The sequence below is a fragment of the Telopea speciosissima genome, chromosome 5, assembly GCF_018873765.1.
Source record: "Telopea speciosissima isolate NSW1024214 ecotype Mountain lineage chromosome 5, Tspe_v1, whole genome shotgun sequence".
NCBI classification, from domain to species: Eukaryota; Viridiplantae; Streptophyta; class Magnoliopsida; order Proteales; family Proteaceae; genus Telopea; species Telopea speciosissima.
Window position 1 is genome coordinate 51,378,625 of NC_057920.1, and position 72,089 is coordinate 51,450,713.

The 72,089-nt window shown below is 39.8% G+C and overlaps 3 protein-coding genes and 1 long non-coding RNA gene across 4 annotated transcripts; 1 reads left to right on the top strand and 3 right to left on the bottom strand.

Annotated features, from left to right (window-relative positions):
* Positions 1-12,242: 12,242 nt before the first annotated feature.
* On the bottom strand, positions 12,243-24,707 carry LOC122660763. The gene is made up of 3 exons (XR_006332782.1): positions 24,602-24,707; positions 22,212-22,217; positions 12,243-12,254 (listed from the first exon to the last, which is right to left on the bottom strand). It is a non-coding gene; the product is annotated as an uncharacterized LOC122660763 (long non-coding RNA).
* Positions 24,708-26,537: 1,830 nt separating this feature from the next.
* On the bottom strand, positions 26,538-27,113 carry LOC122663053 (pectinesterase inhibitor 10-like). Its single transcript, XM_043858760.1, has one exon. The coding sequence runs from the start codon at positions 27,111-27,113 to the stop codon at positions 26,538-26,540; it is 576 nt and encodes a 191-aa protein (XP_043714695.1).
* Positions 27,114-33,481: 6,368 nt separating this feature from the next.
* Positions 33,482-36,498, bottom strand: LOC122662178 (trafficking protein particle complex subunit 4-like). The gene is made up of 3 exons (XM_043857747.1): positions 36,437-36,498; positions 36,150-36,318; positions 33,482-33,707 (listed from the first exon to the last, which is right to left on the bottom strand). Exons 1-3 carry the CDS (start codon positions 36,494-36,496, stop codon positions 33,511-33,513), a joined length of 426 nt encoding a protein of 141 aa, XP_043713682.1. The 5' UTR covers positions 36,497-36,498; the 3' UTR covers positions 33,482-33,510.
* A 9,026-nt stretch (positions 36,499-45,524) lies between these two features.
* On the top strand, positions 45,525-49,116 carry LOC122662729 (pentatricopeptide repeat-containing protein At5g57250, mitochondrial). Its single transcript, XM_043858450.1, has 2 exons — positions 45,525-48,958; positions 49,044-49,116. Exon 1 carries the CDS (start codon positions 45,549-45,551, stop codon positions 48,879-48,881), a length of 3,333 nt encoding a protein of 1,110 aa, XP_043714385.1. The 5' UTR covers positions 45,525-45,548; the 3' UTR covers positions 48,882-48,958; positions 49,044-49,116.
* The last annotated feature ends 22,973 nt before the right edge of the window (positions 49,117-72,089 follow it).

Sequence of the window (72,089 nt, forward strand, 5' to 3'; positions counted from 1 at the left end):
GAACTGTTAATTAGTGATGTTAATTAGTGATGTGAGCAGGTTAGATTTTTTGAAAAGACTATTTTGCCCTTCTCCTTAAAACAAGTGAACCAAGTCATCTGACCAAAATGCCCTCTATCTTCCTCAAATCGTTTCCCCCAAACCTGCGACTCATCTTTCCAAACCTGCAAATGGATTCAGATTTAGGTAAAAAAAATTCAAATGGATCTTCCCAAGGACTCATGCTCGCCTTTGATCGAAAGGAAGAAGAAATTGAATCGAACCAAGAAGAAGGGTTTCCCTCTGCTCTCTTCTGATTTCTCTAATTTTTTTTTTCAACATTCATCTTAAAATCGTTTAGGGTTTGATTCAACATGGAAGAAATGGAAAGATGGGAATCAACACTTGTGCCTGGATACTTTGGAGTTAAATCGCCGCCAATAGCGGCTTCACCCGACGGTGCTCCGATTTTCAAAAACCACGGCAAACAACAATGAAACTTCGGTCAGTGTCCATTTGCCAGAAAAACAACCCAAAAAAATACCCATTCTTCCAAATTCGGTTACCTAACCCACCCTGTGACTTGCAGAATTTTTTTTTTTTTTTTAAATCTGCAGGTTACCGGAGAGGCCGGCGACCGCAACAAAACTGGTAAAGGGGAAGTCCGGCTGGGGCTGGCCCATGAGAGCATCACGGTTATGGCAGCCTAGCTGCCCAGTTTTTTTTTTTTTTTTTTTTTTTTTTTTTAAATCTAAACAGTTATAGGTTACCGGAGAGAGATATTCACTCCGGCGACCATCTCTGTCGCTGCCCTTTAACCAATCACCCTGCTGTCCGTTTCTGCAGGTTTTTTTTATTAAAGCGATCACAGGTCACAGGAGGCAGGACGACCTCACCCCGGCAGCCACCATTGCCAGTCTCCCTGTCCCTTAATGGCAGCCATTACTGCCTTCGTAGATTTTTTTTTTAATTTATACCCAGACAAACAAATGGCTACTGATTTATTGGAGGATAAATACGACAGAGGCATGGAGTCGGGGACGAAAGCTGCCCGAGCGAAATGCAAGCCAGGGAGGGAATGGGGTTTCGAGAGGAAGAGTGGATTCCCAAATTTATGTTTTATTCCAAATGAACACTTAAGATTTATTTGTTCAGATCCAATGGTCCAAAAGACACCCTTGAAAACCCCAACCCTTTTTTCTATTTTATCATTTGTTTTTTAATATTTTAGTGTAAAAGGTAGTTTAATCATTTCTATTACACACAGGTAACCCCGTTTGTTTTTAGGCCCAAATTGATATATAAGGGGGTGGCATTAATTCCATGGTCCAACTGAAGTGGGGTCTTTGAAAATTTCCCTTAAAATATTTAGTTTATCAAAAATAAAATATTTGAAAAAATTTTTTCAAATATATTTTTCCTACATTCTTATTTATAGACATTTTTACATTTTCTTTTTCTATCAAAAAAATAAAAAAAAGACTTTTAAGTTTTTTTTTATTTACCATAGAAGACAATTATTCTAATTTTTTTCTTTTCATATTCAAATTATTTCAAACATATTTTATTTTGGGTTTTAAATTTGTTCATTTTTTATTTTTAATAATTTTTGAGTAATCGAAAAAAGAGTAGATTGGCCAAGATCAGACTCGGCTGGTGTGAGAACATCAAATTTTATCTCATCCTCTGAAAGAATGGGGGAATATAGATCTTATCCTTGGGAGAGAAGGAATAAGAGTCGTCACCTCCTAGATTACAGTCTATATCCTATGAATATGACTCTAAATATGATTCCAACTGGGCATAGGTCAATCAATGCATGAGAACTTGTCAGGTTGAAGACCAAGGAAGGTCTGAGGCACCTTGGTCCACCCGTTCAAACCGATCATCCAAGTTATTTAATATTTTTATAAAACGGTAAACATAATATCCTTAAAATTTACATAACACCATGATATGCGAAGAATAACAAGACTAAAACATAAAGAATAGACGATTAAGGAATTTTAAAATTAGTAAAAAAAAAGAAAGAAAAAACTTAACTCTATCTATGCGCTACAAAAAATCAAATTAGACATAATAGGTTATTTTCTAAATAAAAATGTGTTAGCATGCACAAATTAGTAATGCTTAAATTGAAGCATCATATATACTAGGGCTACAACAGAGTCGGGCTGGGCTGAGGTTTATAAAACCCTAGCCCAACCCTGAGTCCCCTTAGCTGGGCTCAGGCCCGACCCGGCCTTGACTTAGAGCCTAAAAAGTCCAACCCTGACCTGCCCTTAGGGTTGAGCCGGCCTAACCCTGTTTGGCCCTGGTCATTGGGAGGGGTAAGGGAGATGCATGGGTTTGACTGGGTCGAAGAGAAAATAATCAATTTTAAGTAAAATAACCTTATAAGAAAATGTTTATATTATTTATTATCTTTATATATAATGGTGATTGGACCGGGCTAGGCTCAATCCGAAGCCGCAACCCTAACCTGATTCAACCCTGACTCAGAGTTAGAAATTTCCAGCCTTGACCCCCGCCCATAGGGTCAAGATATCTCAACCTATGCCCTGTTTGGGCTCAGGGTGGGCCAAAGGGAGGTTCGACCGACGAGGCCAAACTTGCACCCCTAATATGTATTATTCCCAACTTGTGTCAATCATTTCAATTTAAAACATAATATTTTTTTGTCAGAAAAAGTATCAGTCTTCAATCAACCGGAGTCATCATATTTTCTTCAGTAGATGCTGCAACATCCTTCTTCCAGCAAGAACAACTAATGGCTATCTTTGATCCTATTTAATTACATACTATATTTTACAATCCATTTTATTTCTTAATTTTATATATATAATTTTTTTGCAATAATATTTATTGTGTATCCATATGTAGACATATTGTATCACATAGAAGCACATGTTCTTAATTCAATGGCCAGATATAATGATTCGAATCTAATGGTGACTAAAAATAGCTGAATGAATCCTCCATTGACCATGAGTGGAGGAAAAGAAAAGACCAAACTGCCCTCATCTTCCCCAAATCATCATCTTTTTTTACAATGTAAAGATATCCAATACTACCATCACCACCATCACCCACCATTAATACCATCACCACCGTGAAGCCCCACTTCCAGCACCACCTCCAACTCCTCCACCTTCACCAGTTCCACCAACTCCTCCGTGTATTTAACCCTTTTTTAAAAGAAACTTCATATTTCTTGTGGTTCAGGGTCCTCTCAGGGTTATTTTATGAATGATATATAAATGGACATTGTTGCTCATTTAAATTGTCATTTAATTTATTTTTGGGGCTCCAACATTTTGTATAACTATTAATGGTTTTGCAAAAAGCCTAGATAGGTCAAAGGAGTGTATCTAATACATTATTCAATGCCATGGAGACACCATATCATATGGTGGGTCTTGAAGCAATGGTTGTTCATAATCATTATTCTATTAGTTGCCGACAATATAATTCCTCTCAATTTTTGGCTCTTCTTTTTCCCACAACAGTAACAAATTTTATTATTATGAGTATAGTAGTGGGAACATAGTTATTGTTATTATTGATGATAATCATAATAGATTGATAGATAGGGAAGTAGATTGTATAAATTAAGACGAGAATGAATGCTTGGGAGAATTAGAAAATTAATAATGCCTTTCTTCTATAAGAACAAGAGCCAAACATGCTTTTGAAAAAATATTTGTAGTACAATCCCAAAATTTCAAATATGTATTGCATCAAAAAAAAAAAAAATTCAAATATGTAATTGTTATCCCATTTAATGACTTCTATGGCATAACTGCCTTGCATAATAGTTTCAACAATGGCACCAAACCTTCGGTACGATACAATTTATCTTTCTTTTCCTCGAGTCAAGATCAGGTGCTCCCTAAAATAAAAGAGAGAGAGCTAATTTATGATTGGGGGAGCATTCTCTGTTGGAGAGTGCAGGGGCGATGCGTGCGCAGTAGCCAATGAGAACACGCATTGTGGCATCTGTGGAGGCGGGATTTCTGCCTTTCATGGGGGCAAGGTGGTCATTTCATCCCCCATTGTGTCTGGGTGTGGCCTGCCCCCCTCCCCCCGCCCCATAGAGAACATTTTCCCTTTATGATTTTCTTCGAAGATTTTTGGTTAGGGCACATCATGGGTAAGTGACTAATTAAGAACAGGGAGAAAGAATGCTGTCAGGTTGTGTAGCATTGTATACTAGTGTCTCATTATGTCTATTTTTGTCACACCCCACTTCCTACAACCAGGGTAGTGCAACTAGGATGCACTCACCTACACCCTATCATCCCCAGGATCTCCGAAGTAGTAGTTAGCCCTCACAGTCCCTACCCAACATAAATACAATCGAAGCAACGGAAGATAGAATATAACGAAATAAATCAGAATGCAGAAGCTAATTTGTGAAAATATATACAATAACCATGTGTAGATTATCCATAAAACATTCAAAGCTCCCAGCCAGACGTAAGTAGTAAGTAAACTCAAGTTATTACATCACAAGGTGAAACTAAAGTAACGTTGGGGCCAAGCCCTACAAATACAACCCAAGAATGAAAGTAAAATAAAGAGTTCTTGAGGATCTCATCCTCGATCACAGTGCCCGATAGGTACACTCGTCATATCCACAATCGGCTCCGTGTCCATTGGAGTCCAGAACCCACCAATCATCAGCATGATTGACCACATCCATAGCATCATCAAGGCCCACCGGCATAACATAACCTGCATCGTAATCTATAAAAAAAAAGGTGTACACGTGGTATGAGCTTCACTAAGCCCAGTAAGTGAATAAAAACACACAGGCTACACAAATAGTCCATAAATATAAATCACAGGGATGCATGAGTTCATTTTAGTTATTATCCTCCTTCCAGCAGATACTAAGTCTTGTATAGTGCCACTGCAACACCCTAGGCAACATCTTTGGTCTGAAGACAATAAAACCTAACAGTGTCAAACCCAAGTTGTGGGTGAGAGCCTGTAGTACTGGACTCCTCAAGAGATTGTCCGCAAACCCCCTAGCCAAACCCCATCCTGCCGTTCAATTTCGAAGAAACGGTCGGAGTCCGAACTCGGTTCGCTTCTGGAAGAAATCATCATCGTACAATGGATATGGTATCTCAGCAAATCTCATCAAGTCTACCACGTGGGTTGTCCATCACATCACCCCCTATTGGATAGGGTTGTAGCACAGGGTTATTCCAACCTAACCACCATGCATCTAACATATCTTGAGTCGCATGCATAAATATATGTATAGGGGTCGAGATCATGGTAGCAGTATTCCCGTCGGCCACACCATCCTCCCATCTCCCCTAGACATATACATACTAAGAGCACGGTGTCTATAGTACCGGCATTACCCTCAGCCACACTGTAACCCGTTCCCAATATAATATAAAATGCAACATCTTTCAAACTCATGGAAATCATGGGCCCGACATTACCCTCGGCTCCCGGATTCCATTCCAACAAACATAACACATTTCCCTTAATAATATAACGAATTAAACATGCAAATAACTAAATAAATCCTTTCATAAGCATTGAATTAAGGGAAATTATCAACGCCACCCCCTGACGTTTGCCTATATTTTAAAGCACACCCACTAACTACCATAATATCAACCATTACCCATTTTTTAACAGTGTTAACCTCTGAATTTCATTTGAACAAAATACCCTTTACACTAAAACATAAAAGGGCAACACAGTCACTAAATTAATCCATTTTCGGTTAGAATCTTCATTGTCACTCCTTCAACGAGCCTAAGTTGTCTTCGTCCACTCCGACTTCAGACTTCAGTTGTTGTTGTAAGGTCGCACCACCACCGCTGGCACCCTCCCTCACCACCTGTTCTCCTTGATGACTACCACAGCGACTGTGACTCGTCTTCATTAGTTATTGACGACGATGATATTGCCTCTTCCTCCTTCCACAGACCCTTGCCTTTTGATCTCAATCTCCCGCCTTGGATGATGTTGACGTCGACGTCGCCAGTGATGTCTTTGCTAGTTTTTTATGTGAATTAGAATCACCACAAGATCAGTCAATTGGAAGAACTATCAAAACTGTGAAGTTCCCATCTATCAGCTTGTCGTACCATACATCTGCAAACTAAAAAACTGCTCTGTGTGATTCCAGAATTTGACAGGTTTAAATAGAATAAAATTAATGTTTTAATCATCTATGATGCAACAAACTAAAACCAAAATCAATAAAAGAAATCAAATTCAGAAGATCAAACAGAAAAATGAGATTTCAAGAGTTGTACTTGAAATCGAATTAGTAACAGAACTTTAAAACAAAAACTGATCTCAGATTCAAGGGGGAATCCAACAGAGATGTTAGCACAATTTTATCAAAGATCTATGTTGTAATTGAAGTTGAAATAAAGCAAAAACTAGAAGTTAAAATTTTTCCAGCAAACTAGATATCCTAGGGATGAGAATTGAAAGTTGTTACCTGGAAAGCAGAAAAGATATGAGAAGTGATAGAAGATCCAGTTCAGGAATCCACCCAAACGAAGATCTGGAATCCACCGAAAACTTTTTCTGGAATCTAACAAATTAAGCTGCAAAATCCACAATAATTCACTGAGTAAAACCTCTTTAATTCAAAAGAGACGGCTGAAATCCATGGACCAAGTAGCAGCAAAGCTTCTTCTTCTTCATTCATTAAATCGTGGGGTAGGGCTTTGCCGTTCGTTATTTAAGAGAATCAATAACTTACTCCATTAAAATGGAGTAGGACCATCATAAATGTAGACTAATGCAAACAATTATAACTGAAGAAACCTAGGATATATTGCTCTCAAACAATGTGAAGCCGGCACAAAACTGAAAACCCTAACTATAAAACAACATCATCAACGAAAATATAACACAGTAAACAGAATATTGTTTATGCCGGGCTTCGTCGATTGACGCTTGGTCATCGGAGTAGGTCTTTTCTTCAGAAGATGGTAGGTTACAGTGGATATTCTCCAAGGTCGTCCCCTGAGTGTGAGGAAGAAGAAGGGTTTGTGGGTGTTTTAATTGAAAGGGTAGATTAGGTACTTTGCCCTTTAAGAAGGGCAAAATTGTCTTTTAAAAAATATTAAATAGCTGCATCACCACTTAGCAGCTCTTAACTAACGGTAGGGGGTTTGTGTGGAATTAGTTTCGTAAAGCAAGGGGTGGTGCTGATATTATGGTAGTTGGTGGGTGTGCCTTAAAATATAGGCAAACGTCAGGGGATGGCGCTGATAATTTCCCTTGAATTAATAGGACAGCAATATAATGCAAGCATGTATGATAGCTATCTAATCAAACTACCTAAGCATGCATGTTGAAATATTTAATCAAACACCATGCATGCATGCCACATTCAAAACTAATGTGTCCCAAAATTAACCCTTGGTTTGATCCATAAGGGTTGGATAGGACCGGGGCATAAAGGGTATGAAGTAGGGGCAGCAGTGCCTAAAATAGGATGGGGCGGCTAATGGTGATCTGCCGCCTAGATCAGCCACCCCAAGCCAATCTTATTGTATTTTCGATTTGGCTTGGTTGCAGGCCATCCCAGGCTTCATGGTAGCTCTAAAAATGATCCTCACACCTTCTATTAGGTCTAATAACCTCAGAGAACGAAACCAATTGATGGGGGGAGGGTTTTGGTAATGGTTCCAATGCTTGGAAACCCAAATTGGATTAAGAATCATATGGTTTATAGATTAGGCATACCTAGAGATGGAGAAGGTAGAATAGAGTCTACAACTTCAAATGGATCACTAATTAGATCAACTACTGAAGTAATCTAGGTTTTCCCCAATCCAAACCCCAAATAAAATTACCAAATCAATAGCTAACAATGGAAGAATTGAATGGAATAGGAAGAATTAAACAAACCTAGTAGATTTAGGGCAAGAGGGGATGAACCAGTTGTGCTCCCCTGCTTCTCCTCCCTTGTTCTCCTCCTCCTTCTTCAACTCCCTCCCACGAATTTGGCAAAGAGGCTAAGAGAAATGAGGTTTTAGAAGCTCATTTCCTTAAATAGACAAGTTTTACTAAGGCCTGTTTGGATGGTCTATGGAAAACCCAATTTAAAAGTACATTTTTCCTTCATTTTGACCATATATACCCCTCACCATGACCCCACAAGGTAAGAGAGGGCTTGGGGCTGTCCCACAACACTTAGGGTAGCCATAGGTTAGGAATCCATCAAGGCCAAGTGGACCCCCCAACATAAAGATGTTTTAAGCCATTTAAAGGCTAGGAGGCAGATAGGGGCGACTGATGGGGATTTGCCATCCCCTAGGTGGCTGATACAGCTGCAATGGCAGTATGATGGTTCCCTGGTCAGCTAGTGGGTCCAATTCAGGCCCTGTAAGGTCTTGGACCTCAACCTAGGTTATGTTCTCATCCCAATACATGTAGGGACTATCAAGGTAGGTCTAGGGCTTCCCTCAAATGGTTGGACTACAGGGTTTAAGTCACTCACCAATGGCCAAGGGTAGGTCTAGGTAGGGTGTGGGTGTTACGTTCCCCCTCCTTACAAGAAATTCATCATCAAAATTGACGTACCTGATGCCTCAAATAGATGGGGATACTTTGCTCGCATCTCATCCTCACATTCCCAAGATGCTTCTTGATCGGACTAGTTACCCCATCGCACCTTAACGTACCGAGATGATACGGCTTCGAAGGTTATGCTCCTTAAGATCCAAGATTTTCATTGGTAACTCCTCATAAGTCATATTTTCAGCAAGCTCGGGTAGTTTATGAGACAACACATGCGCCGAATCAGGTATGTATTTTCTTAGCATCGACACATGGAATACATTATGTACACGAGCCAAGGATGGGGGTAGTGCCAATTGGTAAGCTACCGGTCCAATCCTAGCCAGGATTTAATATGGTCCAATGTATCGGGGACTCATCTTACCTTTCTTGTTGAAATGCATTACACCCTTTGTCCTTACGCCTTTTGTTGGCATAACTCTTTTGTTTGGACTAGGCTACCTTTATCCGGTCTTTGATCAAATCCACTTTCTCACAAGTAGCTTGTTGTAGACACCTCATTTTGTCTTTCCCCAGTGGTTTCCCGTGACGATGATGAGCACCTTCCAAGGCGTAGAGCCATCGTATTTGTGGATGTAGCGTCAATGTGCATTACCCGAATCCATTTATCAATAGTCGATACCTCTTTCAGGAGCCCAAATCAGAGCCTGCAAGCCCTCCAAGAACCCCTGGAAAGGATATCCTTGACCCAGACCCCTTGGAACAAGCCTGGCCTAGCACAGAACATGGCCCAAACAGCCCAATTCCTTCCCTGTCGACACCAAAGTCCAGATTCTCAAAGACCATGAGTCGACATCGATCCAACTTTCCATCAACATCGACATATTCTTGTTGGCTGTCGAGCAGAGTATTCCTATTATCTAACTTATCTCAACATTCAGAATTTTTACACCAACAATCGAACCATTTCCCTCGGTGTCAAGTGTTGTTCATCGACAGCCACTCGATGTCGACCTTACCCCTTCTCGATGTGGACTCGACTCCATTTCACTATCGAACCTGTGCAAATTTGAGAAGCCCAAACTTACCATGTTTAGCTCCGATTTCGATTCTTTTCGCCACCAAACCTAATTTTGGCAACTTGAATGCGTATTTGGCTTCCTTAAGCCCCAAGAAATACTTCCTAAGGCAACTAAACACTTGCTCTTACCCCATTGGCCATTACCATGACTGAACACCCACCGTCGATGCAAAGACCCCTTTCAACGAACCAGATCGAACCCAGCATCCTTACACGAATTGGGGAGTGCACACACCCCTCTATATCTATAAATATAACCTCTCTCATGTTGAGAAGGGTGCCTAGTCAGTTAGTCTTTAGAATCCTTGGTCCTCGGCTCTCTCCCTCAATAGCCTTTGATCTTTCACTTGGTCTGTTGCCCATAGCCTCTTGAGTAACCATTATTTGAAGCTTCAAAGATCATAGTTTAGAGTCACTTACTCGGTGATTTTGGCTTGACAACAAAGTGTCGCTTACAAAGATACTGGAGAAGCCACCATTAGTGGCGAAACATGCTCCACGTACAAATCTCCTGAGTCACGCGTTTGGTCATCCTCTAACTAGGAAGGTGACACTTTATTCTCTAGTTATTGTTTATTTTACATTGTTTTATCATTTAACTCATTTTGCATCTACGAAGGAATGTGATCCTATCTCCCTAGATGGTGGTCACACCCCCCTTCTTTTCTCCTTTTCTTTCTTCTTATGTTGTGAACCTTTTGCATGCATGCATAGAAATATGACCCCCATCCCCTATAGTCTAAGACTCCCTATGCTCACGTCCATGTCATGTTTTTCTCTTCATGTGTATTCATATGCCATTACATGCCTTTCATATATTCTCCACTCCAATCTTCATATTCATCCTTATGCCCTCCACTTATGCATGTAATTTGAGTTGCTAACCTTTTGTTTTTGTATATCTATCACTTTAACATGCTTAGTTTAGTGTTGATCATGCATAGGTCACTTACGTTTTGAGTCCTTTTTTACTTCTCTATATACTAACCTCTGTTTTGTAGCCGAACCTCCGGGTATATGTTCCTTTGCTATGTCTTGTACTTTACTCATCATTTTGATTACTTTTGCACTTTACATTTTCTCCCCAAAAGCATGTTATAACCCTACCCTGCCTAGCAATAGAAAGACCAACAAGTTCAAGAGGACTAGGGTGTCTAATACCTTCCTCAGACCGTAACATGACTCATACCCAGACCAATGGACCATTTGTGCCCAAAAGGGTGCATTGCATGAGAGTCATACATTTACAATTCCGGGTCCTAGACCCTCCTCTAGTGGCGACTCCTACATACATTTTTCACATCTCTCCCTTTCACCCCAAAAAGAGAGATGAGGTGGAGGATATGTGGCGATCCCCTTGCCATAGCTATTTTTCCTCAAAGTGGCTACTCTACCGGGGACCACTTTTACTTGTGTAAATTAGGTTAGACTTTTGATGTGCTTGGCATATATATTGTATTGTTATAACATGTTTTTTTCTTTGCTTTTGGATGCTAACTTCTATGCACTAACTTGCATATGATTTGCATATACTATTACACACTGTTGATCATCCAACAACGCATGGTTTAACCCCATTTCTTACACCTCATGGCTTAACCCTATACCCAGTAGAAAACAAGTGATACTGTTAACAGATTCAGAATTAAAGTAAGGCTTGGATGATTAACGATCACCCCAAGCTCTTTTATTTATATCATTGAAAATAGAGGACAAAATTACAAACAAACAATGTGGGACTAAAACCTGCATAATAGAAACAAGAAAGTGTCCAAAATACCCCTACGATTCTAACACTCCCCCTTAAGTTGGACCAAATATGTCAATCATGCCCAACTTGACTAGATTAGGATGGAACAACTTCCCAAACAATCCCTTGGTGAAAATATCAGCAACCTGATCAGTAGACTTCACAAAGGAAATACAAATCAACCCTTCTTTCAACTTCTCCTTAATGAAATGTCTGTCCACTTCAACATGCTTGGTACGATCATGCTGTACCGGGTTGTGTGTAATGCTGATTGCAGCTTTGTTGTCACAGTACAACATCATAGGAAGATGAGCATGAACAGCAAGGTCTTGTAGCAAGCCTTTCAGCTAAAGTAACTCACAAATGCCCTATGCCATAGCACGAAACTCTACTTCAGCACAAGAATGAGACACCACATTTTGCTTCTTGCTACGCTAGGTTACAAGATTGCCTCCTACAAAAGGACAATACTCGAGATAGACTTTCGATTTGCAGAACTAGCCCAGTCAGCATCAGTATATGCCTCTATCCGTAGGTGACCATGAGGAGATAAAAAAATGCCTTTTTTAGGAGCTAACTTCAAGTAGTGAAGAATCCGAAGAACAACCCCATATGAGAAGAATAAGGGTTATGCATGAACTGACTCACAGTACTCACAGCAACAGCAATATCTGGATGTATGTGAGAGAGATAAATCAACTTCCCCAGTAGTCTTTGGTACCAGCCTTTATCAATAGGTTCACCCTCCTTTTCTTTGAGACAAACAGTAGCCTCCATAGGAGTATCTGAAGGGTGACACCCTAACAAACCAGTTTCAGCCAACAAGTCTAAGGCATACTTCCTATGGGAGAGAAAGATGCCTTTGGAAGATCTAGCAACCTCAATCCCAAGAAAGTACCGTAACTTCCTTAGATCTTTAATCTTAAACTCCTACCCAAGAAACTTCTTCAACCGGATGATCTCATCACCATTGTTGCTAGTAACCACAATGCCATCCACATAGACTATAAGAATAGTGAGTTTTTCACCAGCCCTCTTTATAAAGAGAGTGTGATCAGCATTACTCTATTTATAACCCACAGGAATTATGGCCTTGTGAAACCGACCAAACCATGCTCGAGGTGACTGCTTCAGCCCATAAAGTGCTCGCTTCAACTTGCACACTTTACCTTGATTACTGTCAGAAGAAAAACCCGGTGGAATATCCATGTACACCTCCTCACCAAGCTCTCCATTTAAGAAGGCATTTTTCACATCTAGCTGTTGTAGATCCCATCCAAGATTGACTGCACAAGATAGCAAAACTCGAACTATATTCAACTTTGCAATAGGGCAAAGGTCTACTAGTAGTCAATCTCATATGTCTGAGTGAAGCCCTTTACAACTAAACGTGCCTTATATCAATCCACAGTCCCATCAACCTTCTGTTTAACCACAAACACCCATTTACATCCCACTGAGTTTTTCCCTGGAGGAAGGACTGCAAGATCCCAAGTATTATTCCTTTTTAAAGCACTTATTTCTTCCAACATAGTTGCCCTCCACTTTCCATCTGTATAAGCTTCCTGCTAATTTTTAGGAATAGAAACAGAAGAAAGAGAGGACACAAACGCATGAAAAGACAGAAAAAGAGAACTATAAGAAATAAAATGAGAATGGTATGCAGGGTGCAAGTCCTAGTACCTTTGCGATGAGCAATAGGTAGGTCAGAAGGAGAGGTCTCACCAGGAGGAGAAGGAGTTGGATCCTAAGGTAGTAATTGGATAGGGATTGGTGCCACAGTGGATTGTTGTTGCCCTTTTTTGGAACATCTCTTTGTGTAGGTGATAGTATTAGAGTTGTCAATCCTCTTCTGAAAGTCACTGATGGTTCTCCGGATCGGAGTCAACTCCCCCTGACTAGGAATATCATCACCATTATTTCCTATAAGCTCCTCCTATAAAGGAACCCCTTCAGATGAGGGGGCAGCAGCCAAAGGAGATGGAGCAACAGCCATAGGAGATGGATTAGCAGTTATAGGAGAAACTTCAAGGGGAGGAAACACAGACACATCTTCACTAGAACTAGAACTCTCCCCCTAAAGATGTGGGGATTGATAATAGGGAAGACTCTCATGAAAAACAACATTCATACTGACCAGAGTACAATGGGAAGGGGGGTGGTAACACTTATAACCCTTCTGGGTGGGAGAGTAACCTAAAAAGATACACTATAACCCGTGAGGGTCAAGTTTGCTAGGAGATTTCGTGTCCCTGGCATAGCACACACAACCAAACACCTTGGGAGGAACCACAAAGGTGGAACTCCCATGTAAAATGTCAACCGGACTGTGAGAGTCAAGAACACGGGAAGGCAACCGAGTAATGAGATAGGTTGTAGTGAGAACAGCATCCCCCTAATATTGGAGGGAACATGGTGTGAAAGCATCAACGCCCTGGCCATTTCCAACAAGTATCGGTTCTTCCTTTCAGCCACCCCATTTTGGGTTGGGGTATCAACACAACTAGTTCAGTGAATAATTCCATGATCAGCAAAATACTTTTGAAATTGAGTTTCCTGATACTCAATGTCATTATCACTTCTCAAAACCTTGAGAGTAGCCTGGAACTGAGTTTGAACCATTTTATGAAAATACTGAAAACAGGAAAAAACTTGACTTTTGATGTGCATAAGATAAACCCATGTGTGTCTAGAATGACAATCGATAACAGAAAAACAAACCAAAAATGATCGAAAAGGGAAGCTTTACGACTAGGACCCCAAACATCAGAATGTACCAATTGAAAAAGTGAAGAACTCCTTTTATTTGAAATGGAATAAGTTGAACGTGTCTGTTTGGCCAGAACACAAGCCTCACAAAAAAAAATCAGTCTTATCACATTTTGTGACCAAAGTAGGAAATGAAGATGCTAAAATCCCTAATAGAGGATGACCTAATCTAGAGTGCCACTGGTAAATTTCAGAAGAGACTAAGGAGTTCTGATGTGGAGATGATAATGGAGGTGGAGTGAGACGACCATCATCAAGTAGATACAAGCCACCATGCACTTTACCCAATCCAATCATCTTCCCAAAGGCCAGATCCTGAAAAACATAATGTGAAAGAAAAAAGGTTACTTTGCAGTTAAGGTCACGAGTAATACTATTAATAGAAAGAAGGTTAGTAGTAAAATTAGGAATATGTAAAACAAAAGATAAAGAAAGAGAGGAAGTGCAGTTGATGATTCCTTTTCCAGAGATGAAAGAAAGGGAACCATCAACTACTTTGAATTTGTCTTTCCCAGAAGTGGGAGAATAACAATGGAAGAAACTAGAGGACTCAATCATGTGATCTGTAGCTCCAGAATCGATAATTCAATGAGGGAAAGCTACAGAAGCACAGTGACCACCAAATGAAATACCTGACCAGGAAAAGTTTGAACCTAAAGGAGAAGGTGAATTGGCAGTAGCTGATGTAGTAGAGGTAGCAGTAGCGGAAGACTTGAGCACACGTAGGAATGCATGTAGATCCTCCTGAGATAGGCCAGTTTCAGTAGTAGGGGTTGTAGCAACAAGCTCAGAGTGATTGGCCTTCTTGTTTGGTTTTTTCTTGACAGCCCATTTGGCTTCAAAGTCAGCTAGTTTCCCATGAAGTTTCTAACATTTGCCCTTGGTGTGGTAGGGCTTATTACAATGCTCACAAGTGACAATGCCCTTGGTAGAACCATCACCAGAAGGGGAGGAACCAGTAGTCAGAGGAATAGCCGTGGAAGCAGTCTGGAGAGCAGATCTCTCAGTAGGTGGAGGATGGAGCATGGCAGCCCTATAATTCTCTTCAGAGGAGACCAAAGCATAGGATTGTTCAAGTGTGGGAAAAGGAGAGTGGCCCAACACTTGAACTCTCTTCTGATCATAATCCACATTTAATCTAGCCAAGAAGTCATAGACCCGTATCTTATCAACATGCTTCTTATAAGAGGCAATATCACCAGGAGTAGAAGGATGACAATCAGAAAAATGATCCAACTTTTGCCAAAGGTTGCAAAGAGTAGCATAGTACTTGAAGATAGTCAATTTTCCCTAAGTGGTATGAAGGACCTTCTTTCGGAGTTCATATACCTGAGCATCATTGCTAAGTTGTCCATATGTTTCCTTGTAGGCAGACCATATCAGAGCAGCATTATTAAGAAGAAGAAATCCACCCATAAGGTCTGATTGCATGGAGCCAATCAAATAAGACATGAGACTACCATTATTGGAGGTCCACCTGGTCAGAGAAGCGCCAGCTTCAGTTGGCATGATAGTAGTACCATCAAGAAATCCTTTTATGTCTAATTATTCTCAAACCAACATGCATCATGTAGGGATTTAGAACCTAACACCTAGGTCATGACACACTAACTATAATATTATTTGAGAACCGAACCGGCAGTTTGTTGACCTTGTTAATCGGCTTGGTTATTTATGATCTTATCTTGGGCCTACTATGCGATTGACATGCTTGTTGTGAAATTATTTATGCATCATGTTGCATATCATATTTCCCTTAGGACGATGTATAGGGGTACGAAATGCATCATAGGCCTAGGTTTTTGCCATTTTCCTTTTTGGTCTAATCGTGACCCTATTCTAACCCTAGGAACCATTACTTCTGGGCGACAGGATACCGGTTCTACAACTAGTTGGACTAGGATTGGGAGGAGATTAGTTCATGTTTCAAATCCCTGAATTGAAAATGGGCGATATTGAAAACAATCGTATGGATATAGAGGAACTGAAGCCTTAAATGCAGCTCCTAGTAAGCCTAGTGACCAAGATAGTGCCAAGGCACCACAAGCTAGTTTGGACCAGAGTCACACATGACTTTATGGAGGTTCTTCATTTAACCCCAATCTAGCCCTAGAAGATGAGGTCATTACATCTGGACTACAACCGTTTGAGACAATTGAGACCCAACTCCTAAGACGAAAGGCTATGAAGAATGTCAAAGGGGTAGAGGACCAGATGATAACTCTGAGGTACTTTGATTCTTCCCTTAAGCTTGTTTACCCGAGGGTTTCAAGTGAAAATCCGAGAAGTTTGATGGAACCCATGACCCATGAACCCACCTTAGGGTATATATAGGCCAGATGAGGATCAGAAATTTTTCCGAATTGTAAATGAGCTAAGCTTTTCAGATGTCTCTGACTGGTCCCACCTTGTGATGGCTCATGTCTTTGGATTCCTTCCAAACCCATACTCGGGATGACATAGTAAAGGCCTTCAAGAACTAATATTCATACAACACCGAGATGGAGTTAACCCACCAAGATTTGGAAACCACTGAGCAAGAAGCAACTGAAGGGTTCACCCAATATTTGATGAGGTTCAGGTCAAAGACTGTACTGATGAGGGACCTACCCACAGAGAAATAACAAGTTAAGCTGATCATAAAGTACTTACAAATGGCTTACAAAACTCATTTGTTTGCCCAATCCCTGACCACTTTTGAGGCTCTATTTGAAGTAGGCCAGCAAGTTGAAGATGCCTTGAACCCTCCTGATTTAATTCAAGGAAATCCTAAGCAAAGTGTGACATGGAACAACAAGTGAACTGAGGCAAGGAAAAATACCTTTCCAAGCAAGAATACTGAGATAAACATAGTGGCACCCACCAAAGAGGCCCCACTTTTGATTGAGAACAATGCCCCAAAGGCAGGGGCGAACCGATAGAAAAAATAGTTTACAAATGTAGGCATGCCATTGAGCTTAGTCCTTAAAAAGTTGATCCAAAAGGGACTTTTGAGCAAGATTCAGCTGGCAAACTTGCCAAGCCCATTACCAAAATGGTACAAGCCCAATCTTTACTGCGATTACCATAAGAAATTGGGCAAGATTTACTTACAGTCCAATCAAACCAACCAAATGTGCCGACCAGTCCCCTTCCACCACACGATTAAAGCTTTAAGTCCATTAACAACCTTAAAGAGGAGGATCGACTCATTAATCTACAAGCCTTGATCACACTGGTCGAAGAACAACAAGATTCCCCTGTCACAGAATGGACTGAAGAGTTGGTCCAAGCCTTAATTGTCATTGCCCCAGCAGAGGCACTCTTTGATGATGTCATCATGATAAACATAGGGGTTTATGAGGATGAAGACTCTCATGATTCAAGCAGTGATCACTCCAATTAGGAGAATGAAATCCCATTTGAACCCATGCTTGGAGAGTTGCAAGAGGAAGAGAACCATGATAATGACTTTGTTGTCGTCGATGTTGATGAATACCACAGTGATCGGCCTGATAGCCTAACTAGCAGCCTATTTGGGAGAGATCCACCGCTAGATCCGGCCCAAGAAAGGGAGGAACTTGCTTCAATTGTCCAAAAATTAAGGAATATCATCACAACACTTAGGGCACGATCATCAAGACCAAGATGAAAGGCTTACACCACCCTAGAGGAAACTTACCAAGTTATAAAAGAAGTAGATGCCTCCATTCGGACTTATGTTACTAGGAATCCCAAACTGTTTGGACCCCACAGCTGAGGTGCAACAGATAATATGAGCGGGTGGAAGATATAAGATCCTTTCTGGGGATGGCACAAGAACTCAAAACCTTGGCCCAGTTCATCAGGGGACATGCCAGAGACATGCTCAACGTACAACAACATGTGCAAGTACTTCATAGAGAGCGTTAGGATAGAGAAAGGAACATAAGTCCATTAGGTCAAAACATAATAGCAGCCTAAAGGAGCAAATCTAGACTCTGTGAAACAAGAACTAGAGAATGGACGAGTGATATTGGCGGCTATGGGACCAACACACAGACCTTTGGAACAATGTCCGAGATCAAGTCAATGCCATTAATGAACTGATCCTAGGAACCAATGCCTATATTCGTAGAAATGTGCCTTGAAGATTGAGCTTGAACATGAGGCGAGAAACCAGTCTACCTTTCCCTAGTCAAGAAAATGACATCTTTGACCATCTCCGCGAGCTGGATGAAGAGACTTGCACAACTGAAGCCCTAGTATAGAAACTTTGGGACAAGCTGCAAGAACTAGGGGTGACAACCAATAAACCCGAGATCAACATGATCATCATAAGTCATGAGAAATTAGACGAGTTAGATCAAGACGTTGATCACCTTCTAGCCTAGTTCGACTCAAAGCTTTGCTTTCCGTCTGATGAGGAGTGTAACAAAGCAAATACCAGAAGTGGAAAGAATTTCAAGCCAGCTCTACTCAATATCGACTACCTAGTGGAGTTGGCAAGGAACCAGAACCAGAACCATACTACTGTTGAACTAGAAAATGAGGTCCTGAAGCAACTCAAGAAGAATCAAGTCAATAATTCAATTTGGGGCCAGTTAACCAGTTCTCGAACCCATAGAGAAGCGGTCCTAAAAGTATTGGCTAGCATACAAGCCCCAATTGAAACTAAGCCAGCTCAACTAGCCAATATAGTAGGGGCCCTTAATACGGTCAAGGTTGTCATGTTCTCAAACAAGGATCTCCCACCTAAAGGACCCAACCATCCAAAGGCACTTTATGTCATTGTTGATTGCAATGGAAGTCGAATCCCTCAAGTCTTAGTGGACAATGGCACAGCCCTAAATGTCTGCCCACTATGTACAATCTAGCATATAGGGATCGACCCTGCAAAGTTACAACCCTCCACGTAAGGAGTGAGAGCCTACGATAACACTTGAAGGAATGTGATCGGGATTCTAAGCATTGAAATCCCCATGGGCCCGACCAAGTTCAAGTTTGAGTTCAAAGTCATCGACATCCCTTCATCTTTCAATATGCTTCTTGGAAGGCCATGGCTTCATGCTGCAGGGGCAGTACCATGTTCTCTCCATCAAAAGCTTATATTCATAGTTAACGATAAGGTCAACACCATCTTGGCCGACCCTGAGGTGATAAGCATGCTAACCAATGTAGAGGCCAATAAAGAAGCGGATTCTCAGATAGCCAATTTTCAGTTTGACACAGTGTGTACCACATATCCGGCACAACCCCTAAGAGAAAAGCTTCCTATCACGCATCAAAATAGTCACAATGTAGCAGTCCCAAACATGCTCAAGAAAATAGGGTATTTTCTGGGTATGGGCCTTGGAAAATCTCACCAAGGAACATTAAAACTCTTACTACCCTCTGATAACAAAAAATACTATGGTCTAGGCTACACTCCTACCAAAGAGGATCTCTTCAAACGGGTCTAAAAAGAAAAATAAAAGAAATATGAAGCTTATTTGAAAAGGTTATAAAAGGAGGAGCCAAAGAAATAAAAGAGGGTGAAGAAGTCAAAGAACACAAAAGCTGAGGTAAGTATCATCACACCTTATCTCGAAACCCTCAATGGGTATTTCATCAAAGAAGGGAATACTCTCCCTTATTGTGGATTTAACGAACCATGGTACGATGAAATCTCTCAAAAACTAATGCCAGGTCTTGAAATCTTCTTTACAGATCAAATGGACTAGCTAGAGATCCTTTAAGAAGATCGTGTAGACTCCAATGAAAACTGGCAAGACGAAGCGGTTTCTTTCCACGTTGAAGACCTATTCGAAGGAGTAATCGCTGCATTAGATGGTACTAAAGATTGGAATCCAAACCCGCAAGCATTGATCTACCCAGCTAAAGGAGCTATACCCAACTAGACCCAATTCTCAAGGTACCGTTTCTACGAAGGTGTTGACAATTCTAGTCATAGTCCTAGTTTTCTTTTTAGTTCTTCTAGTTCCAATTTTGAGTCCAAGTTAGAGTCCAGTTCTTCTAGTTCTTTTGAGTCCATGTCTGAGTCTAATGTAGACAATGAGTTTGATTTCAATGAATTACTTTCTTCCAGTTATATTGTACCTCTTCATGCCTACATCAATGAGGATGAAATGTGTAATGAACCTTCACCTGATCTCCTAAAAATGATACAACAAAATGAGGAAAAAGAGCTCAACTAATCCCTGAGAGCATTAAAACCATTAACTTAGGATCATCCGAATTTCCAAGAGAAATAAAATTAGGCTCTTCATTGAATGAACAAGAGGCCCAACCTCTGATTGAACTTTTGAAAGAATTCATAGAAGTTTTTGCATGGTCATACGATGACACATTGTCACACACCGTCTACCTTTATACCTTGGGATGAAACTAGTAAAGCAAAAACTAAGACGGATGAGACCAGAATGGATCTTGAAGATCAAAGAAGAAGTCACTAAGCAACTCGAAGCAAGATTTTTGGAAGTAACAAAATACACTAAATGGTTGGCCAACATTATACCAGTACCTAAGAAAGACAGACGAGTATGGATGTATGTAGACTTTAGGGACCTGAACAAAAGCAAGTCCAAAAGATAATTTTTCCCTACCTCACATCGATGTACTCGTAGACACTACGGCCAAACACACCCTTCTATCTTTCATGGATGGATTCTTAGGGTACAACCAAATTAAAATGGCACCAAAAGACATGCCAAAAACATCCTTTATAACTCAATGGGGAACATATTGTTACAAAGTAATGTCGTTTGGACTCAAGAATGGGCAACCTATCAGAGAGTGGCAACCATTATTTTACAAGATCTAATGCACAAGGAGGTCGAGGTCTATGTTGACAATATGGTCATCAAGTCAAAATAAAGTGAGGGACATGTTGAAGCCTTACGAAAATTCTTTGAAAAAATTAAGACATACAAATTAAGGCTAAACCCCTAGAAGTGTGTATTTGGAACCATAGCTGAAAAACTCTTAGGATTCATGGTCAATCATAGGGGTATTGAAGTAGACCCCACCAAGATCAAGGCAATCATGGCTATGCCACCACCAAAAACTAAAAAACAAATCAGGGGTTTCCTAGGGAGAATCCAATACATCAGTCGGTTTATTGCTCGATTAACCGTGGTGTGCAAACCGATCTTCAAGTCTCAAGAAAAATAAACCAAAAGAGTGGAATGAACAATGTCAGGTTGCATTCGATAAAATCAAACAATATTTGGCAAACCCACCGGTATTGGCACCCCCGATACTTGGCAAACCCTTGCTTTTATATCTATCTATAATAGACACTGTCATGGGAGCGATGGTAGCACAACATCAGGAAGATGGGAAAACAAAACAAGCCATATACTACCTAAGTAAGAAGTTCGTAGACTACGAAACTAGATATACAATTCTGGAGAAAGTCTGTATGGGTTTGGTCTAGGCGACGAGGCAGTTAAGGCATTACATGGTATCCCACCTGATGCTTTTGATCTCGAGGATGGATCCAATTAAATACCTATTCAAGAAACTTGCCTTGACTGGGAGATTAGTGCAATGGTTGCTTTTGCAATCAGAATTTGATGTCAAACATGTGACACAAAAATCAATCAAAGAACAAGCAATCGCTGATCATTTATCAGCACATTCAACTCTTGAAACTAGACTATTGGAAGACGTATTTTCATATGAAGACATTACACAATTAGAACCAGAAGATACCGACACAGTCTGGTAATTACTATTTGATGGGGATGCCAATCACAAAGGTTGTGGAGTCGGCAAACTATTAATTACTCCTTATGGGACCCATATGCCCAGGGAATTTAAGCTAAACTTTGAATGCAGTAACAACATGGCCAAATACGAAGCTTGCGCCATAGGACTTGACGCCGCCTTATCAATAGTACTTAAGAGACTAGAAGTCTATGGAGAATCTTTTGGAATGTCAGGGGTCTTAATTCCCTGGCCAAACATCATGAAATTAAAGCCCTTATCAAGTCTTCTTATTCATCTTTTTGCGCCCTACTTGAAACTTGTGTCCTCCAAGCCAATGCCCCTCGCATTGCCGCTTCCATAGCCCCCTATTGGTCCTTCATCTCCAACTATAACCATTCTCTTAATGGGTGTATTTGGATCCTTTGGGACCCCTCCAAGATCCACATCTCCCTTTCCCACTCCTTCCCTCAATTTATTTACCTCTTCTGCTCCATCCCTAACTCCTCCCTCTCCTTCTTCCTCACGGTGGTTTATGCCTTCAACCGGGCTGCCGACCGTTCTTCCCTTTGGGATGACTTGATTCCCTTAAAGCCAGGTCTGAATCCCTTCCCTGGGGGATTGGGGGTGACTTCAATGTCGTCAGATATCAATCCAAGAAAATTGGAAGTCGCGCTCTTGATTCCCTTTCTGTCAATACTTTCAATGACTGCCTTGAGGAAGCTGGTATTGATGATCTTAGATGGTCTGGGCCCCCCTAACTTGGTACAATCGCAGAGGGGGGCCAGACAAAATTGCTTGCAAGCTGGATTGCTTCCTTATCAATGAAGCTTGGCTCCCCACCTTCCCCCATTCCCATGCCAATTTTCTTCTTCAAGGTCTGTCTGACCACAACCCTTGTCACCTCCTTATTCAACAGTACTCCTCCTTTGGCCCCAAGCCTTTTAAATTTTTCGACATGTGGACATCTCATCCCTCTACCTCCCAACCATCCTCAAAGCCTGGACCCCCCTGATTCCAGTCCCTCCCTCCCTCTCATTACTTTCTCCAAAAAGCTTCGTCTTACCAATTCTGCCCTCAAATCTTAGAACACTTCCACCTTTGGCAATATCCATTCCCAGATCTCCTCTTGCCGATCCGACCTGGCCAGTGTTCAATCTCGCCTTTAATCGGATCCGCTCAATCCCCCGCTTGCTGCTGAGGAAAAGAAGCTTTCTGAATAACTCTCTTCTCTTGCCTCTAATGAAGAAAGTTTTCTCCGCCAAAAATCCCGTATTAAGTGGCTGGAGCTTGGAGATTCAAACACGGCTTTCTTCCACCGTTCTTTAAAAGCCAGATTGAGCTCCAATTCCATCACTTTACTCATTGCTTGTGATGGATCCCAACTCTCCTCTGTCCTTGACATCAAGTCCGAGGCTGTCTCCTTTTTCACCTCCCTCTTTAATCCCCCCTCCCTCTCCCCTCTCCTCTGGTTTAATCAACAAATTTGTTCCCTCCTCCTTGGCTAGCTCCCTCCTTGCCCTCCCTTTGGACAATGAGATCTCCAAGGCCATCCTTTCCCATAAATCCAACAAGGCCCCGGGCCCTGATGGGTTCAGCATGGGGTTCTTCCTCAGTTATTGGGATATTATCAAAGAGGACCTCTTCAAAACCGTCCGCAACTTCTTCTTTAATCCTTTTTTTGGGTAGGGAAGGTTAACATTTCTGTGTCTATCTCTCCTTACATGAATGCTTCGCTACCCTTCCATGGTTGATACCATTTTGTGGCAATACATTTGTACATTTCACTATATCGTTTGCTCAGAGAAACACCCTCCCCAAATAAATTTTTTTTTTTTGTAAGACTCCCAAAATAATATTTACATCTTGAAAGATGTCAATATAGGACTGCTCCTTACCCGCATATTCCTCTAAAGCTTAAAGGTAAGTTCTATAGGACTGTCGTAAGACCGGCCATGATGTATGGGGTAGAATGTTGAGCAGTTAAGAAGTGTCATATTGATAAGCATTGTGTAGCAGAGATGATGATGTTACGATGGATGTGTGGAAAAACAAGGAAGGATAAAAGTTCGGAATGAACGTATAAGAGCGGATTTGGGGGTTGCTCCAATCCATGACAAGCTTTGCGAAAGTCAATTTGGTAAGTGGGTCCCATAAATAGTGTTATAAGTGAGAGATTTTAAAAAATAAATAAATAAATAAAAATAAGTGAGAGATGTGATTTGTAATTTTCCCTGAAATAGTAAAGTGAATTATGTGTGATTGCCTTGTGAACATATGTCAACATGCCAAACCATATAAATCGCGTGTCTTTGCATCTTACTCTTTTTTGTGCTTGTTTTGATTTCAAATTTTGGATTCGTACCTGCTGATTTATGCGGGGGCATTTTTCCGTCGTATTGAACTTAAGGAAAATGGGGAAAAATAAGAAGAAACAGGGGGAGGGGGGGAACCAAGTTCTCTCCAATCAAGCACACGCCAGATAGATCCTTCCAACTTACAGGCCTAAACATGAAACTTGGGTAGTTGCAAACTTGGAATTACCCCTTCAAACCCAAACAACTCTACATACCTCCTACTATATACATTCACATATTCCCCTTCCACAGTGAAATGTTACATATTTATAACTAAATGGCACTTCCAGCTGTCCATCTTAAAAAGTCACTAGCTAATGCTAAACTCTCACTCAGCTCATTCATGCATGTTATTCATCCAGGAAATTAAAAAAAGTTCCTCTCAAATCATAGTTAGCTCCAAAGCCCTCCTCCCATCAGATTTCTGTTCTTCAATAAGCTTCGATGAGAATTTCACATGAAATATTATTTTCAAATTACTTTTCTTCCCAGGTTCTTTTGAGATGGGCATTCCCTCATTTTTTTATCACAATCTCATCACTTGGTTTGATGATATTTGTTGTGAGTGGGATTGAAAGGTTCCTCCCATCCAAAGTAGTCTGATTGACTGTTTTCCCTCCTGTGAGTGCATCCAAGAGTGATATCTTCTGGTTCACCAATAGATCATTCCCATCCCTTATGTAAACTGCATGGATTTCTCATCAACCACGAAGATGAGATCTCTTACAACGGTTCCTGGATCGAATCATTATCCTCTGCTGTCCGCTGCCCGTACAGCAGAGTGTTGTCCCCTCACATGGGTGCGAAATGATGATTTAACCACCCTGTCCGAACACACTGGCCCGAGGGATGGTTAAATCGTCATTTTGCGCCAATGTGAGGGGACAGCAGACAGCAGAGGATAAAAATTCGCCTGGATCTTGGTTTCCTTTCTCAGGGAAAGTTATCTTTGTTCCCTTCTTCCACCCAGCTTTGGTATCTACCGTCACAATCTCCTCCACAGTTATTAGCTTACTGTAACAAGGACAAATCATGGTTAATTAAGTTGGTTGAGTTTAGTGTCGTGTTTAAATAAAATACCCATAGCGTTGCTACAAGTCACTCAAATCAAAAACCCATTCTTGTAGGTACCCATACGTGCTGTGTCATTGGCTCCTACATTGATGCAAGTACTGCACGACCAAGCAATGATCTTTTATCCTAAAAATAAACAACTTGATCATCAATTAGTTGCACATAGGTTCGATTGATCGGTTGCAAAGGAAATAAAGAGAATTGAAATCAAATCAAATCATAATTAAAATGTAAATTTTATAATTATTACTTCATAAGTTTGCAATTTGGAAATCATGTGCTCTACACGTTCTTATTAATAAAGCTTTGTTTACCAAAAAATAAAAAAACTTCAAAACGTTCCAAATTCAATTATTAAAATTTAAATTACCTTTCACTCATGTATTTTTAATTTGAAAAGTTTAATAAATATCACATTTGGAAAGTGTAATTATTAAATGGGAGAAGTTCTCTGAGCAAGTTTGGAATGCACCAATGAAGAGCGGTAAAGGTAAAATGGTTTCGTACAACCAACAACTGCCTAGTGCACTTGGTGAGCTGTGGTGCGCTTCATGTCCATGCTCACCCTGGAGCTCCTACCTTCCCTTCTCCCTATTCCCCCCCCCCCCTCCTTACAAAAGTAAAATATATATAAAAGCTCCCAATTCCCAAAAAAAAAATGGTTACGTACATAAGGGTCGATAGCCCATTTCATTTTGAGCACCTTTTTCCTTATCAAATACAGTAAGAGTAGATATATTATACAATTATAAAATCATTTCCCTTCCCTTCCCTTTTGCAATATAGTGATTGCACTGCACCCCTATGGTTAAAACTATGTTTAAAATAAAACTTATTGATGTTTAATATAAAAAATTTAAAAAAAAAAGATTCCAAAAGGAAGGTTTACTGACTGGGGTCTATGGCCTTGTCTCTCTGGACCCTCGGTCTATCCTATTTGGATCCACATTATGTAAGGACGTAGATGGATCAAATTCGAATCGAATATAACACTATCTATATTCTCATCTACATCTCATCTACATTGGATTAGCTTTTGAATATTTCTGATAGTTTTAAGAACCCCTTTTTTTTTTTTAATAAGGATTCCCTTAAACAAATATGATTAAGGATTTTCGACTGTCCATTTACACTTGTTTATTCACTTAAAGGGATACAATTAAGAATTTTCGACTTTATATGATCAATGATCTTAAAATTCTTTTCTCTTCATCAAGTGAGGATTCAAGAAAGAAGAATGCAAAAAACAATTTACATCCAGAGATTCTCTCTCTACGAAACTAAAAACAAATCTTGTATGACACGAATATTAAAATAGAATCAACCGGGCCGCCCCATCCAATCAAGGCTTAGCATTGGTCGCTTGAGCAAACTTATTGATGAAGGCGAGGGCAATGCTCGTCAACTTCTTGCCGTTCAACACGCGATCCTGTACATCCGATTTCACAGACTCAATAAGCTCATCACCACACGTGTCCTGATTGGTAAGTGCGGCGCTCATCCATGTCTGTACATTGCTTATCTGGAATGCCGTGCTCGCGCGTTGCAATTCTGTGCTCGAGCGTTGCATCTGATCAATGGCGTCACCGAAGGTGCTCACGCAGTCCTTTAGAACCTTATCGGAATTGGGATTGCGTGCGAGGTTCAAAATGTACGCACTAATGTTACGAGCACTAGAGAGGCTGACATCGACGGCAACACTAGCGAGCTTGGCTGGGCTTCCTTGAACCTCATTGGTGCGGGCGATGAGGCTGGCGTAGCAGACGTCAGAGTACAATGTTGCATCGCAGTTGGTACGAATGAAATCGTTACCATTGTTGTTTGGGTTTGGGTTTGGGTTTAAACGGGCAGCAGAGATCGCCGGTAGAAGAAGAACAAGGAGTAAGGCGGTGGAGATTGTCATTGATGGGGCGGCCATTTTCTGAGACTCTTGAGGTTTGGGGAGCTTTGGAGATTAAAGAGAGGTCCTAAGCTCCCTAAACCTGAAGCTGATGAGATGGGTTTGAACTTAAGAGAGAAGGATTTATATAGACTCATCTCTTGATTTGCCTGTCAGATAGGAATGGAATGAACGATATCAGATTGACTAAAATGAATGGTCTTCCTTTTTTCTTTCTTAGGAATTCTATAGGCGGAGTGGCTAAAAAGCTATTTCAGCCTATGAATTCGGTTTGCGGGTTTAGTACCGTGAGCGGTTGAAGCGGAAGTGAATCATTAATTATTGGGAAAATTAGATACCCCTCCTTGCACTATGGCTTAATTATAGATTCCTCCTCTGGATTTTCTTTAATTACACTTAAACTCCCTTTGGTTGAAGGAGTTAGCATGCTGTTAGTTTTGGTTTGGAAACGCTATTTTTATCCTTGTGTTAAAACATTAGAAATAAAATTACAATGCTACCCTTTCTTCATATTCAACCTAAAACACCCATAACTATCTTTCAAAGATCAGTTTACACAACATTGAAATAAATGCATACCTCTTGCAGCAGTTGGGACAATTATAGAACCTCCATATCTAGAAATCTTATGTGGGATACACAATGTGCTTGAATAACCCAAGAGAAGGGTAATAAAATAGTGAATTTATCCATGATGGGGCGGGATTGTAGAGGGATGGAGACGGGTGGGGTTGGAGTAAGAAGCAGAAGAAGAAGGGTATTGTTGGGTTCAAAAAAGCTTGATTCAATGTCAAAATGGAAAACTAAGGGTGAGAAGTTGATACTATATTAAGAATATGTTGAGATATTTTCTAGGGAGTTCGAAGAAATCTCCTTCTCTTATTTGTCAAGAGATAGCAATTAGTTCGCAGATGCATTAGCAATCCTAGCATCCATGGTCGAGATGGAATTTGGAACAAAAGTACATCCATTCTCGATTGAACTAAGACATCAACCGGCATATGTTAATCACATCCATACTCTTAACGGTTGATGGAAGCCCATGGTATGCAGATGTTACTGACTTCATCAAGGAAGGACGATACCCTAAAGATGCCACAACCATGGAAAAGTGTTTATTGGGGAAATACACTAACAATTCATTCTACTAGAGGACATTCTCTACAAAAGGTTGTATGATGGAGTACAACTATTGTGCGTTGATGAAGAACAAGCAAAACTAGTCATAGATCAAATCCACCAAGATATATGTGGTATTCACATGAATGCAAGGATGATGGCCAAGATGATCCTTAGACTAGGGTATTATTGGAACACCATGGAGGTCAACTATGCGCAATACATGAAAAAGTGTCACAAGTGTCACATATTTGGCAATATCATATATACATCATCTTCAGAGTTACGCACTTTAAGTTCACCCCAGCTATTTGGCACTTGGGGCATTGATGTCATAAGCCAAGTGGTCCCTAAGTCCTCTAATGGTCACGAATACATTCTAGTAGCCATCGACTACTTTATCAAGTGGGTGGAAGCAAAGTCTTATGCAAAGTTAACAGTAGATAAGGTGGCTAAGTTCATAAGCAATAACATTATGTGTTGATATGGAGTCCCCCATGAACTCATATCAGATCAAAGATCCCACTTCAGGGGAGAAGTGAAGAAATTATGCGACAAGATGAACATTCAAAGACACGCATTTTTGTCATAGCCATACTGAGCTCAAACTAATGGTGCAATGGAAGCCGCTTATAAGAACATCAAGAGAATAATACAAAAAATGACTGACAAACACAATGATTGGGCTGTCAAGCTGCCCTATGCCCTTTGGGTAGACAGAACATCCATCCGTACTTCGACTGGGACAACACCCTACTCATTGGTCTATGGAATGAAGCTGTCACACCCCAGAACCACCCCCTGGGAGGATCCAATGGTTGACCCGAATACCCGAAGTATTCAAACACCTCCAGGATCCAGATGCAGTAAATACACTTCACAAGCATAAAAGTTTATAATATAACTAAAGTTTCATTGACAAAGTGCACTCTAAGTTAATATTTACATACAGTTCCAGTCGTAATATTTTCTTCCCATTCCCTACATTCAGTTACATCATATAAACAATTTCCCAAAAAGAAAAAATGTAATCTAACTAGTATTTACAATGGATTCCCATCAATCAAAAGAATATAAGGAATTAACAAAAGAAACAGAAAGGTTGGTCTACATCATTAGTCCCTATTCTCCAGGGACACCCTGATTGTCCGCATGATAGATGTAACACCCATCTGGGTCCAAATTAGCATACTCACAATTATCATAATCCTTCAAAATTATCCTCCTCGCCACCATAACATCCACCTGCAAGATCATCTAAAGAAAAGAATTCCACAGGGGTGAGCTCCACTAAGCCCAATAAGAGAAAGATAAACCACACACAAATATATGCACCTAAATGCATGAATTCAATTTTATTCTTAATTCCACCTATCAAAAATCTAAATCTCTAAGTCTGTGCTACGCCAACAACTGAAAAAATGTTCTCGGTTCCTTCCCTCTTCCCTGAGTAGTAACCTCAATTGTTGTATGGAACCCACACCGATCGTAATCCCCCAGATCTCCCTATGGGTAGACTTCGATAATCATAGCCTGAATCCCATCCCAGCGTACCACCTCACTCCTCAGTGATAGGGAGCTATGATCACCCAACACCTGGACCCCTGCTGGTAAGGGTTGTAGCACCAAGGAATGACATTCCTAACCATATGCAATCTAAATGACGTAGTACAAGGTGTACAGTGCTCCCGCATCCCATACTACGACACACCATACCTCTCGTTTCCAAACCGGCTACGGCATCTATTCTATCACAAATATTCACATTTCAAGCCATTCAACATCGCATCAACGTAAACCACAGTTTCATATCTATAATCCATAAGCCATCACCCAATAGATCATTTTCAAATAAAGATAGCATTCACACATATGCATGTTTTCGAACAAACAATCTAAATGAAATAAACACTCCCAAAATTAATTTAAGTCTATCCCCACTTACTTTGTATACTCGCGTTTGCATAGCTAAGTTGACTCCTGAGTTGGTTGCCAATAGGTTCGACGGCTAAAGTGCTTTGTCCTATGATTAATATGTCATACACACACGTTAGAAGGTGTCTAAGTATAGATGGAATCCTGAGTTTGCCTTAGGGTTAGGTTGGATTAAGTCCAAGACTCAAACATGAGTTTGACAGCAACTCAGGTCACTGAAGTAGTCGATCAGAGCATCAGCCAGACTGGTGCAGTAAGTATTTTAATTGAAACCGCCATCACTGGTCGATGAAGTAGTCGACCAGGACACTGACTTGAGATTTTACAGCAACAAAACCCAGGTCGAAACAGAGGTTTTGGAAGGGGTTTTTGGTTGGATTTCTTCAATTTGATCATGGGATGATGTTTACTTGACCCAAACCTTGAATTGGACCCATGAATTGGTTAAAAGACATAAAGAATTGGGGATTTGAAGATGGGAACAGCCATGTATACATAGAAATCATTTTTTATCAAATCAATCAAACATGCACAGGTTTGGATGATCAAATCCCAAATTAGGGTAGAATCTGTGCATAATTCAAAACTTAATAGAGATTTTAATGAAGTAATAACATGGGGTTAAACATGCATGTAAGGATTTTGGGATTTATGAGTCAATCTCAAGTATGGAAGAAAAGAAGTTAATTAATTACTCAACTTGAAACAGAATCTGTGTTAAGTAATAGTTTTGATTGCAATTTGGTTTCAATTGCATCAATTAGAAACATGTAGAAGATTTAGATGATCAATTCATCACCCAAAACAAAATCTTGGCTGGATTTCAAGACAGGAGAATAGGTTAGAGAGGTAGAGTTAGTGTTAGTTTACGGATAACCTTCAAGAGATAAGGTTAGATGGAGATTGAGGTAGGTAACCAAGGTTTCCCCTTCTTCTTCTTCCTTTCTCTCCATCTTCTTCTTCTCTCTTTTTTCTTCTTCTTTTCTCTCCTTCCTCAAACGATTTCAACAGTGATGGCCTTAGCTTTAGGTTTTGTTTATATAGAAATAGCTTTAGGGTCTGTTTGGTAAGAGGTTTAAGTTGTCTAAACTGAATTTTAAGCCAAATTTCATATACATGGGCGGATACGTGGGCCCCGCATACCCACATTGTTAGAGAATCATTATAACTAGATAATTGGGACGCGGTGGCGAGATCCCCGACTCAAGACACCGGGCCCCGCATACCAGAAGTAGAGATTTGTCATGACAGCAGCACTGATTGATGAAGTGGTCGACCAGTGCCATCGGCCAGTGTGTGTTGTCCTTGTTGTCTTTATTTCGAGACACCTCGGGTATTGGTGTCGCCATGTATTAACACATTCTTGACAACATTTACGTGCCCAAAATACCCAAAACATGGTTAGGATTACATACCAAGAGTTATACATTTGTTTGTGGACCTTGTAATTACATGGGGGAGGTATCCGTCGTTTTGCTGGCATGTGACGCGTTGCCGTATGGATTCTTTCTTCATCCTTAACCCGTTCGAATACCCAACCAACATTCCATAACATACTCGATGCTACGACTTCGGGTTCCGAATCTACATTTGGATTCGGGTTAGGGTTCAATTTGAAAATAAGCCAAACTGTAACATTCTCCCCCTTATCGAAATTTTATCCTTGAAATTTGTGTACCTGATAAGCCGAAAAGGTAAGGATATCTCTCCCGCAGCTCTTCCTCGCGTTCCCAAGGTGCTTCCTCAAGCGTGTGGTTTCTCCACCGCACCTTAACGTAAGCAATAGTACGGCTGCGGAGCTTGTGTTCCTTACGCCACAATATTTCTTCAGGCTATTCCTCGTAATTATGGAAGGGAGTGTGTCGGTATAAATGACTAAATGACACATAACCGCCATGATTCACATTTATGAGACTGTTCATTCAAAGTATTTCTGTTGTGTAACCTACAAATGGGACATTATATTAAAATCCAAGTGTTATTGTTTGAGAATTTACAGTTTCGTCAAATGGTCCAAGTGGAAGATTGTAAGATATTTTATCTATTTTCTTATTGGTTGGCTCAATTGACCAAATCTCTCTCAACGTTCATGTTAGTTATACTTTGGATACTTAGTTTTCTATTTGTTAGAGAATTCCTATTTGTTAGGGATTAATTAGCACATTATGGGATAAGCCAATCTCCTACTATCCATTAATACCTAGTCATTATGGGAGGCTAGATATTAACTATTTAATAGAGAGACTTAGGTACCTCTCTACCTCAATACGCACACTCATTCTCATTGACGAATAAACATACGATTAAGGCAAGGAAGAGAAAACCAACTCCATTAAAGGCTTAAGAAAAGGAACGTCAAGCAATGGCATCAATAGCTTCAGGCAGCTCCGCTAAAATTTATGAATCGTTTGGTGAACAATACGTAGTCTCTTACCCGTTTATGTTTATGATTCATCACTGTATATGGCAAGATCCTGTTTGTGTGAGTACAGAAAATTCTACTGTACCTTCACTTCCAAAATTTTGTTTGCAGGACTATGTTGTTATTCATTCTCCCTCCTGGCATTAGAGAAGGTATGTTTCAAAGGGGGAACAGGTTTTCCTTTAGAAGAATAATTGATTAGTCATTTCTGCCCTCACTATACGAATGGTTTGTAGTTTTGTTTATTTAACCCAAATTTTTATGCTTCAAACTTCCAAAGCTTTTCTGTAGAGATCTTCCCTTTTGAAAGGGTTGAGATATGTGTTTTACTATTTTTTTGGGGGGGTCATGTTCTCTGTGCCGCAATGCAAGCTGCGCCCAAACACATGGGCCTGCCACTCAGGGGGGCAGGGTGGTCATTGCGCCCACCCCCATGTGTCTGAGCGCAGCCTACGCCCCCAGCACAAAGAACATTCTCCCTTCTTTTTTTTTTCAGACCCAAATTAGTTAGTGATTATCATATTCAGACTCTCAACCCAACCCTTAGAAAGCAATATTTTACTGATTGATTATCCATGAGATCATTTCTCCATTCTAAATTCTACTGTCCGTGTTTAGGTTGCCATGTCTGAGATTTGCTCGGTGATGCTATCATATATATATATGTGCATGATCTAATTGAATTTTTGTAGGCCATTAATTGTGGATATAAATGAAATAAAATGAACCCAACACCACCACAGTTCATGACTGTTGGTTACAATATTGTTTTCCATTAGTCATAACCATAGAAGAAAGAAATGGATCTGCACTAACCAATACACGTGAATGGCTGGAATACAGCATCATAGACTGAAAAATAAAGAGCAGAACATCTACTAATAGTCAGTATGGACTTCATGACAACCTAAAAAATAATAATAATGAAATTCATGAGGTTCATCGTCCCAGCAATGCAACACGATCCTTTTGGATTGCCTGAGAAAGGTTGATGTCAAAGAGTTCACACCGTATTGGCATCTCCATCTCATAGAAGGGATTTTTCAAAACATAATCTGTGTAGAGTTCATATATCAATTTCAAGAGGCCATCCATGTGCTGTGTTCCAGGTTCACAAACTACAAAAAATTTTGTTCCTGCAACATTTACACAGCAGGAGATTCCCATTAGTTGCCCTCAAGATTTAAACTTTGAATTGGGTACAAGATCAGTATCCATTGATTCCAATTTGAATCATTCCAGATTCAGTCAGAATCACCTGGATTCAACTGATGAGAGGGAGGTGAGAAAATAAGGGAGGAGAAAATAGAGGTTTTTGGCTTTACAGACGAAGCCTAGCGTAATTGGCGTAATTGGGAGGTCGTCGATCCTCTTTCTCACAGAGAAGTTTTATATGGGATTCAAATATTCATCACTCTATCTTCTATTCCATGTATTGCCCCTATTAAATAAGCTAACAAGTCCCAACCGAATACAACACTCACATAGTAATAACTCCTACAACTACTACCCACGTTCCAGGATAAATTACATAACCACCACCATGACTCCTAAGACTCCATCATAATTAAATAACTACTACATACCCTATACTTACTTAACAATAATAAGAGCATAGTTACACAAGTAACATCAACATAACTCTGTAAGATTTAATACATTCAGAATCAGGATCCATTAGAATCGGCCTCTGTCAATTCTGAGTCAAACTGGTAGAGTTTGCTGATTCCGATCCAAGTTGTAAAACCAATTTATTGCTATTTCCCGTCTTCCGTAATATTATATAAATATTTGCCGCACCTACCAAAACCCAGGGGGGAAAAAGAGAGAACAAAAACCATGTTTTTTGACCTACTTAAGGAGGGAAGATACAAACGTCGGAATTAATCACAAATACGAGGTGCTTGACATAGCAAACATAAAAACTACAGAATGATATGAAATTATGTCTTTTCTGTAGGAAATCACCCAGGTGCAACTAAAGAAGGATTTTAACATAGAAGAACCAAAATCTCAACAATGTCGATCAAGTAAATGTGTAGGATGCATGTGCAACCAGGAAAGTAACATATTTCTCTCAGATATCTAGCATTATTTTATGCACAATACATTCTCGAGAGATGGATTCATCATGGTAAAAGTGTTCAAGGCTATGGATTGGGAAGATTAGAGATAAGGTTTGAAGTTTTAGGTAGATAAAGCACAAATATGGCAGATAAATTGTTGTGATGAGGTCTTAGGGTAGTTGATGCAAAAGGTCCAAGTGACACTGTTGGTTTATAGGACCTGCTAAGGTAGTTAATAGGTATAAAATGATGGCCCATTGACAGGAAATATGGTAATCTTAATATGTTCAGAGAAACTCATCAAAATAAATACATTGCATAAAAAGTTAGGAGCAGAAGAATAAGCTAACTTCACTGAAATTAGAATCTAGAGGTCTTCAAAGAATCAGCACCTTCATTAGAAAGGGGAATTTGACACCAACACCAAAAACCAGAGCCCAAAGCAGCTTAATTCAACCATCTAAAGAGCAAAACCAATTGCAACAGGATTCCAATATATCCATATGACTATACAGTATCCATACTAGTGCAACTCAAATTAGTTGAATCAATTACAAAAATTAGACCCCCGCATGGGGTACTCCTTTAAAGCCCTGCTTTGGCAAAGTGAACCCACTAGACCTGCAGTGAGTATGACCTAAAAATCAACCCTTTAGTCCAAGGTTCTAACTATTTCCTTCTTACTCACAACATTATGAGTATCATACTCAACCTGAAGACATCAAATTATTTGAGAGTAGAACTAGCATGCTGTTCTCATTGTGAAGAAGATAAATGAATTAAGAATTCAGAGAAAAAGGCGGTTCTCACTGCGAAGAAGATAAATGAAGTAAGAATTCAGAGAAAAAGGGGGTTCTCACTGTGAAGAAGATAAATGAAGTAAGAATTCAGAGAAAAGGGGGGAGGGGGGGGAGCGAGACTCTGTTACTGTTTCCCATTTAGATTTCTCATCTATAAATCTCCATTTCTGATCACCACTTCCATCATAGCGAAGTTACAAAACACTGGTTCACAAATAGAACTGTGGAGATTGTTAAAGTTTTAATGCGATTGAGAGCACTCCATCAAGGATAGCTCAGTATTTTTTGTCTAATTTTCTAGAGTTACTTCAGTGTCTCTTTGAATTAAGCAATGGAATTTGCTGAAAAGAGTTGTGCCATTTCAAATTAAAAGGACCAGCACCAGCAAGGAGACTGGTAGGGGCAGATCTGTGGTTGCTACCGAGTACCAATTCAGTAATAAGCAGAGCAACTAACCACATAATACCCATAAAAATCACATACTAAGCTATGACAAGGCACTCCCTTCAACTGGTTTTAAAAGGACATCTGAAACTCTTGAGGTGATGCATCAATTATTGAGAATAAGATGCTTTATTTAATTTTATTGTATAGTTTCGGAGTACAAGAGGCTGAAAAACACTACTAAGAAACTCCAGAGGGCAGACTATATTCAAGGAGCTATCGTCCAAGAACTTCTGTATGATCCAATGCAAAGGCATGGAGGATGTACCTGTGAGCGACTGGAAGCAATGAAGGTCAAAAGTGTCGGCTTCTAGGAGTTCAATTCCTAAGCAACCCGCAGTAGGAGATAATTGTTGAGAGATTGCATGCATCGAATGCCATAAACTCGCCAACCGCAAGCTGTCATTTGTATCCATCCGCCCTGTGGATCCATAATCCTAAAATGAAGAAAGAAATTTTACTCAAGATATCTATAACAGAACTATTATCCAAAAGGGGTATGTTTCAGGAATTCTGCAGAAGAGGAGGGAGCGATACAAGAGAACAAGGAATTACCTTGTAAAATATCAGACCCCCAGATTTGTTAATAATGAAAAGGCTGTAGATCGCAGCCATTGTGAGACTTTGATGAACCTAGGCACAGAAAGTAAAGGTATAATGGATGTAGAACATCATGAAACAGGAACATCTAAACCCTAAATTAGTGGGCATTGAAAATTACTCCAAGGTTGTTGCCTGTGGAGAAACAATGGAAAATCAAGGTTTCGAGACCTTTTCAGGTTTTATTCAGTTTCAAATAACCAATTTCCATTTGTTTGGTTATTCTATTATCCGTCCAGCCTCTGCAACAGTGCCCCCTCTGCTTGCTGCAAGGACTGCTTAGAATCAAAAGATCAGTCAGCAGTCCGAAACCACTAAACAAAACATTCAATCATCAATAAGAAAGGAACATCCAACTAATTTATCTGGAATGTTATCAGAGAGTTCCAACTTAATCAACATTCCTTGAATGGACAATAAGAACTCAAACCACTATTTACACTACTAATCTGGCATTCTTAGCAAAAGCAAATTTCCATGAGATGCAATTGAAGAATCAAAATTTCAATTTTCTTCCAGTTTCTAGAAACAGAAATATCAAAGCCAAGTGTGGTAATTTCCAAACACCAAGTTATGACATACATTCTTCTACTGTCAACCAATTACTCTGCTTCCCCTGCAATCTATACATCCATACATCCAAATATTCACAGTAAAATTCCCCTACAGATTTGTTACCTTTGAAGTTTGATCATACAAAACCCAGTCAATAAAGGCAGAGCAACAGAGGGAAAAAGGTCTCCGATAAAAACAGAAATGTAACCAAAAACAGTCAGATCGATGTGTGCGTGTGCGTGAGAGAGAGAGAGAGCCCAAAAACTTATGAAAAAGTTTAACAAAGCAGAGGAAACAATCCCCACTTAGTAATCCAAAAAAAAATCATTTAAGAAAAGATAGAATTTCGATGTCAGATAACTCAGATCCTCTTAGATCAGATACAGATCTCTCGATCAGTCAACCTTCTTCTGCAAAGGTTGCTTAGAAGAATACTCTGTTTTCACCTTTTCGAATGAGAAAGAGGGTTTTAAATAGCAGAGAAACACGTTGAAGGGAGAGAGATCTATACCCAACAAGATATAACCGAAAACCCTAGGCAAAGAAAGGAGAGATGTACCTGCAACTACAAGCAACTCTTAATTGCAGATAGTAGACTGTAACGGCGAGCCGGCGACGGTATCTTTTAATTTTAACTTTTAATGTCCCTTCTGGTAACGCTCAGAACGTTTCAGTTACGAGAGAATGTTTTTTCACAGAAGTGCTTGTTTTTTTATTCCACGATGTGAGAATAGTCCCGAAAAGAGAAATAATATTTCATAAAACTGAATTTCCAAATATATATATAGAGCCCGTTACCATTCTAACCGGATTTTAGGGAAAAATATCTCTGCATACTCTGACGTGAATTTTGTTCCTGTCCGGGCCTTGCAAGGTACAGTTGTTCATTTTCTCTCGTTGTTCACGTTCTCTTGTAGGAAGGCTAAAATGATGACGTAACCTCATTCGAGCAATGTATTCGTGCAGGGGTTAGGTCGTCATTTCTGACCTCCCATGAGAGGAACTGAACAACTGTATCGGGCAGGGAACCGGAGACGATAATGATCCACCCTGACGCAATTCCATATGGCAACACTTGTTTTATAATGTGGATAAGTGATGTGACAATTCTGACCATCATGTGATCATGTCTAAGGAATGGTATGAATTATCGATGCATCAAATTTACAAACATACCCTCCTATGTATGTCCAAAAATGCTCTAGTAGTCCCAGATTTATCAATGCCTCTTTTGCCACTTTTCCCCCCTAAATATCATAAAGAATATATTAAGAATAAAAATGGAAAGAGTCAAAATTAATGTTCTGACATTCCAATAAGAATACAATAGAAAACCATTGAGAGAAGAGGCTCCGACCTTTGGCATTGCCATCAACAGGAAGCCATCAATCCCTACCAGAAATTAATAGAAACGAATCCTAGATTTACCATACAAATCCCTTTGAATTTCCTCCTTAACAAAGGGAGGAAAATCAATCAAAAAAGAAGATACACCTTCTTTAGCTGCATTTTTTGGCCAAGAAATCTACAATAGAGTGACTTCCCTAAAGCAATGCGAGATTTTCCAATCCATAGTAGTCAAGTAAGAAAACAGAAACCACCAATCCTGAAGAACAAACCAAGGAAGTGTCTGAGCTTGAGTCGACATAACCACAGGCACTGAATCAAATTCAATCCACAGGTTACGAAACCCCAACTCCTTAGATAAGTATAATTCACGGACAAGAGTTGAAAACTTTGCCTCGTAGTTTGCCTTATGTCAAAAAAAAAACTTTAAATGATGAGATAAAGAGCCCAACTGATCTCTGAAAACACCACCCGTGCCTGCTCTGCCAAGATTCCCAAGGGCAAAACCATCTATGTTCAGTTTTATCCAATTAATAGAAGATTAGCACCAAAACACCTCCACAATTCTAGGGGATGAGCCATGGCCAACCGAAATACCTAGCCTTCTAGAACAAAGGAGGTCCTCCACAGATTTGACAGAGCCTTTCATCCATGGACTGATATCCTTCACATCTGACAAAACTCTTCTAAAAACAATAGAAGGGGATCTAGAAGAGCCTTCAAATTGGCACAAATTTCATTCTAAACATACATTATAGGGAATTAAGACAACCCCTACAAGCCGCACAAGGCCGAACCTTGCGCCTCTATCAAAGAGCCAAATCAGCATAGGAACATGGGCACTACCATCTCACACCAAAAACTTCAGCAAATCTAGACCATAGATAAGCTGCAAAGTTACACTCCACAAGAGAATTATAAACTGATTCAGAGTGGTCATGGCATAGTTCGCACCTAGATCCATCTAAATTCCCCTAACAAAAATGTTCTCATCGAAAGGAAGCCTACCGTGGAGCATCCTCCAACTGGAAATTGAGAATCTAGGAAGAAGGTTATTGTTCCAAATTACCGAGTGCCAAAGTACGGTAGTGTTTTTAGCCTTATATCCTCCCAAGCGGTCTTGATAGAAAAGATCCATGAAGGGGATAAGCTTCAGGAATATCTGTCCACCAAGACATCACATGGAATATGAATCTCCCTAGCTTTATTGAAAAGAAAGTTCAAGAAATAGGATGAAACAACTGGAAAACTCTATTTGTCCTCATTAATAAAAATCCACAACCTGATCTTCCATATTGTGAAAGATATTCTGATCCAGCTCCGAGAGTTCATCAATAGAGAAGTCACCCATCCACCTATCTTTCCATAAATTAATAAATTTCCCATTACCGATAGTCCATCTCTCCTTCTGTGAAATAAAATCCCACATTCTCTTTATCCCTGGCCAAACTAAGAAAGCTTTATAACATTGAGAAACCCGTCCATTTTTAAACATATGTATCACTTTGAAAAACTTACTTAAGGAGGAGTCTCTGTTCTTGACATTCCAAGCCAACTTACACAACAAAGCTCTGTTTACAACCCGAAGTAGATGAATACCAAGGCTCCCTTCCTCTTTAGGCTTACACACATCCTCCCATTTGACAACCACCATTTTTGTCAAGTTCACACCCCCAAACCAAATAAAGTTTTCATCTACCTACCCCTCCATTAATTTATTTGAGCGACAATGAACAACAATATACTGAGAAATTGTGTAAACGAATACCAGAGATATCTAATTTCACTAGCTCCATCATCCTGCCATGGATAACAGCTTGCCTTTCTAACCCATCAATTTGATTTTAATATTATCCACCATGGGAAGAAGAGGCTCCTTCTTCACATGACCTTTGAAAATCTGTACCACCTAAATATCTAGTAAGAAAATGGCAATATGGTATTCCCAACACCTCTGAAATCCATTGTTTCCTTGACAGAGGAATATTTCCCATTAAAAGCTTACCTTTGTCAAGATTTATTCATTGGCCAGAATAATCTTCATAATTGAAAAGTAAAGCCTTCAGATTTCTCACATACTTGGTTTAGCCATTCATGAAAATAAGCTGTCATCAACATAGGTGGACATGAACAATAGTACCCCTCGGCCCTGGGAGAGATTTGATATTATTTGTAAATATAAGATTCTGAATCCCTCTACAAAGAACCTCTTCCGCCAGATTAAACAAGTTAGGAAAGATTAGATTCCTTTGATGGAGGTCTCTTTGAACTCCAACGAAACCCACCGATCTTCCATTGACCATAACAGGTACTCTAGAAGAAAGAAAAATTTAGTGAAGCCAGTTAATCCATTTATCACTGAACCCAAACCTCAGGACTGCAAATAAGAAATCCCATGATAGAGTATCATAGGTTTTTTTCACATCAATCTTGAAACCAATGCCTCTTACTCTGACCGGCTGGTGCATTATGTTGGCAAGTTTCAATGTCATACCAATGCTAGAAAATTTAAGTTTTCCTATCTAAAAAAATGCCCTATTCCTCTGAGATAAACGTTAAAAAATAGGAGTCACCCTCAAAGCTATGATTTTAGATAGGATCTTAAAAAAGAAATTCCTCATACAGATAGGGGCGGAATTTGTCCAAAGTCAAAGCATTTTCCACCTTTGTGATAAGAGTAATAAAATTGTCATTAACAGCTTTGGGAAGTACACCGATTTTTTTTCAAAAAAAAATCTTAACTGCATTGCATATATCATCTTCCACAACCTTCCAAGCTTTCATGAAAAAACTCCCTGTGAAACGGTCCAGATTTGATAAACTATCTAGGTCAAGATCCTAGATGGCCTGTTTAATCTTCTCATTTGATGGAACAACCTATAACCCCAACATATACACCTTATCAATATTGCATGACAAAATCTCAAGGTGCTCCTCAATCGGAACCTCCATGTGAAAATCTTTGAAATTACATGGAATGTACTTCGCCATGACAATGGACTCACTCATAATAGATCCATCTTCCTTCTTTAGAGACCTAATCAAATTCTTCGATCGTCAATTTTTTTAGAGAAAGTTTAGAATCCCTATCTCCATTGGTCATCCATCTGTCCAATGTTTCTCATGCAACTCCATCGCCTTAATAATATTTTGTTTTGGCATCAACTTCAAGATCAAAGAGGACATCATTGAGACCCACTATCTCAATAGTTTCATGAATATCGACCAATTTAAATTCCTTTAGACCACATCAATATTAGTAAAGGACAAACGAGCGCAAGACTTAAGAATGGACTTCAGTCTTTTGAGTTAGAATTAAGATGGGAGAGCTTACCACTTCAACCTAGTAAGAATCCTTTACCACATGTAAAACATCTTAGTATGCAAGGATCTGTGAGGATCCGTTCTGCGCACGACGCGGGGTGTGTGTTTATTTTTCGCGAGTGGTCTTCCGTCTGCGGATGGTTGTGTTATCCGCGGTCATTGATGGAAAAAGGGTCTTATATCAATTATCAGGGGATGGGGGTCATACAATCATACAAAATGGAATCGCCACCTAGGGTTAGGGCCTAGGACCCAATTGGTGTAGCCCTGTGGAGGGCTACATGATTCCGTTTGGTCTGGTCAGAGATTCAGGGTAAGTGGTCAGGTTACGAGACTATGAAGGTGTTAGGCACCCACCTCGTCTGGGTAAACTAATCTTTCTACTAGAAGTTTATTTTCGAATATTCTCCCATTATAAAGTAGCCTAAACCAATATGCATGGCTAAATAATAATGCGTAAACTGTTCAAATAAAACTAAACTGCATTATGCTAACTACTATGTACACTGCACATGTATGCTTGAGAGTCTACATTGTGCCAAAATCAAAGGTTAATGATGGAAATGTATACTTGTACACCAAATCAATGCAATTATGATAGATGCAAGATGACAAGTATCTCCTGGCTCAAGTGGAGACAAATGACTAATTTGCTGTCGGACAGAGTAATGGCTTAAGGGTGCTGAATCTCAAAATCTTGGGCAGAGTAAAGGCGTCGCGAGATTTTGGGAGCCAAATGCTCGATCTTCGGACAAAGTAACTACGCCATAAAGAATCTTCAGATCTTCAAAAGAACAAGGCATGAATTGATTGGAAAGTCGGGTCTAGATGATCTAGACCTTGGGCAGAGTAACTAGACTCAAAGACTCGAAATCAGAAGTGGGGGAAACCCCATAATAGGCAAAATGGGACTTTGGAAGGCCAAATTGACAGAAAAAGGGTTTGGCAACACGCTCCTCGAGGTCTTACTACTCTTCCTCCGAATTGGGGTGGGGGGAGGACCCCTTTTTATAGGGATCCTCGCCTCCGCACCGCCACCTTAGTGCCCTGCACTACTGCTGTACCGCGGAGTTTGATGCAATGCTGCGTGATGCCCTGCCGTAGGATTGCAATGGTGTGGGCCCGACGCATGTCGGATTTCTGTTTTCTTCTTCTTTTTTGCTTCCATGGGGGACGTCATCACCGGGGGGTGGTGACAAATTCCAGCGTCTATAGGATGCTCTTATCCTCAAAAGAGTTAGAATTCTCTTATCCTGAGAAAAAGATTTGTAAAGGTGATTGTTTCCCACTTATTGTAATGAAAGGGAAACACTAGTAGAATTCTCTCAAAGTTGAGAGGAATGGACGTAGACTCTCGGAGTCGAACCACTATAAATATTGTGTCTCTTTATCTTTACGCTTTCATTTACATACTGCATTAAGTATTGATTTTCAACTTTATATAATTAAATCAAGCATTTCTAAAATAGAACAAAAAAGAGGCATACTCTACTAGTGATAACCTATTCACCCCCCTTTAGGTTATCTCACAATTATATCTGGTCATGTAGCACTTGCACTAGCACAGGGCCAATGAGAGCACACACAGATAAGGGTGTCAAAATGGAACCGAAATCGATCGTTAAGATCAAACCAAATCGAACCGCAAAGAAATGATTTGATTTTGATTTCATAGATTCCCTTCTCGGTTCAACTATGGTTTTAGAACAAAAACCAACGATTAACCGAATAGAAACCGCATATAAACCGTTTTATAATTGATGTGTTTTTAATAGGAAATGATGTCGTGGACACAATGAAAAATAAAATAGATTAAATGAAAGAATAAAAAAAGGTATAGTTTATTTTTTCTTAACTACTTGACATTGTGTTCCCCTTTTCTCTAATCCTTATCAATTTTTAATCCCTTTCCATATTTACCATCATCACCCATAATGTATTCCCTGCCATTGTTCAATCCCTTCCATATTTTAATCTCTATCCATGGCTACCATCATCATTGATACCATGGTGGGTTACGTCCTTACATGGTAACGTGGGTATAAAAAACTAACCCAAGGCTAATCTCTATCACTTTCTACAGGCATACGGCATTAAGTCTACTCCTATCTTTCCATCTCCCATGTAACAAGGACAAGAAAAATAGAATATCAGATCACTGGAGTAGATTCTACTAGATGGTCTTACCTTCTTTTACTGGAGGGAAAGCTTATTTTGATTGCTGCCAGTCCTCATATAGCATATTATGATATGGAACCAGAGTTATTTAGCATCTGTATAGGTCTTCAGCATGCTCGCCAGTTAGGGTTGAAGGGGAAAGAAGTATGGTGCTCGAATCAGCGGATTGCTGATCTTCTTCCATCTCCATCTACTAATCCTTGGCCCTGGCCATTACTTAAACTTCTTTTAGACATTAACTTTATAGGCCAAGATATGAACTTTAGGTTTAAGAGGGATCCGTTTTGTTCGGTGGTCGCTTTTAACCTAGCCAAAATGGCTCAGCAATCAAACAATGCTTTTGTATATTCCTATCTTAATTCGTAATATATTTTGGTTTTTTTTATCATAAAAAAAAAAAAAAAAAAAGAATAATAGAATAAAAAAATACAAAGGTGAAATCGGATGTGAACCGGTGTTACAAACTACATGCAAACCGGTTGTTAATCGGATAACGAAAACTGAATAGAAACCAGTAAAACCGCACTACATGTGAAACGATTATGATTTTGACATATTCTTATCCAATGCGGTTTTGATATCTACCTTGCAAAATGTGCATCAAACTGAAACCATACTGTAACCGTGTTTGATTGCGTAAATCCCTGGTTGTTGAATCAACAGAATCATGATTCTCAATTTCGTGTAGTGTTTGGTTGATTTATGAGATGACATATGGAGATACACAAAAAAATCCAGAGATCCACCATTTACACAAAAAATTGCAAATCTGAAGATTCGACCCTTTGTATAAAAGCCTCGACATTTGGAGATTCACAAAAAATCGAGATTTTCTTCAAGTTCACGACAACCATCCGCGGCTTTGCTCCTCCTCATCGCCGTCGTCGCTACTCTCCTCATTGACTCCAAGTAATCTCTCTCTCTCTCTCTCTCTCTCGTTCTGTCTCTTCTCTCTCGTTCTTTCTCTGTTTCTCTCTCTTTCGTTCTCTCTTTGTCCCTCACGATTGAATCCTAACCCTTCTTCTCTCCCCTTCATCTTCTTCTGCATCTCAGGTCTTTATTTTAGAACCCTAACCACGATCGAAGAATTCTTTTTCGACAATGATTGCAGAGGTCAAGGAGAACCCATTTCCAGCAAGGGTTGCAAAGGTGGATTTTCTCCATTCGGATTGCTAGACCGAAATAGTGGTGGATTCATCTTGACGGAGGAGTTCTTATCAATGCCGGAGTTTGACTAAAATGAGATTAAAGTAACCAAACAGTTATTCTGGTAGATTCAGGTTTCAGAATCAGGTAACCAAACAGTTATTTTGTCACAAATTCAAATCTACAGATGCTTAATCTGTGAATGTTACATCAAAATCAATGTAGGCACCAAGAGAATTAGATTTAAACATGGCAACCAAACACGGTGTAACGAAAACCGCACCGTTTAACATCCTTACACGCAGGCATGAACATAGATGCCATTTTTTCATTTCAAGATGCAGCCTTGCAGGAGCCACAGGATCTGATAGCATTCTTCCCCCCACCCCCCAACCACATAAAAAAAAATTTTACACACGTCTTTGAAGATGAGATGACGACAACAACCCTAGTAACCAGAAAAATTACATAACTACCACTTCATGTCAATCGTCGACATCCAGTTCGAGGGGTTCGTATGCTCTCCATGAAGGAAGGATTTGCAAACCTTATTCGTCTCTCTTCAACTTTCTTCCCCAATCGTCTCTTAATTCAAAATTTAACGATGACTACATCTACCATTCTTGCCAAAAACTTCTCTTCTTCTTCTCCTCGAAACCTACCCGAAATCCCAACGCTTCAGAACCTCTTGAAAAGAGGTTTTAGTCCCACCCTGGAATCCTTCAACCAATTCCTTGAGTTCCTCTCTGAAAACCAACGATTCAAATCTGTTCTTCACTTGTTTTCACAGATGAAATTGAACAAAATAAGCGGCAACTCTGGTACTCACTCAATCGTGGTGCGGGCTCTACTCGAAGATAGGAGATTTGAAGAAGCTGAGATTTTCGTGATCCAATTGGGAAAAGAAGGGTTTCATTCCAGAAATGGTATATGGGATTCTCTAATTCAAAGCCTCTGCGTTGCTGGAAAAAACCCAGAAAAAGCATTTGCTCTCTTGCGGGATTGCTTAAGAAATCACGGTAGTTTGCCTACTTTCTCCACCTTTTCGTCATTGATTCACAGTTTTAGTTCTCTGGGTAAGATGGATAGAGCTATTGAAGTCTTGGAGATGATGACAGATGAGAAAATTGGACACCCAGTTGATAATTCCATTTGTAGTTCAATAATTTCAGGGTTTTGTAGAATTGGAAATCCAGAGCTCGCATTAAAGTTTTATGAGAAGGTTGAGAAAATTGAAACTTTTCGGCCTAATGTTGTAACATATACGGCTCTTGTGAGTTCACTTTGTATAGAGGGTAGAGTTAAGGAGGTTTCTGACTTGGTTTGTAGAATGGAGAAGGAAGGAATTGTTTTAGATGCTGTCTTTTACAGTAGTTGGATTTGTGGGTTTTTTAGCGAAGGGGTCTTACAGGAGGCTTTTCAGAAGCATAAGTTAATGGTAGAGAGTGGAATAAAGCCCGATATAGTTAGTTACACCATTCTTATTGATGGGTTCTCAAAGGAAGGGAATGTGGAAAAGGCAGTTGGGTTCTTAAATGAGATGAAAAAGGTTGGAGTGGAACCTAATTTGGTCACTTATACTGCAGTCGTCCGCGGTTTTTGCCAGAAAGGGAAATTGGATGAGGCAGTCAGTGTGTTTAGGAAGTTGGAAGAACTGGGAATTGTAGCAGATGAGGTAATGTACTCGACCCTGATTGATGCATTTTGTAGGAAAGCAGATTTTGATCAAGTTTTCAGTTTGCTTGATGAAATGGAGAAGAAGGGGATTATTACTGGAATTGTCACATACAACACTGTGATTAATGGCTTGTCCAAAGTTGGGAGGACATGTGAAGCGGATGAGATCTCAAAGTGCATATCTGGTGATAACTTTACATACAGTACATTGTTACATGGTTACATTGAGGAAAAGAATGTAGAGGGGGTCTTGAAAACAAAGATGAGATTGGAAGAGGCTGGTGTTAAGATGGATGGCGTCATGTGTAATGTACTAATTAAAGCACTATTTATGACAGGTTTGGTGGAAGATGCTTACATGATTTTCAAGGAGATGCTAGAGATGGGTTGGCATGCTGATTCTGTTACTTATTACACAATGATTGATGGCTACTGTAAAGTTGGTAGGATCAATGAGGCACTTGAGATATTTGATGCCTATAGGACTTCATTGTTTCCTGATGTGGTGTGTTATAATTGTATTATTCGCGGGCTCTGTGAGAATGGCATGTTAGATATGGCAATTGAAGTATTTACCGAACTCATTGAGAAAGGTCTGCCTCCCAGTAAAGCTACCTATATGATGGTGATAAGATCACTGTTTAAGCAAGGGAATGGACAAGGAGTTTTGAATTTTCTTTATGGGATTCAGAAATTAGAACCAGAAATATATGGTGACGTATGCAGTGATGCTGTTCACTTCTTGTGCAAGAGAGGTTGTGCTGAGTCTGCATTTGATGTGTATATGATGTTGAAGAGTAAAAACTTTGGCGTGACAAGCATTTGTTACTATTCAATTCTTAAAGGGCTTATTACCAAAGGAAATAATTGGCTTCAACCAGTGATGATGAATGCCTATCTTAAAGATTATGGATGGTCAGAGTTCAGATTTTGCAAGATTCTAGTTCGTTACTTATGTAAGAAGGATGTAATACTAGCTCTTCGGTTTCTTGACACGATGAAGAAAAAGGATATGTGTGTCCTTGATCCATTCCCAGTTGTTGAAACGCTTGTAGAGCAAGGAAGAATTACAGATGCGTATAAACTCATCTTGGAAGTTGGAGATCAGACTCTTCTGAATGTAGTTGCTTATTCTATTGTGATCGATGGACTTTGTAAATCAGGGTATCTCAATAGGGCCTTAGATCTGTGTGACACCATGAAAAAGAAAGGAATAGCACCTAATATTGTCACTTACAATTCAGTGATTTATGGATTGTGTCAGCAGGGATGTCTTATTGAAGCACTTAGGCTATTTGATTCATTGGAGAAAGTCAATTTGGTCCCAACTGATATCACATATGGTACACTTATCAGTGCTCTATCTAAAGAAGGGTTCCTTCTAGATGCCAAACAGTTGCTTGAGAGGATGGTTCTGAATGGTTTCATTCCAAATACACGTGTTTACAATTCATTGATTGATGGGTATTGCAAGCTTGGGTCAATGGAAAAGGCCTTGGAGCTGCTTCTTGATTTGGAAAAAAGTTGCCATCAGCCGGATGCATTTACTGTCAGTGCTGTGATTAATGGCTGTTGCTGTAAAGGTGACATGGAAGGGGCCCTTGGATTCTACCTTGACTATAAAAGGAAAGGAGTCTTACCTGATTTCATTGGTTTCATTTATTTATTAAAAGGGCTTCTTGCTAAGGGAAGGATGGAAGAGGCTAGGAATATATTGAGAGAGATGCTTCAGGTCCAATCTGTTGTGGAGCTGATAGATAGAGCTGCAGCTGAGATTGAAACAGAATCAATAGGAAATATTCTTGTTTTTTTATGTGAGCAAGGAAGTATTCGAGAGGCCATCAGTGTCCTTAATGAAGTTGGCTCTCTGGTTTACCCTTTTGGGAGGAGGTCTGGTGCCATCGGAGGATCACAAAAACTAGAGAAGCCACACAAAGACTTGTTTGATAATGTTGTTGCGGAGTCTTTGACCTCCTTATGTACAACTGATTTGGATTTGGAATTGTTAGAGGGGAAAGGAAATGGGGTGGCAGATAATTTAGTGACAAAGCACTTGTTTTTTGACTTTGATGCTTACTATGCCCTTGTTGCATCCCTCTGTTCGAAAGGAGAGCCACAAAAGGCTAATAGAGTTGCAAAAGAAATGATTTTGTACTCACAGAAGGGTTGTTGATTAAATTTCTAATGAAGCGTTGACTCCTGGATCGATCTGGAGCTTTCTTTCTGAGGCTATGCTGACACTGCCCATAGGTATGTGCTATATAGCTTGTTGAACTTCATGTTTTCCATCCAGTTCAAAACTCACTTCTGGAGGTTTGCAATGTCACATGGGTAGGAGGATGTTAAAAGAAATCTTAGACTGTATGGACCCTCAGACTTCGATTCAAGTATTGTTCCTACATTTTATTAACTTTAGGTTGTGGACTTTTTTTGTTTATTGAATACATGATTATTGTTTCTGTTTTTCATGAAAACAATGAAAAGTTACATAAGGGATAAAATATCCCTTAAATCTACTAGTAACAGAATATAGATCAATAACCAGTCAAGACGTGAAGACTAGACAGCAAGAAGAAGAAGAAGAGGAAGAAGAGAAGACGATAGAGAGAGAGAGTTGCTGAACCACAATAGACAGCTTGAGCGTCTATTGTGGGATAATCCTTTATTTATAACCTGTGTAACAAAATAAAGTTTTAGTCTAAATAGGAAACCTACTTAGAATACAATACAAACAAATAACTAATAAAGTAGATAATATATACCACGACAGGGACACTCCTCCTATCGTGGTTAGCTATAACAATATACCCTCCCCAAGCTACTAACTTTAACACTCCCCCTCAAGCTGGAGCATACAAGTCACCCATGCCTAGCTTGGAACAGTCTTTTCTGGAAGGCAGGACCAGACAGAGGCTTGGTGAACATATCACCAAGCTGACCAGCAGAAGAAATGAACAGAGTAATAATCAATTTCTTCATAACTACACTCCGCACAAAGTGGTAGTTAACTTCAATGTGTTTGGTTCTTTCATGAAACATCAGGTTGCTGGCAATGTAGATAGCAGCTTGATTGTCACAAAACGTCTTCATAGGTTGAGTAACCGGAAAACCCAACTTTTACAGTAGCGATCTTAACCACATCAACTCATCTGCAGTAGCTCTATACTCAACCTCAACACTGGATCTAGCCATAGTTGTTTGCTTCTTGCTTCTCAATGTGATGAGATTGCCACCAATAAACGTGCAATATCCTGTGGTAGACTTCCTATCACCATCGGCACCAGGTCACTCAGCATCGGAAAACCCCACCAGATCAACATTCTGATGAGGACGATAAATGAGCCTCTTTCTTGGAGCCCCCTTCAAATACCTTCAGATACAACAAGCTGCTTCTCAGTGAACCTTCTTTGGTGATTGCATAAACTGGCTAATAACACCAATAACAAAAGATAATGTCAGATATAGAAACAATTAGGTAAATAAGTTTCCCAACTAATCTCCTATACTGGTGCTTATCATCAAAATCTTCACCATCACCTATCCTAAAATTCTGATGTGGATCCATAAGAGTATCAATTGGTTTAGAGGCAAGCATATCAGTCTCAGACAAGAGGTCTAACGCTTGTTTTCATTGTGCTAGACTAATCCCTTTCTTGCTTCGTAGTACTTTAATGGCAAGGAAATAGCCGAGGGAACCCAGGTCTTTCTTATGAAAATGCTGATGTAGATAAGATTTTACCTCTGCAATCCCCGATTCATCATCACTAGATGTGATAATGTCATCGACATAAACAACCATCACAACCACTCTAGAACCCCAACGGCAAACATATCTAGAGTAATCAGAATAACATTGTGAAAAATCACACTAGTAACAATAGAAGTGAACTTGTCAAACCAGGCTCTAGGTGATTGTTTTAAAGCATAAATGGCCTTGTGTAACTTACATACTTTGTGTGAATTCAACCCCCTGAGCAACATATCTTGGAAATTGCTCTATATACACCTCCTCCTATAAATCACCATAGAAAAACTCATTCTTGATACCCAACTGATAGAGAGGCTAGTTGAGATTGACAGCTAAAGAGATGAGTACGCAGACTTAATTAAGACGGGCAACAAGTGAGAAGGTCTCGAAATAATCCACACCATAAGTGAGTATAACCCTTCACAACCAACCGGGCTTTAAGCCGTTCTACTAGACCATTTGGATTTTATTTAATTGTGTACACCCAACAACAACACACAAGATCCTTACTTGGAGATTACTCCACCAGGGTCCATGTCTATCAAGAAATTAGGGCATCCATTTCTGTTTCCATTGCCACTTTCCACCTTGGATGAGATAAAGCCTCATGATTATTCTTAGGAATAGAGTTAGTAGATAATGACAAGGCAAAGTTATGTTAAGGAGATGGAAGGTGAGATATAGAAACAAAATTGTCAATAGGATAATTAGTCATGGATTTCTAAGTGCAAGAACAAATACCTTTGCGAAGAGCCACTGGTAAATTGGAGGAGTAGACTGAGTGGTGGGCTGTGAAGCAGGAGTGACTACACTGTATTCTAATGCCGCTGGTACACTTGGAGTGGTGTAGCAGATGAAGCCACTCGAACATCTTGAAAGGGCACAAGAACCGGAATAGGTGGTGCATAAATATTTTCAGCATCAAGAATAGATCTGGACACAGGAGGAGAAAAATCTGGAGTATGCTCAAAGATATTTACATCAGCACTGACAAATTGCCGGTGAGTAACCGGGTCATAACATTTATACCCTTTCTGAGTTATAGAATAACCAAGGAAAACACATTTAACAGTCCTGGGAGACAATTTATCTATGTGAGGGTGTAAAATATGTGCAAAACAATCACAGCCAAACACCCTAAACGGTAAGGAAAACAAAGGAGATTTTGGAAATATAATAGATAAAGATGAACGGTTATCTAGAACAGAGTAGGGCATTCGGTTTTCAAATAACATGCGGTGAGAATGGCATCACACAAAAAATGTTTGGAAACATTCATATGGATTATGAGAGACCGAGCAATCGCCAACAAGTGTCTATTTTTCCGTTCAACAACCCCATTTTGTTGGGGGGAGGGGCTATAAAAGCAACTTATTTGATGAATCATACCATGAGCAGAGCAAAATGTAGAAATTTCCTGGTGAAGTTGTAACTATTCTAAATTAGTAGCAAGGGGTTGATGAATATTGAGCTCCTCTTTGACACCCGTAAAAGCATTGAAGTATTCACTCACGGACCTGACCTCCTGGTTAAAGGTAAAAAGTTTATCATATAAATCATAGACATGAGATAGATTGGTCTCTTAGGAGAAGGTTCGCTTCAAGCCTTCAAGTCATCCCACACTCCTTTGGCTAGGGTGGAACATGACATTTGCTGCAATAGGTTGATCCATGCTGTTCCATAACCATATAAGGAGATTAGGAGAGTGTCATTCTCTTGCATCCACTCCTCATAGGCCTTCACATCAGATGGTTCTTTAGAATCAGTAGGAGGGCCAGATTGGAGATACTTCAACTTCCCTTTAGCATTGATATAAACCTTAACTACCTGAGCCCATAGTAAATAATTACCAACTCTCCATTGAGTTTGATAGTGGTAATCTGGACATTGAGATTGTCCGAGGTAGATTTGGGATCTGCCATCATGCACAAAAAACCAGTAAACAAATTGGTTTACTGGCAACAAACTCTGCCAAAAACAGTTTTTTAATCGGCTGATATGTGGCGAATTCAAGTGATCGATAGAGGAACAATAGGGCATTGTTTCCTGGTTGTTGAGGATCATTCAATAATATGGGTGATGTGATAAGAATCAATAAACCAGTAGTCAGAAAGTATCAGATCTGAAACCACAAAACCCACAATATGGGTGATTTTGAATAGCAACTAAGGCTAGAGTCAGATAAGCCCCAAATTTGGATCGGAACAATGCCCTATAATCTCAGAGTTATCTGAGAAACAGATCTGTAATTATGGTAATAATCAATATAATGAAAACCAGCCGAAAAACAGAGTATCGCAGGATGTTATTGGAGAAAATAGAGTACCACAAATCAGAAGTTCTGATTGGCTTCAAATCTTGATCGAGTGGACCCTCATGGAGGGACAACAATACCTCAAAACATCAACATGATCTATAGGACAGATCAATAGTAATTTCAGATTTCCAGATCTGAAAAAAAAACCCTTCAAAACAGAGTGCCGCATGGACTGATGGAGAGCTTCAATTCCAGAAGATGTGTATCTCTGGGAAGGGTGAATCAACCTGTTAACAAAACAGAATATGAGAGAATGCTTGGATGATTAATGATCACCCCCAAGCCTGTATTTATATTATTGAAAATAGAAGACAGAATTACATGTGGGCAATGTGGGACTAAACCCACATAATAAAAATAAAATAAAACAGTAAAAAAGGTCCAGAATACCCCCCACGGTATTCTGGCCCATATAATCCAACACTCCCCCTCAAATTGGAGCTAATATGACAATCATGCCCAACTTGACTAGATTAGGATGAAACAGTTTTCCGGATAATCCCTTGGTGAAAATATCAGCAAGCTGATCAACAGACTTCACTAAAGGAACACAAATCAACCCTTCTTCCAATTTCTCCTTGATAAAATGCCTATCCACTTCAACAGGCTTAGTGCGATCATGCGGTACCGGGTTATGTGCAATACTGATTGTAGCCTTGTTATCGCAGTACAACATCATAGGAAGACGAATAGGAACCCCAAGGTCTTGTAGCAGGCCTTTGAGCCAAATTAACTCACAAATGCCTTGTGTCATAGCACGAAATTTTACTTCGGCATTAGAACGAGCAACCACATTCTGCTTCTTGCTACGCCAAGTGACAAGATTGCCACCTATAAAAGAACAATACCCAAAGATAGACTTGCGATCTGTAGAACCAGCCCAATCAGCATTAGTGTACGCCTCTATCTGTAGGTGACCATGAGAAGACAGGAGAATGCCCTTTCCAGGAGCTGACTTCAGGTAGTGAAGGATACGAAGAACAGCCTCTATATGAGAAGATTAGGGATCATGCATAAACTGACTCACAGTACTCACAGCAACAGCAATATCCGGATGTGTGTGTGAGAGATAAATCAACTTCCCCACTAGCTTTTATGAACAAGTTCACCCTCTTTTTCCTTGAGGCGAACAGTAGCATCCATAGGAGTATCTGAAGGGTGATATCCTAACAAACCAGTTTCAGCCAATAAATCTAGGACATACTTCATTTGGGAGAGAAAAATGCTTTTAGAAGATTTGGCAACCTCAACCCCAAGAAAGTACCGTAGCTTTCCTAGATCTTTAATCTCAAACTCCTGGCCAAGAAAGGACTTCAACTGGCTGATCTCATCACCATCATTGCCAGTGACCACTATGTCATCAACGTAGACTATAAGAACAGTGAGTTTTCCACCAACCCTCTTTATAAAGAGAGTGTGATCAGCATTAATCTGCTTATAGCCCACAGAAATCATGTCCTTGTGAAACCGGCCAAACCATGCTCGAGGTGACTACTTCAGCCCATAAAGTGCATGCTTCAATTTACACACCTTACCTTGGTTTTTGTCACAAGAGAACCCTGGTGGAATGTCCATATACACCTCCTCATCCAGCTCTCCGTTGAGGAAAGCATTCTTCACATCCAACTGTTGCAATTCCCATCCAAGATTGACTGCACAGGATAGCAAAACCCGAACAGTATTCAACTTTGCAACAGGGGCAAAGGTCTCATGGTAGTCAATGCCGTATGTCTAGGTGAACACCTTTGCCACGAGTCGTGCCTTATACCTATCCACAGTGCCATCCACCTTCTGTTTCACTACAAACACCCACTTACATCCAACAGTTCTCTTCCCAGGTGGAAGAATCACACGCTCTTGCTATTTTTTTTCAGGGCTTCCATTTCTTCCATCATTGCTGCCTTCCACTTTCCATCTGATAGAGCTTCCTGCCAATTGTTAGGAATATGAATAGAAGAAAGAGAAGAGACAAAAGCATGAAAGGATGGAGAAAGGGAGTCATAAGAAACAACATGGGATATAGGATGCTTAGTGCAAGCCCTGACACCCTTGTGAATAGCAATAGGTAAATCAGGAGAAGAAGTATTACCAGGTGGAGAGGTAGGTTTTGGAACCAGGTTCAGCAATTGGATGGGTACTGGTGCTATAGTTGATTGAAGCTGCTTATGTTTCCTTGTATAAGTCTGCACATTAGATTCATTAATCCTCCTTTGAAAGTCACTAATGGTTTTCTGGACTGGAGTTTGCTCCCCTTGAGTAGGAATGTCAATAACATCATCTGGGATGGTCTCCTCCTGTATGGGAACCTCTTCCCCTGAAGCAGAGGGAGGACTAGGAGTAGAAGGAATAGGGACAGACTCATTGTAAACAGACTGTAGGGGAGGTTCTATGGTCAGCACATCTTCACTAACACTCTCCCCCTGAAGAGGTGGGGACAAATAAAAAGACATAGTCTCATGAAAAAGCACATCCATACTGATTAATGTATGTCTGGTAGGAGGATAATAGCACTTGTACCCCTTTTGGGTGGCAGAGTACCCTAAAAAAATGCATCAGAGACTACGGGGTTCAAGTTTACTAGGGGACCTAGTATCCCTGGCATAGCAAACGCAGCCAAACACCCTAGGGGGAACAATAAAAAAGGAAGAGCCAAGTAAGAGCTCGACAGGGGCCTTGGAGTCAAGAACCCGACTAGGCAGCCTATTAATCAAATAGGCCGCAGTAAGGACATCATCTCCCCAATAAAAAGAAGGAACATGTCGAGCAAACATAAGTGCTCTGGCCACCTCCAAGAGATGGCGGTTTTTTCTTTTAGCCACACCATTCTGGGCTGGAGTATCAACACTGCTAGTCTGATGTAAAATCCCATGGGTAGCAAGGTATCGTTGGAACTGACCTTCCATATACTTTGTCCCATTGTCACTTCTCAAGACTTTGAGAGTGGCATTAATTGGGTCTGGACCATCGTGTGAAAGTGCTGAAAATAGGAAAAAACTTTAGTTTTTGTGTGCATCAGGTAGACCCATGTGAATCGAGAATAGCAATCTATAAAAGTAACGTACCACCTATGACCAGAGAGAGAAGCTTTTCGACTCGGACCCCATACATCAGTATGAACCAATTGAAATAAGGAAGAAGACCTTTTATTAGAAATAGGATAGTGTGAACGTGTCTGTTTGGCCAAGACACAAGGCTCACAAAAAAAAATCTTCCTTATTACAATTGTTTATTAATGTTGGAAATAAACGTGACAAAGTTCCTAAGGGAGGGTGTCCTAGTCGTGAATGCCATCGATGTATTTCAGAGGAGAATGATGCAGGCTGACATAGCTGAGAAGGTAAAGCCTGTGTAACAAGAGGGTCACCATCAAGCAGGTACAATCCACCATGCACCTTACCTGATCCAATCGTCTTCCCCGAGTCCAGATCCTGAAAGACACAATGAGATGGAAAAAAAGTCACTTTACAATTCAGATGTTTTGTAATACTACTAATAGATAGAAGGTTAGTAGTGAAATTGGGAATATGCAACACAGAGGACAAGGTAAGAGAAGGGGAACAACCAATGGATCCTTTCCCGGAAATAGATGAGAGGGACCCATCAGCTATTTTAACCTTATCCCTTCCAGAAGTAGGGGAATAGGTATGAAAAAGGCTAGAAGAACCTGCCATGTGATCAGTGGCACCGGAGTCGATGATCCATGGAGTGGAGACAACCGATGCACAATGACTAGCAAAGGAAATACCTGAACAAGCAAAATAAGAACCTGATGGTGTGGAATAACTGGCAGTAGATGTAGTAGAGGCAGCGGAAGTCTATAACATACGCCGGAGAGCCTGAAATTCTTCCTGGGAGAAACCGGTTCAGTAGTAGGGGCTGTAGTTACACTTTCAGTGTGATTAGCCTTGCCTTTAGGTTTACCACGACCACGTTTGGTCTCAAAATCAGCGGGCTTCCCATGTAATTTCCAGCACTGAGCCTTAGTGTGATAGGGTTTTTTGCAATGATCACACTTGATTGGCTCTCTTGCAGGAGCAGCAGCAGCAGAAGCACTACTCTCAGAAGTAGTAGAAGAGTTGGAACCAGCAGCCTGTAGGGCTGATCTCTCAACAGTAGGAGTCAACATCATAGCAGCCCGATGTGTCTCTTTAGTGTGAACATAAGAAAAAGCCTGCTCCAATGTTGGGAAAGGAATCCTACCAAGAACTTGCACCCGAATTGGATCATATTCAGCATTAAGACTAGCCAAAAAATCATAAACCCGAAACTGGTTCGCATACTTGGATAGGTAGTAATGTCGTTAGGTGTAGAGGGCTGAAATCGAGCATAGTGATCCAATTGTTGCCATAAGCTCTTGAGGACAGCATAGTACTTGGTGACTGACAACTCTTTCTGAGTAGTGGTATGGAGTATCTTTTGGATGTCATAAACTTGTGCATCATTCCCCAATTGTCCATAAGTTCCCTTAGCAGCAGCCCATATCTGTGCGGCTGTGTCAAGGAGAAGGTATTGGCTGGAGAGTTCTTGAGGCATGGAGTTCAGAACAAAGGGCATGACCATAGCATCATTGGCATTCCATCGAGCTTGAGAAGGGCCCTATTTAGTGGGCTGTTTAGAGGTGCCATTAAGATGGCCACTGAGTCCTCTTCTAGCCACAGTCAAAGAGAGAGATCTGGCCCACATGAGATAATTGGTGCCATCAAGTTTAATGGAGGCAGCATAAGGGAGGAATTCAGTCCTGGACTGACCATCTCCTCCAGAAGTAGCCGTGGTCATATCAGAGTCTGGCATGATGATGGTGAAACTTTGCCAAAAAAATCAGAAGTAGAAGCTGAATATTAGGTCTAGAAATCCCCTTGGCAACAGCAACAAGCTTGAAAAATATCAGTAGCAAGCAACCGCAACCCCCAAAATCGATGAAGTTCAGGGTTTTGAAAGAAACCCTGAAAGTGGAGATCGATTGGGATTAGGGGTCTTCAAAAAATATGAAATGGGCTGATCTTAATGTCGAGTGCTCTTTTAGGTTGAAGGAACACTCCCTCCAAAAATCAGCAAGTTTTGAACCCTGTAACCCTAAAATCGACTAAAGTCAGGGTTTTGAAAAAAGCCCAAAAAGTGAGATCGATTTAGGGAATTGTCTTCAGTTGTTGGTGTAGACCTTTGATAGTTGCTGTCCAAGGTTGCTAATATGGATCTCCAATAGGTAGAAAAAATCCTCGGGGTAATAGAGGCTCAATCTTCAAGAAGAGGAGAAATCCAAAAAATCGCAGAGAAGGAATTCAGCAGCTATCGATCTCAAGTTGTGTTTAGAACATTGATGAATGAGGTGTGATGAAGGGCAGCATCTAGATCAGAAGATCACCTCATTAGAGCTGCCCTAAAAGGGATGGAGAGAAGCAAGGAGAAACGATAGAAGAGAAGAGAGGAGAAGAGAAGAGAAGAAGAGAAGAACAGGAGGGGGAGGTTTTGAAAACCTAGATCAGAGAATTTGGCTCTGATGACATGTTAACAAAACAGAATATGAGAGAATGCTTGGATGATTAATGATCACCCCCAAGCCTGTATTTATATTATTGAAAATAGAAAACAGAATTACATGTGAGCAATATGGGACTAAACCCACATAATAGAAATAAAATAAAACAGTAAAAAAGGGCCAGAATACACCCCCACGGTATTCTGGCCCATATAATCCAACACAACCCTTAAAAACTGAGATGAATTCAATTGCTGGATGAGGAGTTGATGCAGATTTATCACCAAACCGGGCTTTTTTGCTTAGAAACAAGTCTAGGGTTGGGGGTTGTATACATGTTGGGCTTTGATCCCATGGGTTTCCAGTGTAATAGGTCACTTTTATGGACCTAAAATATGGGTAGTAGGGTTGCGAACAGGATTAGCTGTTTTAATTCCTTAGTTTTATTTTTATGTAATTAGTGGTCATGTGACTAATTAATTGTTATGTATGTTGGGCTGGATTAGGACTCTATTAGTCCGGCCATGTTTTGAATCTATTTCCTGCAGTATTTCAGTTTCCTAGTCAGTTTAGGTTAAGGATTGGGTTAAGCCTTTGCTTTTTAGTGTAGGAGTCTATTGTTGAGTCTTTTATAAAGGTTGTAAGGGGGGCAAGCATTGAACACGAATTTTGATTAATGAAAAGCTTTTTGTTGCTCTTCTTCTCCATTGAAGATTTTTGTCTTGGCTGGTGGGATTGGTGTTTGATCTAGTCGACACCTTGCGATGTGAAGCCCGGGTGGTTCATTCTAGCTCTCTCTGTTCTTCAACATTGTTCAAGTTCTGATTTTCAAGGATCTTTCACTCAAACAAGCTGTTGTCCAAGTACTGCTTCAACAACTAGTAAGTTTGAATCATCCCAAACCCTAGCCTTTCTTCTTCTAAGCCTCTAACATCCAAACCCTAAAATCCCCTTCATCTTTTAACCTTTTTCACACTCCATTCACTGCACAGACCAATCCAGCCATAGAAACAGCCCCTTTCTTTGATCTAATCTCCCTCTCACCCATTGGGAAACTTGATCCAAGCATAGTACTAAAACTCGCGAATTTCGGTTGAGATATCGAATATTTCGAGTATCTCGACCTGTCCGAAATGAAACGCAAGTCTGATATGAAAAAATGCAATATTTCGAATATTTCGGAAATTTCAGTGAAATTTCGATCATCTCGTTTCGAAAATTTCGGAAATCCCGGTCATTTTTGGCATTTTACACCCACAGAAAAATACCATATTTCGACGAAATTTCGGTATCTTGGAAATTTCGGTCAGACCGAAACACCGAAATGAAACAAGATTTAGTACCATGGATCCAAGTTAGGATCAATTCTGCCCATCCAAGCCCTAGTATTCCATTCCCCTCTCTTTCCCAAAACCCTAACCCTAACCCTAACCACAAAACCTTGCTGCCGAGCCTATAAACAGTCACTGGTTTGTTAACAGTTAACGTAACCTGCACTGGAAGACTCCTACTTGCTGCCTAGACCAAACCCTACCATCAAACCCTAAACCCCACTAAATCCTAACCCTAATTTGACCAAAATCACCTATTTTGACCTAGCGAAACTACCTGTTCAGATCAGATCCTGGTTAATGGTTCCTAGTTTGATTATTCAAACCTAGGACTACATTAGGAGTAATTTGAAATCTTCATAGCACCCCCCAAATAAATCCAGAATCTGCTGCACACTTTGTAGATGCAAGCAGACTTTCTTCAGTAGATTAATCACTCCATGACCATCAAGAAATAGACGGTGGTGGCCCTAGTTTGTCATCATATCACCATTAACTAGGGCCTGAGGTAGATATCAAACAGCATAGGTTGCTGCAACCCACGTACAACAACATTTTTTGACTATCAAAACCAGAATAGAGAATATAGAGTCGATGAACTACTCTGAGCAGAAACGTTATTCACCATTTACTGAAACCCAATGTACACTATACATGTAGATACTTTGAATCATAATTTCAGTAGTTTACTTTTCATTGAACTGATTAATATATTTTAGTGTTTACAAAGTGATTAATATGATTGAATACTTTTTATTTTTAGTTTCTTTTACAATATACCATTTACACTGAATAATTATTGTATTATCCATGGAATGTGGAGATAGTCTTTCTTTCCTCCAGCCATAGTTTTATGCTAAGGGTGATTTTTCCATTCTAACTATTGAACAGGTAGGTTGCTATTTGGACTGGCCATATATGAAGTTCCATGTTCAATCTCAAAGATATGGCCCATCATATATGTAACAAAACTAGAAGAAGAACACCAGCAGAAGAGAACCGAGTAGGGAGGCAGCCAGAAAAATTAAGAACCGATGGATGCCTCCCCCTCTCCAATCTTATTTATAGATATCATCAGCAATACAAGGGGTTTTTCTACTCAGATTAAGAAAGTAAACGAAATAGAAACTAAAGTCCTACCAAACTTCAACAGCCTAGAAACCTATCATAAAACAACTAGGAAAAGAAATAAAGAAGAAGTTGAGAAGAGATAAGAAGTTAGAGATCCACGATAGTGGGACTCCCTCTATCGTGGTTACACATAGCTGAATTTAACACTCCCCCTCAAGCTGGAGCACACAAATCACACATGCCCAGCTTGGAACAACCCTTATGAAACACTGGACCGAACAAGGGTTTAGTAAACATATCACCAACCTGATCACTGGAGGAGACGAACGGAGTAACCAATAATTTCTTCATAACAGCATCCCGGACAAAATGACAGTCAACTTCAATATGTTTGGTGCACTCGTGGAACATTGGATTGCTAGCAATATAGATAGTAGCTTGATTATCATAGAACATCTTCATAGGAGAGGTAATTGGAAACCCCATTAGTTCAGCGGTAGTGTGAGCCATAGCTCTATATTCAGCCTCGGCACTAGATTGTGCCACAGTAGTAAGCTTCTTGCTCAGCCAAGCGATTAGAGTACCTCCAATAAAGGTACAATAACCAGTAGTAGACTTCCTATCACTGGCGGATCCAGCCCAATCAGCATTAGAGAATCCTACAAGATCAACTTTCTGATGAGACTTGTAAATAAGCCCTTTTCCAGGAGTACCTTTCAAGTATCTTAAGATTCAACAGGCAGCATCCCAATGAAATTTCTTTGGATTTTGTATAAATTGACTGATAACACCAACAACAAAGGAAATATCTGGTCTAGTAACTACAATTAACCTCCTATACTGATGTTTATCCCCAAGTTCTTCTCCGTCATTAGTCCCAAGCTTCTAGTGAGGGTCCATAGGACTATAGGTGTATCAACAGGTATGGAGGCAAGGAAACCAGTTTCAGATAAAAGATCCAAGACATACTTTCTTTGTGACAAACTAATACATTTCTTGTTGCGTAACACCTCAATTCCAAGGAAATACCGAAGAGGACCCAAGTCCTTCATCTGAAAATGTTGATGTAAATATGATTTTACTGCTGCAATCATGGTTTAAAGTATCGACCGATACGATACGATATGGACTAATACGTATTGGTATCGGTATTTCAATACCGATACGTCTCCTTTTTTTTTATAAATGAACTGTCTCGAATTGTATCGACCGATACGGGCCGATACGATATGATACGACCAATACGTATCGATACCATCGATACCTCCAGTAAAGGGTTCTGTGGCTGGTTTAATACGTATTGATATGTATCGATATGTATTGATACGTATCGGCCGATACGACTCGATACATACCGATACATTACCAATACGTACCGATACATACCGATACGCACCGATACATACCGATACCATCGATACATTCCATAAAAAAAGCCATTTTCACTCACAAACTCGATACAACTCTTAATCTAACAAAAAATGAAGGAAAACTCTCAACCAAGAGTCTAAAATCTTGCATTTAATCTTGGTTTTTCACACTTTTAAACTTAAAAAAATGAATCAAAGAGTGCTACAACATCATCCTTTGCATCATCCAATACTCTTCATGGCTATAGACGATTACATGTAAGAAACCTCATCTTTTATAACAATTTCAATTTAATGCACTTGTTTGGTTATACATTATTCACCATTTTAGGTTTATGCATGACACTTATATATATTGCTTATTTATATTGTTTTTTGTTCTAAAAGTGTATTTCCATGTGTATTTTGATCATTTCTATATGTATTTGCATTGTTCGATACGTATCTCCGAAACGATACAATACAATACGATACATCTCTTAAAATCACCCGATCGATACGATACCCGAGACCGATACTTTAAACCTTGGCTGCAATTCCTAAAGCATCTTCACAAATATAATTATATCATCCACATAAACAACCATTACCACAACCTTGGAGTCTTTGTGACGCACACATATAGAGTGATCAGAGTAGCATTGAGAAAACTATAGCGAATAACAATAGTGCTGAATTTGTCAAACTGGATTCTAGGGGATGCTTCAACTTGTATATAGCTTTATGTAGTCTGCATACTTTTGCAAAATTCTCCCCCTAAGCATCATTCCCAGGTGGTTGCTCCATATAAACTTCCTCTTGGAGGTCACTATAGAGAAATGCATTCTTTATGTTCATCTGATAAATAGGCCACTCCAAATTAATGGCAAGAGAATCGAGAACACGAACAAAGTTCAGACGGGCAACAAGAGAAAAGGTCTCAAAATAATCAACAGTTCAACACCATATGTATGAGTGTACCCTTTGGCAGCAAGACGTGCCTTAAAACGTTCAACAATACCATCGGGATTGTATTTGATAGTTTAAATCCAGCAACACCGAACAAGTCAAGAAGGAGAAAAAGCCTCACGGTGAGATCTTTATCAGGAGGTAAATTAGCTAATGTCCATGTGCTCTGAGATAAAAATCCCTCCATTTTAGTGTCCATCTCTACCTTCCAGCCAAGATGGAGAAAAAGCTTCATGGTAATTATGAGGAGCGGAATTAGTAGAGAGAGAAAAGGCAAAGTTATGTAATTGAACGTGAAGATGAGAAATGGACACATACTGTTCAATAGGATAAGTAGCCAAGGACATTTGAGTACAGGAACGCTTACCTTTACGAACAACAATGGGAAGATCAAAATCCACTGGGAAAACCGGTGGAGTAAGAGCAAGTGGCATGGGAAGAGAGGCAGGAACCCCTAGAATCAGAGTCCGAGGGAATGACAGGTGGAGCAGGAGGCACACTCTTCTCGCGTCGCTGATACACTGCCCCTAGACTTATATTTCAACACCTACCAAACTTCAACAGCCTAGAAACCTATAATAAAACAAATAGGAAAAGAAATAAAGAAGAAGTTGAGAAGAAATAAGTAGGAAAGAAGTAAGAGTTCCACTATAGAGGGATTATACATAGCCAACTTTAACAATATATTTGATTTTTCCCCTTGTATTTCAATTGTCCAATGTTTGTCAAATAGAGGGAATTGTTAACCAGTTTGAACGTTTAAGGTGATATGTGGAAAGTCCAACTGAGTCCATTTTTATTCAAATTGTAATAACTATGGAGGAATATAACTTATGAGTCATACTATGAAATTATGGGAGAGAGTAATTGAAACCCGACTAAGAAACTAATATTTCGGATAACCAATTTGGTTTTATGCCAGGAAGATCAACTATAAAATCTATTTGTTTGCCTAAGAGACTAATGAAAAGAATTAGAGAATGTAAGAATGATCTACATAGAGTCCCTAGAGAATTAATTTGCAAGTTTTAGAGAGAAAAGTGCCTTGAGTAACTATGTGGACATAGTTACAGATATGTATAAGAGTGTAGTGACTAGTGTAAGAACTACAGGGGTAGGGTAAACAATTTCTTATCCCATATTTTTTTGCGCTAACCATAGATGAGCTGACCAGAGATATTCAAGATCCTTGGTGTATGCTTTTCTGATAATTGTTTTGGCGTATGAAACAAAACCAGGGATAAATGCAAAGTTGGAATTATGGAGATCAAAGTAGAACAAAAACCCAGTATATGGTGTGTAACTTTAGTAATAATAGGACTGAAAGTGGGGTGGTGAAGAATGATGATGGGGAGTTACCGCAAATTGAACATTTTAGGTACTCAATTTCATAAATAAAGAAAGAGAAATAGAGAATGTTGCTCAAAGAATTAGAATAGGGTGGATGAAGTGATTCGGCATCCAAAATGTTGTGTAATTGACATATTCCTTTAAACAAAAAGGAAAGTTCTATAGAACAGCTATATAACCGACAAGGCGACAATGATGTATGGAGCTGAATGTTGGGCGGTGAAGAAACAACAAATAAACAAAGTTAGTGTAGTTGAAATAAGGGTGTTGAGATGGATGAGTGGCAGGACTAGAAAAGATAAAACAATGAATGAACAAATTAGAGCTAATTTACGATTAGCTCTGATTAGATGATAAGTTGCGAGAAAGCCATTTGAGCTAGAGTGGAAATATGCAACAGAGGCCTTTGAATGTTCCAGAATGGAGGGGTTAATTTGATTCAGATTGAAGGAGTTAAAAGAACTAAGGGACTCTAGGAGAATTAATGTAAGACTAGAACCAGAATAGCTCTAATCCCAGGCAGGATCAAATAGAAAACCCTCCAATAAACAAGAAATCATATGAGGGAACCAAGAGAACAATGGGAACTCAAATGAGGGGACAATTTCCTTGATTGAAGTAACAAATAAAAAATCCACAAATTTGTAACCTGTTGAAGCAACAATGATCTTGATGTGGTAATCTTCAAGAAATTGATGTGACAATCAGCTGAAAGAAATCCCAGCCAGCTTGTAGCACTCTTGAGATCGATTCGAACCATAGTTGTCAAGGCGTCGCCTAGGCGTTTAGGCGCCTTGCGCCTTGAATTCTGGTGTCGCCTAGGCGACGCCTAATCGCTTTGCTGGTGTCGCCTTGTTTTTTAACCCCCTCGACTGCCTTGATTTACCTAGGCGCTTTAACAACTGTGATTCGAACAAAATTAGGGTTTGGATTCAAGAATTGATGGAAGGGGATAGGGGAAGGGAATGAGCATCTCACCCTAGGGCTCTCACCTATCCTGCCTCAAGATTTCAACATTGCATAAACAACTTTTCTAGTCATTCAAATTCGTGTACAATGCTGGCCTCCCTTACAAATTTACATAGAAGACTCAAAAATAGACTTGGATACTAAAAAAGAAAGGCCTAACCCTATCCTTAACTAATAAGGTAACCTGAATTGACTAGGAAAGTGAAATAATAAAAGAAATAGGCTCAAAAAAGGACACTAGCTGAACTATTGAAGTAAATCCCGTTTTCCTATTTTCTATCAATATTTTAGGCTCATTAAAGTGGCCAATTGCAAAATAAACCCATGGGATCAAAGTCCCAATATATATAACCCAACCCAAAGCTTATTTCCAATAAAATAAGCCCTCTAAGTGATTTCTATGCATCAAGAATTGGAGAGGAAAGACATGCATTGATACAGATAAGTCATATAATGGGCTTATTTTATTGGAGATAAGCCTTTGGTGGGGTTATGTATACATTGGGCCTTTGATTCCATGTGTTTTCTTTGTAATGGGCCTAAAATGTGGGTACAAGGAAGGCATACGGGATTAGGCTTTGTAGTAGCTTATTTTTATATTTCCTAGGTTTATTTAAGGAGTCTTTTCATATATCTAGGTAGTTAAGTGTCTTTTTATATTCCTAGACAGATTTATTATTTTCCTTGTTTCTAGTTCCTAGGTTCTTGTTTATTGTTCCTAGATGCATGGGGGGATGTTTTCTATGTAATGGGTTGGGAATACCAATAGTCCGTTAATTACTTACATGCATCTAAGGGGTTTTTGGAACTCCTTCCTCCCCCATAAATTCAAATCGTGGAAGGCTGGCATTCCAGAATTCTTCAAACAAAGACTTAGTCTTCTTCTCTTTTGAGAACATGCTTGTGAGTTTATCAAGTGGCCTAGGTGGGACTCATATGGTGGGACACTAGTGAGACTAGTTGTCTGAATTATTTATCCTTCTAGTATTTCAGTCTTAGACTATCAATTACAGCAGACAATCTTCAAGTAAGTTCATCAAACTATCCTATAATCAGTCCCTGCACCCTTCTTCCATTTGCAACCTTTTCTGCCCATAGATCCCATCCATAACCCTCTTTTTATAACCCTTTAGCCGTGGCCTTTTCTTTATCTTCCATTAGAACCAGCAGTCAATCACCCTAATCAACCCTAGCCAAATCAAATCAAGTTCAGATCAAAACCCTATTCTCTACCAGTTATCAATCTTGGCATGCTCTTTTAGGTTTGGATCATTCTTTTTTTCTATGACTTTGAACAGAGCTGATTGGAGAAAAAGGTTTAATAAGGCTGAATTGAGTTGAGTTGAGTTGAGTTGTATAGGTGTCTTGGGCCTCTGGGCTGAAATTTGATGCATGCATAGAGTAATGTTCACAAGATGTCCAGAAAGTTGAGCAGCAACTGAGCTGCCCACTGTGCGGCATAAGCCCAAGGCCCACTGGGAGAGCCCTCACTCAGTTTTCATAGAAAACAAAAATGAGAGCTTTTAATGAGCTCAGAAATTAATTGGTCCATAACAGAAGAGTGAAGATAGCACTATCCTATTTTTCAGAGTCTCATTGTTCTATGGAATTGTGTGTTTTACTGTTGTATCTTGTGACTTCTTTATGTCCAATATATAATTATCTGGGTATCCTAGTAACTGACACATATTTCTCTCCTATAAAATTACAGTTTCTTCAAAAGCCACAGTTTATCTGTCTATTGGACAATCTAGTTTCACTGATCATCATCCTGGTCTCTTAAATGTGGCACTGGGTTTGGTTGGATTTGGCACCAAAAGTAACAGCCTGGACCTGAATTTAGACTGTGTTAGTAAATTGCCAACCCTGACCTGGAAAAACGAGTGAGTTGACGAGTTCTATAGTGAAAATCCAGGTGGCATCAGGCATGTGACAGGTTGAATGAATTGAGTTAGATTGCATCAGGAAATGGACAAACCCTAACCTAGATGGGGTTCTGATCTGGTTGGTATTAACCATCACAACCTAGAACAGACCAGCCAGGTTCGTAGGGTGGATCTAAGATTGCTTTTATATTCTGCAATATTCAGTTACTTTCTTCAACTTAAATTGTTTGCTTATTAGCAAAATTTCTGATTCAGAATTTATCTGGGTGACCTCATTTGAGTTATGATTTACAAATACCCGCTGAAAGAGTTGGAACATATGACACCCAGGTAATTTACTTTACTGTCTCTACTTCCTTATGAGCTAGTTCATTCTGTTTAGCAGACTCCAAAATGTAGGTATTAAGTAGTATATATTAATGTTTTGTTATTTTTCTTTTTCATATTGACAGGCTCTGTGGATATCGTCATTGGTGTGTAGTCTATTATGTTTGCCGGAAAGTTTCAGTAAAACTAATGGTCTTTTATTAATTTTTTTGGGTGGGGGTGTATGGGGGAGGGGGTTTGGGGGATGGTCTAACATATAAACAAACTTTATGTATCTGAATGAGGATGTTGGGAAGTAAAGAAACATCATATAAAAAAACCTAAGTGTAGTTAGAATGGTGGTGTTGAGAAAAAAATGAATACGGCAACAACAACAACAACTCAGCCTTATCTCAACTAAATGAGGTCAACTATATGGATCCAAGTATGGATAAAATATCAACAATATAATAGTAAAAGGAAGGAGCACACAACATCAACAAAAACGCAGCCAAACAACTCTAGGGTCGATCCTTCTTAACTGCCCAACATTCCGCTCCATACCTCGAGATTGGAGTTGCAACAACAACATAACAACATCATAGCCCAACTAAATGGGGTCGGCCACATGGATCTTTGCTCTCTAAACAGCTCTACTTGTAGTCATACATGGTCCAAGGCTTAAGCTAAGCATGTCTCTCCTCACCATTTCTCCTATGGTTATCTTAGGCCTGCCCTTGGCTCTTTTGGTTCCCTCAATCTGAATCAAATCACTCCTCTGAACTGAGGGCATCCGAAGGCCTCCGTTGAACATGGCCATGCCACCTCAAATGACTCTCTCTAAGTTTATCATGGATCGGAGCTACTCCCAACTCAACTCTAAAATGGTCATTTGTTAGTTTATCCTTCCTAGTTTTCCCACGCATCCATCTCAACATCCTCATCTCTGCTACGCATAGTTTATTTATATGACACTTCTTAACAACCCAACATTTTGTATTGTACATCATAGCTGGTCTAATGGCACTCCTATAAATCTTTGCTTCAAGCTTTAAAGAAATACGCCGATACACACAAAACTCTAGACGCACTTCTCCACTTCATTCACCCTATTTTAATCCTCTGGGCAACGTCGTCTTCTATGTCGCCCTCCTTATTTACAATTGATCCTAAATATCTAAAGTAATTACTTTATGGGATCTCCCTCTCACCAATATTCACCCCCTCATTATCCGTTCCAGTGTTGCTAAAGTTACACACCATGTATTCGGTCTGAGTACTACTTATCTTCTAGATTTTTGATTCCAAGGTTGATCTCCATAGTTCCACTTTGGCATTAATTCCTGCCTTCGTTTCTTCCACCAAAACAATATCATCCGCAAAGATCATACACTATGGAACATTGGAACCTCATCTTGTATGCCTCCGGTTAGGGCTTAAGGCTGATCCCTGGTGTAACCCAATTGAATTCATTGCTTTGGCCCTCCGTAATTACATGACACCCTTCTCTTCTTCAGGATATTCCCAATTAACTCTCTAGGGACTTTGATGTAGGCTTTTTCTAGGTCTATAAAGACTATATGGAGGACCTTCTTGCCCTCTCTATATCTTTCCATGAGTCTCTTAAGTAAGAAGATTGCCTCCATCGAGGATCTTCCTGGCATAAAACCAAATTGGTTTTCCTAAATAGTAGTTTCCTTTCTCAGGTCGGTTTCAATAACCCTCTCCCATAACTCATCGTATGACTCATAATTTTATATCTCTTATAGTTATTACAGTTCTGAATATCTCCTTCGTTTTTGTAGATTGGGACCATAATGTTTCTCCTCCATTCATCTAGCATTTTCCTAGTGGGCATAATCTTGTTAAACAGCTTGGTTAGCCAAGATAAACCACATAATCCCACATTCTTTCACACCTTTATAGGGATCTCATTTAGGCTTAGAGCTTTGCCTACTTTCATCTTTCTTATGTCTTCTTTTACTTCAGTCATCCTAATTTTGCGTATATATCTATGCGAAGTGGTGTCCCCCCATCCTTTGAATTCAAATTATTATAAAGATCGTCATATGTCTTCGCCCTTGCTTTCCCCACAATCTTCTTATCTTCGTCTTTGGCGACTTTGTATCTTTTTAGACCCTCTACCGCTTTAGACCTTTGCCATGTCTTAAAACAAGCTTCTTAGTGTTAATGGCTGCTTGGATCTCATCATCCCACTATCAGGTCTCCCTAGGAGCATGTCGTATACTTTTTGTTTCCCTTAGAACCTCTTTAGCAACCTTCTTTATACTAATCGTCATCTTGTCCCACATCATTTGGAGTCTCCTTCGAGGTCCCACTTTCCTTGTTTGACCACTTTATCTATAAATGGAATCAAGGACTCTCCTTATAATCTCCACCACATTATCTTAGGACAAATAGGCTCACCTGTCCTACGCTTTTGTATAGTATGACACATGTCCAGGATCACCATTCTATGTTGAGTGGTTAGGCTCTTCCCAAGAATAACCTTATAGTCCTTACAGAACAGTTTGTCGGACCTTTTTGTTAGGAAGAAATCTATTTGGTTGGTATGATGCCCACTTTTGTAGGTAACTAGATGCTCCTCTCTTTTTGAAGAAGAGTAAATAAAAAATAAAAAAAATAAAGGAATGAATTAATGAATAGTAAAAACTGAAAAATAAAATAAGGAATGAACAAATTAAAACTAATTTAGCAGTAGCTCTGATACATGATAAGTTGAGAGAAAATCGTTTGAGGTGGTATGGACATGAATGGAAGTCTTTGAATGCTCCTAGGAGGATAGGCCATATGATTCAGTTGGAGGAACTAAAAGAGCTAGGGGTAGGCCTAAAATGATTCTAGGGGAAGTGGTGAAAAAACATGCATAATTTAGGACTAGTAACAAGTATGGCTTTGAATGAAATTGATTGGAGAAAGAATATCCATGTAGCCAACCCCATTTAGTTGGGATAAGACTGAGCTGAGTTGAGTTGAGTTGAGTTGAGCTGGGATGGTCCAACTGTCCTTAGTGCCTTTGTGTTAATATTTTCACGCGTTAAGCATCAATTGGTTTTGTATGAGATTATATTGTAATATGGAAGCCGTGCCTTTACGAATTCAAGAATTTAATCCAACCTATGGTTTTTGCTATTTGTTTCTGTTTTAATCTACCTAAGTAATAGACTTCCTATTTGGTTTGTGCTGGCCATGGATATTGGTTGTTTCTTGATGGAATTTTTGTGACTTCTGACCATTTGTTTAAGAGATTCCTAGAGATGTTTGTTTATCACATATACTCAGTAAAAATCTTGAGACCCCATCTCTAGTTCCTTACTTCCTTCCCTAGTAATATTTTCCTTTCGAGGAGCATGCATAACTACAGGTAATTGAACTATTGGTGCCCAGTAACTGCAAAAATTCTGGGCCATTTGGTGTAGGTTTCATTTTTCTAAAGAGCAATTGTTAGAATAAGTAGTTCTACCCGATAAGGGTATTTTTGTCCTTTTTTATGTTTGTTCTCCCTTAGCCGATTCTTATTGGGTATTCCTAATCTGAATCGGCAAGGGTAGCTTTCCTATTTCTAGTATGATTATTGTAACTCTTTGAATATAAATAAAGGGGCTTGTGATCCATATTGATCACTCAAGCATTCAGTTCTACAGGGCTTCTAACATGGTATCAGAGCTAAATCTGATCTAGGAAGGAGTTCTCAAAGTTTTTTTTCTGTTTTTTTTCTTTCCCCCTCCCACGGTTTCTGGTTTCTTCCTTCTCCACCACTCTCGGCTCCTCTCTTTCACTTAGGGCAGCACCTATGAGGTGATCTAATGGAGATTTAGATTCTGCCATCAAATTCACCTCATTGAAGACTGAAGATTACTGGTGTGGCCTACTGCCAGCAGATTCCCTCCACCATTGGAGATCGTGTTCTTCCCTCAAAAGCTGAAGATTGATTTTTGTGATTGGTTCCTGCTATTCCTGGTACACACCCCTTCCTATTTGAAGACTGCAGAATTGGATCAAGTCAAGACAGATTCAGCTCTGCGATTTCTCTCCAAACAGTTTTCTGGCCCAATTTGCTGAAATTAGGGCTTCTTATTGGCTCATCAGAATCAGCTCATGTTTTGAGGGCTTGTTGTCTACTACAAAAGGGAAGCTCGACCTCAGTTTCAGCCTAGTTTGACGGCTGGAATTTTTGGAAATTCAAAACCCAGTACTCTGCTCGATTCTGACAACTGCTCTGCTAGGGTTTTTTATTTTCTCATCAGAAGTGGCTGATCTTTTGCAGACTTGTTGTTCACTACCAGAGGGATTTTTTATCCAAATTTGAGCCTTTTCTGACGGCTAAATTTTTGGGAATTTCAAAACTCGTCTGTTATACACTCTGATCATCATGTTTGATTTGACTTCAGCTGACTCAGATGGATCTGCTCGACCTGAGTACCTTCCTTTTGCTTCTCCCACTAAACTAGATGGGACTAATTACTTGATGTGGTCAAGGTCTACGTACCTTACTATTGCTGGCCGTGGCTACACAAGATACCGTACTGGCAGCCTTCCCAAACTTGTTGAAGGACCTGCCCTGGCTCGATGGTTATCTCATGACTCT

Coding starts and splice junctions, on each gene's coding strand:
- LOC122663053 (XM_043858760.1), bottom strand. CDS start 27,113: ATGGCCGCCCCATCAATGACAATCTCCACCGCCTTACTCCTTGTTCTT.
- LOC122662178 (XM_043857747.1), bottom strand. CDS start 36,496: ATGGCTGCGATCTACAGCCTTTTCATTATTAACAAATCTGGGGGTCTG. Junction 36,319..36,436: donor GGGGTCTGATATTTTACAAG/GTAATTCCTTGT, acceptor TCTTCATTTTAG/GATTATGGATCCACAGGGCG. Junction 33,708..36,149: donor TTGCTTCCAGTCGCTCACAG/GTACATCCTCCA, acceptor TAAATGTTGCAG/GAACAAAATTTTTTGTAGTT.
- LOC122662729 (XM_043858450.1), top strand. CDS start 45,549: ATGCTCTCCATGAAGGAAGGATTTGCAAACCTTATTCGTCTCTCTTCA.